Below are 70,398 nucleotides of genomic sequence, written 5' to 3'. Positions count from 1 at the left end.
TTCAATGATCAATCTCTCCTCCAATCCGTTGGGTCATGGTTGATGACTTTGAGTTTGGGCTTTTCTTTTTTTGGTCTTAAATAAACAAGAAAACTGTTTTTTCCTCGTATGATTTTGCTCATTCCCACCCCAAACTACCAAAAATATTCCCAACGTGAGTTAACTCACGTTCTGTACATCAACATGACTTAACTAACGTCAAAAGCAACGTAACTTAACTCACATAGTGCTAACATGAAAAAGGAAATATAGTTAATGTTGTATAGAAAAGAGTAATTGTGTGTTGTTTTACAAAAATATCATTCGTTAATGGTGTGGAAAACATAAATTTAAAGAATTGGAAGCACAAAAAGAATTAAATAGTAAGGAGCTTAGTAATAAAAAAAAAATAAGTATTAATGATTCTGATATTGTAAAGTGACGTATACCTTGGAACAAACAGATTTTGCTATAATGACATATACCCCTTCCGTCCTTAATTATAAGCACCCTTTCAAAAAAAAGTTTAGTCTCTAAATATAAGCCCTTATGCAAATTACTACGTACATTTATTATTTTTTTCAAACATAACCATAATTAATACTACTACTAACTTGTCTTGTAACATAAATGATAACAAAACACGTATTTTTTGACGCGATACATACATCAAAGGTAATCTTGTCATTTCAACTTTAACCAGAAAGGCAATTTTGTCGTTTTATGTCTTCTTCTTCCTTCTTTTACTGTAATTTCCCCTTCTCTATTTGGCTTATCCTCTTCTTTACAACACCACCTTCCTTTCATCTTCCCCTTCTCCACAAGACAGTGACAAAAACAGGCATGTAGGATAAAACTCACATCACATAATGTGGATCTAAGACGATCAGAGCAAAATAAAGACTGGATTTGAGACGACAGAGAATGACCTGAGATCCAGCCACTGTTGCGAGGTACCTCATCGTCAGAATAGTTCGATTGAGCTATCATCGCCCTCTGTCTCCTCCACTGGACACGTCCTAATTTACGACGGAGCTATTGGTTGCGGTGTTGTTGTAGTCAAAGCATGGTGGTTAAGAGAGAGAGAGAGAGAGAGGACAAGGAGGTGGTGGTTGAAGCGACGTGTGAGAGAAGTTGCAGAGAACCAACGTGTCTTTGGTGGCCGTCAGAGTGTTGATGATTTGAGGCCTGTGAGAGCAAGGATGCGGTGAGAGAGATGATATGTCGTTGAAGGAAAACGAAGAAAATGAGATAAAGTAAAATAAAAAAGAGATGTATTGAGGAACAGTGGAATGTTATATGGTGTCATTTATGTGTCTTATTTTTTGTGTCAAGTTATCATTCCTCGTCTTAAAATATATAAACAAAGGGCAATTTAGTAACATTCACACACAAAAATAGACACATTAATTACATTGTCAACTTTTTTTAATGGGCCATGTTGATAGTGTAAATAAGAAATACTCTCTCGAGTCCTATTTATAATTGACTTTTTATATTTATTGAGTAATTGATGTATTTTGTCTAAAATATGGACCAGATACATCATTCATGCGATGAATCAAAAAAGTCAACTGTATTGAAAGTATAAATATTTAAACTTTTGTAATGTTGGATACACAATTTTCAAGAAAATAATTTTATACTGTATTTAACTTCTTAACGACTTAAGGACACAAGTTAACATTTATCTTTTTAATACAATATGTGTGTTTTTGGTCAACAAGGCTTATAACATGGGACACAGGGAATAATCCGATACGAATGGAATGGGCTTAATATTTGCGTTTTTGGTCAAGGGGGCTTGTTATTTTATAACGAGATGCATTGATTATTCAATGAACCTAAAAATTCAATTGTTGCTTATAATAAGGACCGAAGGAAGTACTCCCTCCGTCCTAAATTATAAGCAAAAAAAAAAAAACTCATTTTCTTTGTCCCAAATTATAAGCAAAAAAGACCAATTTTTATCATATTTAATTATGTTTTTTCAAAAAATTATCTTTTTTAAAGGAAAATTAAATGCAAAGTGCATTCAATTTGCTCTTTTTTTCATTTTCTCTATTTTTTTTTGCTTATAATATGGGACGGAGGGAGTAGTTATTATGAAATGCATTGAAGGTGTGAAATTACTCCCTTCGTCCCCTATATCTAAGCATCCTTTTACTACCTCCGTCCCTAATTATAAGACCCTTTTGAGAATTTTTTTAGTCCCTTTTTATAAGACCCCTTTGTTATTTCCAACTATATTAATTATTTCTTTACTTGCATACCCTTATTTATTATACATCTTTTTCTTCAATCAACAATAAATAGTGTTGAAAACATAAACTAATTCTCTCTCTTAAAGATAAAATTGTAAAAACAATAGTGATTACAAACATCTTTAATACAAATTTCAACATTCTTAATTCCCGTGATTTTGGCAAAAGGGTCTTATATATAGGGACGGAGGTAGTATTAGAGATAAAGGGTGCTTACATATAAAATATAAAGACGGATAGAGTAATTTTTTCATCTAAGAATGTGTGTCCAAAGACTCCAAATTAATTTGATCTGGGAACTCTACCGTTAAAGTTTCTCTTAGTTAGCCGTTAAAAAAATAAAAAAAAAATTCTGTTAGTTGCTCATTTGCATGCACCCAGTCGGTGCCACCTCATGACGTGACCACTTTGTATTGGATACACCTCAAACATTGCTGAGATGTCGTTGGTTCCTTTTACCTGATGTCGGCGATTTTGTTCTATCCTATCCAACTTTATCATAAAGATTTTTTATTTTTTGGTGAATGAATGAATGAATGCACTTTATCACAAGCTAGCATATCAACCTTCACTGATCAAAGAAAAATGATAGTATTTGCACAATCATTTTGTGATAATTTTTTGACAACTCTTTTTTTTATATTCACATTATGTTTTTATTCTCTATTCTTTTTTCTCTTTCCATTGTTTTTGACTTGTCATAATAGTTGTCAAAAATGGTTGTTCAAATATCACTAGCCATGATCAAATACTATACTCACGAAAATGGAATTAAAAATACGGCAAGCCAACACAGCCAGATGTTTACCAGCTTAATTAATTAACATGACAGTGAAATTAAAAACAATTCATACCACTAATTAGTCCCCTTAAAAAAAAAATCATACCACTGATTAGTCGTTATGTATGTAAAATATGGATGAAGGATTCTTTTCATTTTATCAACACAGTCTAAAAATATCCACAATGGAGACTCTCATTTACGTTTAGAACAAATTTAAGACTATTTTTAATATTTATTATCCTATTTTGCTAATATTACTACTATAAAATATGTTTTTATCCTCACTATAAAAAAAGTTTTTGAATATTGATCACTTGTTCAACAACAACTAATTGCTCTTGAAGTTAAACATACATTCTCCTTTCCCAACTAAATATTCATAATCAAATAATAAAAAAATGCTAGTATATTAGTAGTATTAGTTAAACATTTTTTTTTTTTTGTTTGAGGCAGTATTAGTTAAACATAAAAAGAAATTATACAAAACAAAAGACATTATTAGAAAATGCAAATAAGTGACATCCACGTAACAGTAACGGTGACGGTGAGTGATATCCTCACTTCAAAGTAATCTATGCCGTTGCTTTGCCACACCCATCACAAAACGACGTCGTTTTAAACAAACAGAGTACTGAAAAACCAAAAGCAACAAAATCGAAACCCAAAAAAAGCGCTTCTTGCAAATTGCACCTTCGAATCACACCAAACGCGTTTCTCTCATCATCATCACCATTATTCATTAATCTCTTCTTACATTACTCGTGGTGGTGATGGTGTTGTTGAAACCGATTCACTTAAACGAAACATGATCTACCGTTCATAATAAAAAAAAATCTTTTTTCTTTTTTCACTTTTAGGGTTTTGAATTTTTGTGCATTTTCCGATGAAGGATAACTCCGGTGACGGTGGCGGTGGATGGAAAAAGGAGGTTGTTTCGGACGTAACTATCACAATTGAAGCTGATGATGATAACAAAGGGGATTATATCAAATTGATGCCTGGTTCCGATGAGTGTTTACCGTTAACTGTGGTGGAGAAAGTGGAGGAGTGTTCTCTGCCGTCAAGACGATCCGTCGTGTGGTATTGGGTCAAAATGGTTCTGTTGTTTCTGAGTTTAGGGTTTTTGGCTGTTGTTGTTCTCAAATGGGTTGGACCCTATCTCATTGACAAGGTTTCTACTTTTTTCTTCTCAATTGTTTGTTTTTATATTTGGATTGTTTTGTGGAATTTAGGGCTTTTTTCCGTTGAAAAGTTCTGTTTTTTAGAATGAAGATTATGCACTTCTTTTGCATATAAATTGATGCTTTTGTAACTTGCATTGAAATTGAAAATTTTGCTTGCAGTGAAAGCAATTCTTTGCTCTCAATTAATTTAATGTATTGGTTATGGTAATTTTGTGTCAATGAATATCTAATGGGTTGCATAATTTTAATTTTTCAGGAGGTGATTCCAATAATAAATTGGGAGACAGAGACTTTCAGTCCTCCGGTGCTTACTATTTTGTTGTTTGCTTCAGTAGCAATTTTCCCAACAATACTTTTGCCATCTACACCCTCTATGTGGGTGGCTGGAGTGACACTTGGTTATGGATTTGGGTTCTTGCTAATAATAACTGCAGCAGCTATTGGTGTGTCACTCCCTTTTATCATTGGCTCAATCTTCCATCATAAAATTGAAGTAAGTGTTGTGCCATTAAGATTTTGTATGGCGGTGTCGATTCATGTGCACTAATTTGGATATGATGTTTCATGAATCTATGCAGGGATGGTTAGAGAAGTATCCAAAGAAGGCTTCTATTCTAAAATCTGCTGGTGCAGGAAACTGGTTTCATCAGTTTAGAGCTGTTGCCTTAATCAGGATTTCTCCGTTCCCTTATATGGTCTTCAATTATTGTGCTGTGGCAACAAATGTTAAGTACGGGCCTTACATAATTGGATCCTTGGTCGGGATGGTGCCAGAAATATTTGTTGCAATCTATACGTAGGCTCTCTCTCACCCACTCTCGTATCATTTTTTGTTATGCAATGAATTCATATCATTTTATGTGGATTATTTCTTGAATATCTAATGTTGCGTTTGTGTGTCGACCACCTTTTGCCTACTTTTGATGTCTATGCCATACTGCGAATATAGGTTATGTAATTGGCTTTGAGTATGTTTAGCAGAATATGGTTATTTCAAGAAAATGCAATTGCTTACTTTATGCCTTCATATATGGTACAAGTTGCTTCAGTTAGATTTCTTTTATGGTTTTAGATTTTAAATAGCTGATGTAATTGAGAGTCTTGCAGACTCTTCATCTTGGTTTACCATGTTTTCACGTTTCCTCGTTTAGATTTCAAGAAAATACAATTGCTTACTTTATGCCTTCATATATGGTAAAAGTTGATTCAGTTAGATTTCTTTTATTGTTTTAGATTTGAAATAGCTGATGTAGTTGAGAGTCCTGTAGACTCTTCATCTTGGTTTACCATGTTTTCACATTTCACATGGCTGCTGAATATGCTGTTTTCATCATTTTTGATCATGCACTAGATCTAGAAATGATTTCGTGAATTGATGAATCTTTAATATGTCATGAAAGTGAACTATTCCTTCATAATTATTTCCATACTCTGAGGTGGGAGATTGATTTTGCCTACTACTTCTTGGTTTGTAACTGTATTTACAATATAACGTCCTTATGAATCTTTAAAGGTTTTGTTTGTGGTCATCAAAGTTCATCGATTTTTCAATTTGTACTTGAAACAAGGACAATTTTTATGTGTGAACAACTGTGCATCTTCATTCATGTCCTCTCGTTTTGATTCTCCATTCCTTACTTGAATTTGAACATAGGAAATATAAAAGAGTTGTAGGAATATCAATTTGTCTAAGAAGTTAGTTATAGTTTTTTTTCTTTTTCTTGGAGCAGTTGGCTGTTTAGTTAACACTTGTCTGTATTCTCATTTAGATCTTAATTAGGAATACTATCTATCACACGGGCTTTGTATTACAAACTGTTCCAAGAATTTATATAGATGTAAGAGACTGCTCTATTTCCCTGCATGGCAAAGTTGTCTATCATAATAATGGCAGTAATAACAAAAGTGCCTGAATGCCCACCTATGGAAACTTCACTTCCCACCCAGTTCCACGAGCAAAAAAATTAATACAATATCCTTTTTAGCTATTCCCATATTCTAATACTATTTGTCATCGTTTTGTGATATATTCTATGGCTTTGATGATTCCCTTGACCAAATAAAGGGAAAAAATTATCACTGCAATAGCGTCTTGATGTTTTTGTTTTCTTCTTATTTTGGAAGGGTTATAGAAAAAAAGGTAAGCACAGCATCATACTTATTTGATTCTCAAGAGCCAAATACGTAATTCTAGCTTATGTGATATATTCTATGGAAACTTCACTTCCCACCCAGTTCCACGAGCAAAAAAATTAATACAATATCCTTTTTAGCTATTCCCATATTCTAATACTATTTGTCATCGTTTTGTGATATATTCTATGGCTTTGATGATTCCCTTGACCAAATAAAGGGAAAAAATTATCACTGCAATAGCGTCTTGATGTTTTTGTTTTCTTCTTATTTTGGAAGGGTTATAGAAAAAAAGGTAAGCACAGCATCATACTTATTTGATTCTCAAGAGCCAAATACGTAATTCTAGCTGATGAGAGTTCGTTGACTAGTAGGATCAAATTTGGGAGATAAAAATTTCTGTGGTTGATTGATGCTGGTGGTTTTACATTGCATTGGTGGTAGCCCATCTGTAAGCATCGCTGCAGCACTTCACCAAGGCTTTTAGCATGCCCTGACCTTGAAATAGGGCAAATTTTTGCTTTGAAAGGCATCTTTAATTAATGCTGTCGATGTCAATTTAATATTTGGACCTTTTTTCTTTATTAATTCACGGTCAAGATCTTTTTTAAGAATTTACCTTGTATGGTTTAATCTATTTCTGGCAAAAGCATTTTATCTAATAATATTTATGACTTAGCCATTAATTCCTTGCATTTCACATGTATTTTATGTTGCTATGGTAATCCCATTATTATTTCCATTTACCCATTTCTGGTGTTAGTTTGGCTATAAAGATAGAGAAACTAATGATGCAAAATATCTGGACCTTATTGAACTTATTGGCTATTTACTGCAGGGGAATTTTGATTAAGACATTGGCCGATGCTTCAAGTGAAAGTCAATCTCTATCCGCCCAGCAGATCATTCTCAATGCTTTAGGCTTCTGTTTAACTGTGGTTACAACCGTCATTATCACCGTTTATGCCAAGAGACGGCTGAAGGAGTTGCAGGAGGAGGACAAGATGTTGCTGCTGCAATAGTCCAGTAGTTTTAGTCTGGGCTTTGATTGTTTCCAGTATGAAGCAGCTATAACATACTGCTGTATATCATACTGGCAAGTAGCAAATGGTGCTCATTGCACTGCTAGGAGAGGTTTTACTTATCTAGTAACTTCATCCATGGAAAGGGTTGATCGACAAATGTATTATAACATTGGTGGGAAGGGTTGACAAAGGATATAAAAGGAACCATCTAACTTGACAACAAAAATCGTTTACTATATGGTTTACTTTTTAGTGCTTCTATATCACTGTACATGAATTTATTTATAGGATTTGATTTGAAGTCGGCAGGATTCGTTTGTGTAAATCAGATGCTTCACTATTTGTTGAATTGCCAACATGTGTTATTGCAATAATGTTTTGTACGTATTGTTCAAGTCTATGTCAATTTTAAATGCGAGGTTAATTTATGATCAACGTGTTTCATTTCTTCAATAGTGCTACTATCTGAGTTCACATCATGGGCAGACATGCATAAATGCTCCTCGTATGTAACATAACATTCAACGATTACACAAATAGTAGTAGTATATGATATGATAGTGACTTGAGGTAAATCACCTTCACATCTCATAGTAGTTAAAGCATTTGTACTCCTATACATTTCACGAGAAGCATAATAAATCTTTACATCCCAATCCATTTGAAGAAGTATACGAAATTTTTGAATCTACCTCAACCCAGTAACAATGGCATAGACCCGTGATTAATGGTTTGCACCGCTACCTTTGAGAATTCACATGTAATTCTAGTGCCAAACGCTCTAAAACTTTGCAATGTAAGCACCACAATGAGACGATTTTTTTAGCAAATCGACCAAAGGCTTCACCTGCAATGCCTTTAATCAACCTCCTACAGCCCGCAAACCCACAAAACCCAACATGCTGCAATTATAGTTTTCAAAAAAGTGTTTAGAACATTTATAAAATGTTCAAGTCAATTCATATACTCCCTCCGTCCCTTAATGTAACCCCCCTTTGTATTTTTCACATTTCTTAAGAAAAGTTGTCAGTGTAATTAATGTGTCTGTTTTGTGTATTAATATTACCAAATTGTCCTTTGTTTGTATGTGTATTAAATTTGACTATTCATATTTCAAGACAAGTTAGTAGTATTAATCAGGGGTATGTTTAGGAAAAAAGTAATAAATGCATCTAGTAATTTGAAAAGGGGGTTACATTTAGGGACAAAAATAAAATCAAATAGGTGGTTACATTAAGGGACGGAGGGAGTAGTAATTTTTAAACAGGTAAGACCAATGTGTTTTTTAGAAACTAAGTTAGCTAAAAACTTATGCCACCGATTTTTTTTTACACACGCATCTAATCAAATCATATTAAGTAGATATTTGGTATCTAATGGTGATTAGTCCACGACTATCCGATGACTGCAATAAGATTAATAGTTGCTTGCCATTACAACAAAAACATTTGAATTGTACAATCACTGTGGTAGAAATTTAGGTTGCGAGTAAGGGATCTAGTTTAGTCTTTGGCCGGTGGCTTTTGAGACACTGAGATTGAATCTGATGTGTAGGTAGTATTGAGAGTATAGTTCTTGATGAGTGCAGTACTAGACATCCATGCCTCTTACTGGCTAATCATAACACATTCGTCGGTTGGAGCATTTTTACGTGTGTTACGTGAAGCTATGCTTTTATCAAATTTGGTTTACAAATGTCTACTCCTCATTGTATTTTTGAATGTATTCCTAATTTTATCTAATGTTTACAAATTTGATTTACGTGGCTCATGTGTTACGTGAAAATGGCCATTATCTTTCTAGGAGTTCTTAGTTTTTTCCCATCACTTTTTTGGCGCTTAGCCACATTCTCCCCCATAAAATAAATAGATTAGACTGGTCATGGAATCGGTATTAGATCAACAATTTTTTTTACACAAATAGATGGACTATCATCCAAATTATAGACTCATGAATCAAACACAAATGACTTGAAATAACTAGTTAATGATATTATAAAAAAAGTTATTTTTTTTTAGTATGCATAAATATATTTTTTCGTATGTGTTAATCCTTCTGTTCTCAGAGGAAAGAGGTCATGATAATCTGAATTTCAACCAAGAAACAAGTAAAGTCTAACAAAAAATTGAATGCGTAAATAATTCTAAAACGACAACAAGCATATTTTAACATATATTCACATTTAATTTTAAATTAGTATATATTTAATACAAAGTGATATTATTTTGAGAAAAAATATTTGATACAAAATGAAACTAAGATTTGTCTCATTCCTAAATGTGACAATCCCACCTCAATGAAGTACTCAAGACCTAGTTCCCTTTGAAATATTTTATGTAAGATGATTTCAAAGTTGTTAGCTAATATGTTGAAAGTTTACTTGGATAAATGTATATCGGAGGAATAATCGGCTTTCTTTGAAGTAAGATCAATTCATGACAATGCCATAATAGCTATTGATGTGATTCATGCTATGAAGAGGATAATTAGAGTGGAGAGGGGATGTAGTTCTAAAAAATTATGTTACGAAGACATATGATAAATTTGATTGGGTTTTCCTTAAGAGTGTTTTGTTGAGGCTCGATTTTGATGACAAATGGATTAATGGATGATGTTGTGTACTAGCTGTATTAACTATTTAGTGCTGGTGAATTTTTATAAGGTTGGACCCATATATTTCAGGTAGAAGACTATCAAGGATATCCTTTATCTCCTTACATGTTCATTCTAGTGGTTGAGGGGTTATTTGCTCTTATTTATAGAGCAATAACTTGCAGAGACATCCATGAAATTAAGCTTTGTAGGGGGCGCCCTTATGGTGGTATCACATCTCATATTTGCAAACGACTATTTTTTATTTCGCAGGAAAAAAGCTAATGAAGATTGACACATTAATATTCTTAAAGAATGCGAGGAAGCATAGTTTCATACAACATACTAATCTTTCTAAATTTGAGGTTTTAGTAAACTTGGCCATGTTTGTTAAACAAGGATGGAAAATTATGAGAAATCTGAAAAGTCTAGTTGCTATAACTCTCAAAGCAAAATATTTTCCCAATATTTCCTTCCTTGATTGTAGCCTAAGTCATAATCCTAGTTATTATTGGTGTAGTATTTGATTGTCTCGTCACATTCTTCTCAATGGTTGTTGATGGAGGGTTGGTGATGGGACTTGTGGCTCCGAGGGGGAGAATCTAGTTGAATTGAATATCCTCAATCTCAAGATGTTCATGAGTTATGAGTAATTTGATGATTCAAGGGAATAGAATATGAATCTTGGAAAATATTCTTTCATTATTCCTTACTTTTGTTGCCAAGATACTATTTCAACACCTCTTCTATTGTATGTTAATGTTAATACAATAACTTAGAAATGATAAAAAAGAATGATATCTATCCAGGGTGGGCACCAGGTCGGTTCATTTCGAGTTCAAACCCAAAACCCCAATTCGAGCCAACCCACATGCGATGGACAAAGACCTAAATATAACCATTGGATTAGTTGGGTTTAGTTTTTCGGTTTTCGGGTTCACCAGTTCGGATTTCACGTTGGTTTTTTTTTTCTTTTCAAATTTGTTTTTTCTCATATTTTCAGTGATAGAAAATGAAGACAAGGGGAACACACAAATGAAATTAGAAGATCCAAAAGGAGAAACATCTTTTTATTTTCAGTTTTATTATTTTTCTCTCATATGAAAAGATCCAATAGAAATTAGATAATTGTTGGAGATGGAGGCTAGGTTTCCAAAGGAATAAGAATGGTGAAAGGGAAAGAGGTTTGTTTTGTTGACAACGACTTAGAGTGAAATGAGGGAAAAAAAAGTGAGGGATAGCATTTAGGGTTTGATATTACTGGGCCAACGTGTTTGGGCTTGTGTATTTTTTTAGGGAGTCTGGACTTATGTATCGTAAGCAGTGAAAAAAATTAAGTAGTTCGGTCGGGTTTCGAAGGGTCTAAATTAACCACCCAAACCAAACCAAACCTAATATACTCGTAACAACCTGCAAAGTTGATATGACCAACCAGTTACCCGTTTTTAACCCTGATTTGAATGTGCAAACTTGTATCGGGTCGATCAGGTATTTTCGGGTTGATCCGTAATTGCCCGTCCCTAATATCTATACAGTCAAATTGGGTAGAACTATGAGGAGTGTGGAAGGGAATTTTCCTAATGGATCTTGGAATAGTGTTTGGAATGCAAGAATACCTCAGAATTCAAAATCTCATGTGGAGAATTTATAGGGGGATGCCTTCAAAGAATTCAAAATCTCAACGATTTATAAAGGCATGTGAAGTGTCCTTAGAATCAAGGGCGGATCTGAGATTGAATTATTAGTGGGGCTAATTTTGTTTTTTTTTGAAGGAAGTAAGACTCAAAATTTTAGTGAAATAAATTACAAAAAATTAACATATGTACTAATCGTAACAAATCATCAATCACTTTGTTCCTTGTGTAGTGACGTTGTTCATATTTTAATGAAATTTAACTTTTCTATTATAATTTAAATAACATCATAAAAATGATAAAATAATTTAAGTGAATGTTAAATTCAGAGTTAAAAATCTACGTAAGTTGCAAAATCTTAACATATACTAATGTTGAAACATAGATAACACAACAAACATTATGTCTTGGCATATTCAATTTACCTCAAAAAGTTGGGAGTTGAACTAGGGCACTCTATGTTATTTATATTATAAGAATGAAAATAAAAACACAAAAGTTAGGAGTTGACATATACTAATGTTGAAACATAGACAACACAGTAAACATTATGTCTTGGCATATTCAATTTACCTCAAAAAGTTGGGAGTTGAACTAGGGCACTCTATGTTATTTATATTATAAGAATGAAAATAAAAACACAAATGCTAGGAGTTGAAGAGTTGAACTAGGGGCATCAAGGTTAGACTAGAGAAGCCTCGCCACTAGACCATAACATTGTCTTTGTTTTATTTCATATAATATATGCTTTGTATAAAAAAAAAAAAAAGGTATGGGTTGGGCTGGTGTGGCAATAGCCACACCTAGCCTCACACAGGTCCATCCCTGCTTAGAATTATGAGTTGTGCGAGGAACAATGGGCGTCCGATTGACATTTGTTTTTTTCAATGCATTGGTAGTTTACAATGTTTGAATGATGTTTGGTTGTGGCATGTATTGAGAGACAGACTCATACAATTTTCGAGAGTAGCAAAGTTTCTCCTTGATGTTTTTTCATGTGACAATTTTTGTTCGATCAAATATTTGCTACTATTTTTATTTACACAAGCATTTTTTTAAAAGAAGATCAATAGTGTTCCCCGTTTTTCTCCTTCATGACTCAAACCCACAACCCTTTTTGGGATCAATATTTGCTACTAATTTATTAAGTATACAATTTGATTTTTTATTTTATTGTTATGGGTAGAAACTACTCTAATTAAGGCCTTTGACACCTCATTCACACTCAATAGCATCTCAATAAATTCTGAATATTAAGACCGACTATAAGGCTAATATCTAATAATCGATTATTTAAATTGCAACTTAAAACTCTTTGCTCGTATTTACGAGTTTATATTGCGAAAAAGGTGTCAAATGGGCTGGTCCGGCCCAGCCCGAGTGGGCCAACCATATAAATGGGCCAGCCTTGCCCAACCCATTTATAATTGGGCCGTAGATTCTTGAGTCTGGCCCGACCCGACCCGTTTAGTTTTCTTTTTAAAAAAAATTCACTCTTTTTTATGTATTTTTTTATATATTAGTTATTCACAACTATCTTTTTGCTCAAATATAATTTAATGGACATAGAAGTGTAAATAATTTTTACATTAACATTGAATATTAATAAAACTCTAGATTATTCCTTTGATTAAATCGAATTTATAATTTATAAACTTTAGAATTTTAAAACTTTGAGGTAATTCATTCATTTTTATTAAGTTTAGTTATTTAAATATATTTTTATTAATAAATTTTAAATGAGTTGATAATTTTTTCAAAAAAATAGTGTTTTTACCAAAAAAATCAAATGAAAATATTGATATGGGACAAATGGGCCAGCCCCAGCCCGACCCATTTTTGTATGGGCCAAATGAGTTTGGGCCAAAAAAGCCCAAGTGCATTTTGGGCCAGACCCAAAATATGGGCTAATGGACCTACCCATTAGGCCCGCCTATTGTTGACAGCTCTACACATGTACCAAAGACTTTTTTTATTAAGTTTAATTTAATAATAATGCATCAATAGTGTAAATAACTTTTACGCTTATATTTAATTGTAGTTTATCATGTTGTTTTTTGTTAAATAATTTAATGAATGAGACATACACATTTGAAATGTGGAGAAGTGGTGGGTCCGATGTTTAAACCCAACGTTTGCATAGTATTTTTTTACAACTATCAACTAAGTTGTCCCCAAGAGCTTAGCTCACTTTTTTTTTTTGAAGGAAGAGCTTAGCTCACTATATGCAGGGGCCGGTGTTCGAACCCCGGACACCCCACTTATTCACCTTTAAGGTGAATTTCTCTAGTTGCTAGACTCCTTGACAAAAAAAAAACAACTATCAACTAAGTTGTGCTTACATGATTATATTTTATCATATCTTAATAGTATAATATTTAGAAAAAAAAAACACAATCCACTTTTCAACAAAATGATAAAACATGAAGTGATGTACATCAAAGAGCATATCTACAATTTTACGATTTAACTTTAAATCGTAAAATTTAACTTGTTTTATTATTAACTTTAAATAAAAAAATCAAATTTTATTATTTAGAGTAAAATTTTGTTATTGTTAATTTTTTTTTTATATATAATATTTTTAGTTGTTTATTAATATATTTTTTCCCTTAAAAATAATAAATAATATATTTTTTAAAATTTATAAAAGAGAGTACTAGTAAAACAATAGTCACCCCATGGACCCACCAGAGCAGTGATACATCATACTCCAAAGACAAAACAAACGGAATTCCTCACCTTCCATGCTTCCCACACGGCCATGGGTATTCAGAACAAATAAAGTAGACTACCAAAATGTGACCCATACCTATACTCTATTTTGATTCAAATTTCATGCACTGGTTACCATAAATCGGTCCCATAAAAACTCCCTATAACATTTTCAAATTTTGGATCTTTGTTCGTTTATGTAAACATAAACATCGTGTTTGTGACTTTGTGTTGGTACAATTACAAATTAGAGACACCGGCTCAATATAAAACAAAAAATAATAATGATATAAAACCACCTCTTTGCGCTCTCCGTTTTGTTCCCTTCTTCTCAATTCCAAGAATAGTCACCTTCCTATTCACAACACACAAAAAACACTCCCATTAAAAATAAGCACTATAGTCAAACATCAATAATATTCTTGACAAATAAAAAACATAAATAATATTCTTTATGTTATAAAATGACCGATCTAGTTGACTGTTTAGATATGTCAATCTAATATAAAAAACACAAAGACAAACACGTGAGTACTCATATTTTTGCTATTAACAATAATAATAATTACTCATGAGCTTAACTCAGTTGGTAGACGGCAATGCATAATATATGCAAGGGTTCGAGGTTCAAACCCGATAAAAAAAAAAAAAATTAATAATAATAGTAATAATAAAAAGTATATATAAATAAAAGAAAAGAAATTGAAATTTGGCGTTTAAAAATGAACTCATTCTCACACTCTGAGAGGACAGAGAGCAGTCAGAAGAAGTCTCTATGGTCATAGGCTTCATTTCAATTATTCGGGTCAGATTCGGGGCTCCACAAAATAAACCGGTTTATGACTTCACCCACTTCACTGACACAGTATTAACAATCAGATAGATAGATAGATAAATTGAGTGTTAACTCGTTACGAATCATTCATGACGGTGACGATGATGATGATGGAAGAAGATGAAGAAACTGAAATACCACACGTTTTCATAGCTCATGAAATTGATCTTGAATACGAATTCGACGCTGCACGTTTCTTTGATTTCACTAAACCCGAATCTTCTTCTGAAGCTCTTCAAGCTGAACTTTGGTTTCAAAATGCTCCTACTTACCCTCCTTCTCGTTAGTCTTCATCTTTTTCTTCATTTCTTTCATTATTATTCATTTTTTTAATTATTTTATTTTATTTTTTGAAATGTTGTTTTTTTGTTTCAGCTTTTGTGACAAAGTTAGCGGTGAGAGAGGAATTTGACTATGACGATGTTGAATGTACGGAAAATGTGGTTGATGATGTTAAACAACATGGTCCTACTGTTCCTTCTGAGATGGAAATTTCCGACACTGTTAATGGTAACTTGTTTCTTTCTTCTCTTCAAATTACTCTATTATCCTACAATCTTACTCACATTATCATTTTAATCTTTGCTTTCACACCCAGAGGGCCCATCCGTTTGACTTGACTTATTTTTGAGCTTATGCAAAACAATGTTACCCAAATAAATAAGCTTTTATGTATTATTCATAAGTATCTCAATATAGTTTATGAAAAAACATAATTTTCGTTAGTGGGAACTTATAAATTAACATAAAAGTTTATTTATTTGCATAATCTATTTTTCATAAACTGGTCCAAACAGGCCCATAATTGATTATGGAGGTGTAAATTTGAGAGCTGGGAGGTGTAGAGTTTCTTTTGTCATGTTTGGTTCCTCTCGAGTAAAATTGATTCCAACTAGAAGCTAGGATTTCTAGTTTTTGAGTCTAAACATGATTTTTACACTGAAATTGATGCGTGGATCAAGATATAAAAGAGGAAATACCTAGTTTGGTCCTTGAAATTGAAGGAATATATCTAATGAGTACTCCACATTATCAATATTTCGAAATGATGATTAAAATTGCAATATTGTAGGAATGTATCTTGATCTGCTATCAAATGCATCTATGACATCATTCACTTAATTTTAAATGTATTACCAACGTTACCAACTTAATGTCTTTATAGTCCCTGCAAATGTCACCGGAGGAATGGGCTTGCTTAGTATCTTGGGATTTCAGGGGTCATATTAGATAATTGATTATGTGGGGACTAGATTCATACTGTCCAACAATTTCAGAGACTGAATTGGATATATATATATATATATATATATATATATATATATATATATATATATATATATATATATATATAATGACTTATTATATCATTGTTTGTGTAATGCACCTTTTTTTGTTAGTGTTTAAGAACTAGAAGGAGATTGGAAATCGTTTTTTTTTCCCTTTTCCCATGGGTCTGGTAGGGTCCCTGTGTTGGTGCTTTAGTCATGTGATTAATCATATGGAATGTGTATTGAGGTGTTTCCATGCTGTTTTTACTAATAAAATGTACCTGCTTTGGATCTGCATAAGTGTTAGCCTAATGTTTTAATTATTCACCGTCATTCGTAAATAACTGCAAGAGTAATTTTGTTCTCAGTATAAACGCCAATTCAGCTGGAAGAAATAACTGGTTGTAATTGGTCCAAATGAACAAAAATACTGAGGCAGTAAATTGGGGAAGTTTGTTCTGTAATGGGCTTATATCCTAAAACAGTTGTCTTAACATTTGATGATTTCAGAAACACTTTCCGCATTATTTTAGGGTTTAGTTAGAACGGCTACGACTCTTTGCTTGTTGACGGTGCCTTCTACTTTATAATTGTTAGATTTGAAAGCATTTGGTTAAAAGATCTCATGGCTGGGATTTTATATGATGATGGTACAAGGCTACTGCAATTACCTATGTGTAATAAGTATGACACGATGATCTTTGTTCTAACAAGAGGACGGTAGATTTGTTTAGCGTCTTAGCATCTTCCAATCCTTATGTGAATCCAACCATCAATTTGTTAGTTTCACAACTACAACTTCAGCACCATCAATACCGTTCTGTAAACTCAATTTACAGTTGAAGGTTCTCATATTGCATTTGTTTCTCATACCATGGTAATTTTTTATATGAACCGAAGTTCCATGACATTGTGGACTGACTCTCCCAAAAGTTCAAGATTGGAAGAATGTATCAGTCCACTTTATGCTCTGTTGAAATGTGATTTGGTTATGAATTATTTTCGACTCAAGGATCAAATTTATAACTATGTCAAAAACTAGTTTTCCCAAATGCTTAAGGTGTTAATGTAGACGCATCGCATAACCATGTTTTAGACTCTACTTTTGTTATTTCTATCATTATGTGTTTGCTATTCTCTAGCTTTCTCTCTCCACACACACACACACAGACATGTCACTATACTTTTTCCTATACCTCAGCTTGTATATTTTCCCTTTTTCATGACATCTATTTCTCTCTTTTCTAGGACATACACGTGGCAGCAAAGCAACTGGTAACAGTTTGAATTCTAATTTTAAACCTGCCGTGCCAAAGAGTTCATCATTAATGAAACCTACAGCTACTCAACGGGCTGGGCAAATTCGTCCAGCTAAAAATGTTGGTTCAAGGTGATTATTGGAACAACTTATCCTTTCTTCATAGTTAAATAGACATGATTTTTTTGCAGCCCATGGGGTGGGGTGTATGTGGTAGCAGAGTGCGCTGTAAATTGCTATTCCTTTTGAAATGTTTCATGTTAATAATGCACTCTCCTACAGTGTCTTTTTTTTCTCAACCGGGTGTATCAATTTAAGTGCCTGGCAACTTGGGTGTGCATTTTATTCTTTATTCTTTTTGAAGTCATATTTTTTTTTTAGCAAGTATTACATTTGTTCCTTTACCTTCCTGGTGCTTTAAAAACCCGCATAATGTTATGTCATCAACTCTTCAATTCTCAGATTTCGGAAGCCACTAACTCAGAATGAAATGAATTTATCTACGTCCTCTGGAGTAGAAAGCCAAGCTGCGAAACGGCAAAAACTAGAGGGTGGTCATTTGCGCAAGGTCTGTAAATTTTTATATTCTCCCTCCTCAAAATTTATAATCATTGAAGAAACTGCGTTTATATTTGTTAGTTTGCGGTTTAGATTAGAGATTGATCATAAAGTTGAGTGTTAAATGCAGTAAAATTTTGTGCATTTCTTTGTAAGTTCCAAATAACGCCCAACATCCTGTAACATTTAGGGATGGTTGTGGGATTGGTTATAATGGGTTTTGTTTATTCCTCACATGCCCCTAATTTTTTATTGGACTAATTCTCTAGACCTAAACCAGAGCATAGACTCGAAAAAAATGGATGATGCAGACGTCTATGGTTTGTTTGGATGAGAAAAGAAAGTGGAAGGAAAGAAGTAAGAGAAAAGATAGTGAAAAGAATGAAAGTGAATAGAAAATGAATGGAAAGTGAGATGATATTTTAGTTGTTTGGTATTAATGAAAGTGGAAAGAAATTGAAAGGAAAGATAGTGTATTTAGTAAATGACATGAATATACCTACATTAAAATAGAATATTTATATATATTGGACTATTGGTGGTATATTGCTAAAGAAAATAAACAGATATTGTATCTACAAAATACAATAACAATATAAAACTGGAACAATGAAGGCCATGTAGTGATTAACACAATTAATTTGAGAATCCAGAGCACTTGAACTAAAAATTAGGCATCAAATGCAGGGACTGCATCGACGCATCGTCATTTTATTTGAAATTTCTTGGTTTCCTACTTTCCGTCCAATCTCAGAGGAAGGGTTTTTTGGCGTGGGACCCACTGAAATGAAACTTTCTTTCCTCTCTGACACACCAACCAAACAGTGGAAACCCAATTTTCAAGAAATTTTCCATCCTTCATACTTTCCGTCCATTCACTTTCTCTAGATCCAAACGATGCACAAATGAAGATTGAACGGGGTTGATCTGAAATATATGCTAAATAATATCATCACATTTACATAGCAGTGGTCAAAGAATCAAGTTCATACTTTCCGCCTTTATTGCGGTCCGCCCCTAGTCGCCTAAATTGCGGCCTTTGGTTTGCCTTCATTGCAGCCTCCAACACCTTCATTGTGTTGGCTTTGAGGGGGTGGATTTAGTCCCACATCGGATAGATAGGACTCTTGAGAAGAGTTTATAAAGAGGTGGCACTCCTCACCTTACAAGCTGGTTTTGTAAGGATGAGTTAGGCCCCAAATTTCAACACCCTCTATTCTATTCTAAATAATCATTGTATTTCCAAGATTAGGACATTACCAAGAGGCAAAACGGCACTATATCACTTTTAGGACATTACCAAGAGGCAAAACGGCACTATATCACTGTAAAAAAAGGACATTACCAAGAGGCAAAACAGCACTATATCACTGTAAAAAAGTGTGATTTTAGAAGTAGAAGATTGGACTCATTTTAGGACATTACCAAGATTAGGACATTACCAAGAGGCAAAACGGCACTATATCACTTTTAGGACATTACCAAGAGGCAAAACGGCACTATATCACTGTAAAAAAGTGTGATTTTAGAAGTAGAAGATTGGACTCAAAAACTTACATTGAAAGCTATCAGAAAAAACTTACATTGAAAGCTATCAATATCTCACACACATATTCACACACATATATGGGTTAGGCTAGGTAATACGAAGGTTGGCCCAAAGTCATCTTTTGTCAATATTGGTTCATTGAATAAGACCCAATAGTTAGAACAAGTTATTTCTCGCCAGCCTGATCAGAATAGTCTGGGTCATTTGGGCTGGCAAGATGGGTTGTGTTGTTCTCATACCAAAATACATGAGTGGCATTATATTCTAGCTTCCCATGTTTAATCGGGCTTAGATAATATTTTATCGTATTTATTTTGGACGGGATTTGAAATTCTTACCATCTTCTCTATGACAGGTTACTGATGCGAAGCAGCAAACTAATTTTGTGCACAAGAAACCTATGCGGGTATGAATCCTAATGCATATTTCTTAAATCCTGCCTAGGCAAAATTGCCAAGTACTCTATTCGTATGAAATAAAAAATGTATTATTTATGTTGTCCTAATACGGGACTATTGTTGAGTGGAAATTTTTCAATGATTAAGGGGTCCTCTATCGAATACCAAAACATCAAATGGGAATACCCAGACTGATTCCTATCTTGTAAAGGGTCTTGTTTTTTAAAAGGTGTGAAAGAGATTTGCCTGATCCACTTCATACATTCGCCTGTTTCAGGCTGTAAATGTTGAGCAAAACTCTGCTTGTTCCAAGCTGAAGCTTACTATTCCCAGAGAGCCTGACCTAAAAACAGCACACAGAGCACAAAGGATAAGGTTTGTGGTTTTGGATGAGTAGCATTTCATGAAATTTTGATGATAAATTTTCCTCGAGATAATAGAAATTAGACAATGAGAAATATTTGTGCTCAACAGACCCAAAATTGTTGGAGAAGCAGAGCACATGACAGTGGCTGCCCCCAGGTTCAAAGCTCGCCCATTAAATAGGAGGGTTAGTACATGCTGTAGATATAATTGCTATAATCTGGTTAACTTTGATGCATAATTGCCATCATCTTCTCTAATTATGTTCATATTCTAGATTCTCGATGCTCCTTCCTTGCCGCTTCCCAAAAGGAGCACTCCACGCTTGCCAGAATTTCGAGTAAGAATAGAGTTTTTTTTTCTTTCTTTCTTTCTATCCTCTCATCTATATCATAATTTCATTATTATAAAAAGGAGAAGAACCGAGATAGCTATTAATCAGGAAAACAGTTTTTTTCAGCATTAAAAATATTGAAGCTCAATGTTTTCTATGTCAACTTCTCAGGAATTTCACTTGAAGACTTCGGAGAGGGCCATACAACACACATCTGCTACCTCAGCTTCACATCACTGCAATGATTCTGATAAGGTCAATTTAGTTGATACAATTTTAACCACATGCATGTCATTCATGTTCTTATATCTAGTTGAAGTTTATATAGGAGAAACATTTATTACTTTTTTATGATGTATTTGCATATTATGTTTATTTTCTTGTTACATGATAGATATGAATGGCCTTTTAGAAACCAAGTTCTCTTGTTGCAGGGTTGGGACCAGCATACTTCTGTTGAACATAGAATCAAGGATGCCAGAAGGTAACAGATGCCATCATGAAAGCTCATTGTAACTTTGACAATTCACAAAACTATGGTGCTAATACAGAATTCTATCTTTCTATAGGCCTACTGCCATGGGTGCCCCAAAGCATGATGGATTGGGTTTTAATCATATTTTTAAAGCTCAGCCTCTTAATAAGGTAATGAGTCATCGTTTATAAATTTTGGCAAAGATAACGTGGAGTAAACTATGCATTTGAATAAAATTTCAAATGATGGATGAGTTATAATTTTAAATTTCTTATTTTAACCATGTTTTCTCCATTTAAATTTGTTTATACAATCTTAGACTTCAATGATAAATGTAACAAAACTTGAATTGATAATTTAATGTCTTTATCATGAAACATTGATTATTATTTCATTCTTTTAGTTTAACATTCAGTCTTAGACCTATTATTGTCAAACTGTTATATTCTAGAACAGTATTCTGATGGAGACTTGGTATTATGGGGGTCCAAGCCCCACATCAAGTAGTGTGAGATGTTCGATAGAGTATTAAAAAGACTTGGTTCTACCTCCTGAGAGCTATCTTTTAAGGAAGGGTTCCCCAACTGTTTGGATACTTGTCAATTGGTATCCGTGCATGGTTGTTGGTGGCTCAAAAGGGGCTACCTATGAAGGGGATGACCAAAAAGACTTTGTGAAGTGTCGTAGAGTGCAAATATTGTTTTTATCATTGCACATATACCAGTTTTTGCTTTTAGTTTGGTCCTTACCCTCAACATTCATTAAGAAAATGCTAGCAGGACTAACAAATGTCCATATATACACCACATGAAAGATTAGTGAAGCCACATAACATCTAAGTTGGCTGATGGCATGGCATGGCATTAGGGTTTCTTCTTCTTTGCACAATTCAAGGATCACAAACAAACGAGATTTTTCCATCGACTAAAAGCAAAAATTGGTATACATGCACAGATGAAAAAGACACTTGAGCCTTAGTTTTATCTCTCATTCCCCTGTTGTTTATTGATTTGCTATATTTAACTCCAAAATGTTTGAATGCAGATACTATCTAATAAAGAGCATGCTGGTGTTTTACATACCAACAAGGAAACAACAGATCAAATGGTGAGGCATACTTTTATCATAGGTTTTATCATCCTATTATATTTTTTCCAGATAGAAAATTGTTTTACTGTCCTATTATATTTTTGGCTTAATAGCTGTTTTAACCCCCTAACTTTCCCAAAGTTGCGATTTTGGCCCCCTAAGAAAAAAAACTACAAAACCGCCCCCTAAGTTTTGCACCTGTGGCAGTTTTGGCCCCCAAGGCCAATTTTGACTCGGTCTACGCTGACGTGGCACCCTAAGTGAGGTGCCACGTGTTATTTTTTTTGGCCTTGGGGGGCCAAAACTGCTACAGTTGCAAAACTTAGGGGGCGGTTTTGTAGTTTTTTTTCTTAGGGGGCCAAAATCGCAACTTCGCGAAAGTTAAGAGGCGAAAACTGCTATTAAGCCTATATTTTTTCTGATATAAAATTTTATTAATCATATTGCTACAATTCATACAGGAATTTAATTCACACACTGAAAAGGGGATTCAGCATAACCTTCCTATTGAACTATTTAGCAAGGTGAACTTTTCTTTTATTTAGCTACCTTTTTTTCTTGACGCAATTTCTTGAACAAATTCTAGTGCCACATAGGGCAGATTTTGTGTTTTTGCATCATAACGATAACGATACACAACTTCCACTATTCTCAATCATTCTACTTTCTTGGATGTTAGTTGTCTCTGACATCTGAAGGCCAGCCAAATAATGGATCTCATTTCAAACTGCCTCAACAATCCAGGATGTGCAGAAAGGTTTACCCTCTATAATTTTGAATTACATGTAATTCTCTTTGGATTATTTTCCATTTCTCTTAGCATTGTATTGAGTCATTTGTTTCTTAGGGCAAGGATTCAAAAGAAAATATATTAAATTCTTTTCGTCCAGATCAAGAGGTAAATTATTAAGTATAGCAGTGTCTGAATCTGAAGAGCATGAATTTTGCTGAGCCCTAATCTTCTGTCTATTCTTTTCATATTTTTGTTCTTTGCAAAATATATTTCTATTCTTTAGTGCTACACCAAGTATGATAAATTTGATCATCTAGCTGATCCAAATCATGTAGGAGAAGACTTTCACTTTTGGGACAAAGCAAATTCATCATGGGAATGGTGGTTGCCACAGTCTGTTAAGTGGAAGGAGGTATTTACCACTGATTCTACTTTTCGTGTTTAATTAACACATTTGATTGTTCATGCCCCCTTGCAAAAAGAACAAGGTTTCCTTTTATATTCCGCTTTCTAACTGAAATGATCCAGGAGCTTGGGAATTCGGTGACAATGAGAGGGCAATGTGCAACCAGCTTTGGTATGGGCATCTGACTTGAAGTTTTGCTGCTGATGTATGTGTAGATTGATGGTACATAGTTGAACCTGACAGACGGCTAACTCTTTTCTGATGAGAGATGGTTCTTAGTTCTTACTGTAAAAAGAATCTTAGAAAGTTTTAGAAATTAACATGTCAAGGTGCATAGCTTGTATTTGACTGATACTGATCATAGCTTCACAATGATTAAATCAATTGAGAAAGTAAATCATTAAAGGCAAGAGTTGCATTGTTCTTAAGATTATCTTTTGTTTTTAAAGTAATTTATTTGATAAAAAAAGAAGGAAATTTAGGGGGGTGTATTAGATTAGGATTTTGAAGGACAATTTTTGCTTAAAAAAGTCTCAAAGATTTTAAAAGATTTTGTAGGATTTTAATGACTTTCATGATTTTAAAAGACAATCAGGATTTTCAATTTGGATTTTAATGGATTACATCATAAGATTTTAAAGGATTTTATGGATTTGTATAGATTTCAAAAGATTTTATGAATTTTATGGACTCATTGAAAAGAAATGATTACAACACACTCTCTATCATAATATTTTGAATACATACTCTTATTTTTTATTTTATTTTTATGAGAGATAGAGAGAGGGGGAAGAGAGGAGAGAGAGAGAGAGAGAGAGAGAGAGAGAGAGGGAGAAGAGAGAGAGGGGAGAAAAGAGAGGAGAAGGGAGAAGAGAGAGAGAGAGAGAGAGAGACGAAGAGAGAAGGGAGAAAAGAGAGGAGAGAGGGAAGGGAGAAGAGAGAAGGAAGAAGGGATAAGAAAGAGATATGAAAAACTTTTAAAGAAAAACAATCCCAAGAAATCTTATATCTTCATGAAAGATTTTTTCTTGTTAAAATTTCACTAGAAAATCCCACAAAATCCATCAAAATCTAATTTATTAAACAATCTTTTGAAATTTGAATGATTTTGAATACTATGAGACTTTTTTTAAGTGATGAAAAGTCTTGATTGAATACCTCGAGACTTTTTTAAAATGACAAAGAATCTTGATTGAATACCACAAGACTTTTTTTAAATTGCAAAGAGTCTTGATTGAATACCACAAGACTTTTTCATAATTAAAAAGTCTTTTAAAATCCCTTAGAATCCTAATCCAATACATCCCCCTTATATACTCTTGTTTGGTTTAACCATATATTGTAGACTTTTCATATTAAAGAAAAAATTATTTAATCATTATACATCAATATGATGTGATTAATGATTGAATTGTTTCCTCAAAAACAAATTGCACGAGTTTTGATGGATCAGATCAATAACCATATGGGTTTCACTTGGTTGACTTTTGAGTTTGGTGATTTTGGTGCCTTTGTTTCTATCAATCTCTTAACCAATGAGCGGAGTGCTGATTAATTTAAAAGAAATTGATGAGGTAGCTAAAGTCTAACAAATGAAATAGCTAAAATTAGACAATTAGCTAATCTATATATGAATCATTTCAAATTTTTTAAACACAAATACCATTCAAATATAACTCTGTCGAGCATAATATGCTCAAGATAATATAAAGACACGGCTGATCCCAGACTAGAATAGTAATGGCAATATTGGAGTATTGTGCTACTCATCCTAGGCCATGACACTGCTATTATCGCATTGGCTGTTGTAGCCATTATTCTTACTATTATCTTTGTTCTCTGAATTCTTGGTCAGAGCTTTCTTTGTCCAACGCTTTATGTCATAGGCCTTCTTCAGGGGTTTCTTCTCCCCACCTTTCTTCCTCTTCGTTATAGCAATAGCAAGATCATTTGGGAACAAAGTGCGCCAATAGAAGGCATGCAGAAGAGTGGACACAAACAAAACAGAAACCATAGTTGATGACATAAATGCAAGGCCAAGAGCAAGACCCTTAGTTATGTAGGCAGGGACCGCCTCTGCATACCTGATCGTTGCCACTGACACGGTTGTCATCGGAAAGGTGTAAGCCCACCACGCCACTGAAAACCTGTCAATTAAAAAATACATAGTTATTCTTTGCACCCCTTAAATCATGTAAACTCTGTTTTCCCAAAATCTAGATTGTTGAAATTTAACCAAAGTTGAATTGTATTTTGATGGTGAAAATATTGTACCTAAAACCAGTGAAGAATTTGATCCGGACGACAAGGGAAATGTAGAGAAACAAGGCAATGAAGTAGCAATTTCTGGATATCCCATCAAACTCTCCATAGATACTCTGCCAAGCAATACAAGCCGCAGAAGGAGCGGCAATAAACATGGAGTACACAGGATGCAATTCTTTAGGCAATGTCTCACTTGTTGGTAATCTCTGATACAATGTAACAAATACCACAAGGTAATGTGCAAAGCCAACAGCCCAAAAGAACTTAGCAGGTTCTTTCCAACCCACTTTTGAAGCTAGAATTGCTCCAACAAAGTTACCAGATACAGAAAGATGGTTAGAGGGATTTGCAACCTTAGACAGACGTCGTTTGCCTCCAGAAAGCCACTGGCCATATATTTTGAGTTCAAGAAGAAAATATGGTACTATGAAAGTGCACCAAATGGCAGGGTGAAGGGTTTGTTTTGGGACTATTCTGGAGGGTACAGAGATGGCCAAAAACATGCATACAACCCAAGGGGCAAAGAAGAAGTTGATTCGAACTGGATGGAAATACTCTCTTCTGACTGCTTCAAAGTAGAATATGCATTTGAGAATGTAGGTAATAGAAACTGCTATTAGCACTGCTAAGGATAACAGCCATATTAAAAAACTTATATCCGGAGAAACATGGAGAAACCTTGTGGCAGGGCTTGTTGCCAGGTTAAGCCACAGAACCGCTTGGCTGCTTAGTCCTAGACAGATACCAAAACATCCGATAGGAAACCGAAGGAGAAAGGGCCACTTTTCATCGGTAGGGAGAAGGACGTCCTCATAGTCCTGTATCAAATGTATGCACAACATTAATTGATCATACACATGCATATCTAGTGGTGGTATTTGATCTGAAATGCAATTTTTAATATTTCAATTACAACTATGTAAGTATCCTTTTAGCTTGGTAGTTTTCCTTTCGGGTGTGGAATCAATAACTTAGACCAAGCATATTTAAGGATTTTGTCTCGGTCGTGTATTGTTTGATAATTGATACTAAGCTCAGATTTTGTATTGCTAAACTTTGACACACATGTTTATATTTTTTTTGGCAAACCAAGGTATCCTCGTGCACAACCATGTACACTAGGTTCTTAAGATATCTGAGATTTATTTTAAGTGTTTGACCTCTTCTAAATGTTTTTCATACGCGCTAATCAAGGTCAGACCTCCAACCACATTAACGAGCCGAAGTATCTATTACTTGTGCTACACGATGTTGGTGAGTGGTGACACCTGTTTTTAGCCCCAAATTTATATCAATGAATTGTTTTGCTTAAAAATAATTATGTTATTTCGGTTGATGATTTTGCTCATTATAGTTAATTTCATTGATTACAACTTTCACAAGGTTATAGGAAAATGGATGAATCAGAGTAAGTTGAAATAAGAAAATATGAATGAATCACAAATTTAGCTTCTAAAATTATAGGTGTTTGACAATTTGATATGTGACATCAACGAAATTTCAAAATGATTTTTGAAATATAAAATATCCGATCATGTTAATCTCTTTAGAGTTAATTTCAGGACTAAACTGAATCTATATAAAGATATAAATCATAGAGCTAGATAACATGCATGCATGCAAGTTGAGGTAAAAGTGTACAACATATATAGCAGTGTCTCACCTTGACTTCATCTAACTCAGGTCCTCTAAGAGCAGCAAAGTATCTACCAGCAGGAACACTTGCATTAACAGAATCATCATCCACACCAGCACCATTAATCTTCTGAGACTCCAACTCCTTCTCTACTTTCCTCGGCAACAAAGAATTCTGCTTACTAAGCGTAGATTTCGTCTTAAAGATACTGAAATCTCTTTTCTGTCCTTCCAAACCAAACCTATTTGCCCCTCCTAAGCTGGTTCCACTTCTTGTCAAAACCTTTCTCTCATCTTTACCTTTTCTTTCTCTGTTGAGAACAGAAAAACCTGTCTCAAGTGAAAATTGTCTGTTAATACTTCTATGGTTTCTCTTCGTTTCTCGAGCTCTCGTTGTTGGTTTATTTAAGTTCTTCTCTTCATTTTCCTCGTTTTTTATTGTCCCTTCTTCGTCTCCTTCGGATAAAACTTCATCATGTATGTCCATAAAATGAGTTTGGAAAGAATTAGTAGGTTTCTTGTCCATTATTTTTTCTGGCTATAACCTATGCTTAGCAAAATAATTAAGCTGGCTCAATTTGGATTCTTAGTTTTAATAAATAGTTGGTACAGTTTTTTATATGTGTGTAATGGGAGGGACACATGCACCTCATGAAAAGGTGACTTTTTGTGTTGATGGTTTGTTTGTGGAAGCTAAGCCACTGCTTTGAGTGAAGAGTTGGTGTTATGGGACGAACATCTCGTGAGTGAAAATCTGTAAGTTATTATTTTTTTGACTTTGGGTTTGTGCCATTGTGGCGTATAGTTATGGTGAAGTGCAAGTTGAAAGCAGTGTTAGCATGAGAAACACAGCACGGGATTAAACTCAAGAGTATATGATTTCTCATGTATCATATTTTCCATTGCTTTTATACTTCCACTGTCTCTATCTATTGTTGAATTTTTTATTTATTATAATATTGATATATTATTACTCATCACATTTTCTCCTTCTTTGTTTGAATGTGAAAGAATCTTTGGTGGCATTTAGTATGCACACTACACAAATTTGTGCACCATAAATAAGTTTTAGAAAGTTATTTTTAACCATAAGATGAAAGAGGAACATTGATCTTTAGTGTAATCTGTCTACACCATATATTTCTCACTTTATCTTCAACTTCTACCATCTCCCTCTTTTCACCACCACCACCACCACCAAACACAACAACACCTGTCAGCAAACTCAAAACTTCAATTGTTCAACCCAATATCCATTATCAATTCCAATCGAGTTTGAATATTGCTCTCAATTTTGACAATTATTAAAACACCAACAACAATTATTAGCACAATTTTCACCCCACTGCAGATCCAGTAAAAACCCCAACATTTTCATATCGTTCAGCACCACCATGAGATTTATGAGACACTGTTGTTGCCTCTGGAAACTTTTCAGTGTGATAAATAGCTACACCAACAACAATCACAACCCAGAAAGAAATTAAATTCAATTTATGGTAAATTTCTCATAAAGGAAAAAATTAAAATCGTGAAAATTATGTCTCTATATTTTTGTCAAAATTGAGAGCAATATTCAGACTCGATTGGAATTGATAATATGGGTATTGGGTTGAATAATCTATAGTTGCATATTTTAATTGGGGAAAAAGAATTAGAGTCAAGCATGAGAAAGAAGATGAACTAAATTGAGTCCTAATTATAGTTAAGATTCAAATTTATTGGTTATTTTTTTATTTTTTTGTTGAGCGATGGAACATAAATATAAGTGTTTTTGCTGTTCTGTAATAGCAGGTGAGTGGGGGCATGAAAGAGTGTGGTGGAAGAACAGTGCAGGTGAGGGGGTTGAAGACAAGTGAAAAAGATATAGCGTGGAGAGACTATAATAAAGATCGGTGTTCCTTTTAATCTAATGGTTAAAATAAAACTTTCCTTAATTTGTGCATTGTGCACAAATTTGTGCATTGTGTATACTAAATGCCACCAGAATCTTTATTTGAAACTTTTATTTTTTTCACTAATTACTTGTAAACTTTTAAAAGATCCATTTGACTCATTGAAAGATGAGAGATAGAAAGGAAATAGAGAAAAGAGATGCCATGCATGATTTATGATAGCAAAGTGGTTATCACAATTTTATTTTATATTTAATATTAAAATAACACTAATTTGGTACAATCTTACGATTTAAAAAAAACGTAAATTTAAAAATTAAAGGAGCGAAAACAATTAATTGATACTAATTTTATCCCTTGAGCAATTACAAGAGATAAAAGATAAAATAGATTGGTATTGATTTACCTTTGTATTTATACGATTTTCTATTGTTCCTCTAACACTGAACACATACATGAAATTTTTTTTTTTTTTTGTCCTATCACAAAAATTATGTACCCGCCGGCACACATACCACATTAGTTGCAAACTAATGTTGTTAAAAAAAAAACATTAGTTGCCAACCAGCTATAATATAAAGTAAAATTGGTGACAACTTATAGTCGTGCAATTTTTTTTGTGACAATTTTTTTATAATATTATTTTTCTTTCTTTTTATTGGTAGAAAACAATAGAGAGAAAGAAAAAAAAACACACAATAAAAGTATGAGAGACTTGTCTAAAAATTGTTCGAAAATGGTTGTGCAAACATGATTTATGTTTGGGTAAATTTTTTTTTTTGAGAGATTATGTTTGGGTAAATTAAGCTTGCAATAAGGTATGAATTTCATGGATTTGGATTAGACTAACATTAGGGCGGGAAAAATAACAGTGATCATGTTTATATCTCTCTTATATTACTCTCTCTTTCTCCCATTTTATCTATCATTTATCTTTCATCATTCTCTTTCTTAAAATACATCAAAATACATTAATGTTACAGTGACTTTTCCATCATAAAATCACTGATTCTCAATCAGAACTTCATCCGTCCTAGCCTTGGATGAATTAAAATCGCGAGAAACTCTTTTGTTTTACTTAAGCGAATATGAAGACTTTACATTATTTATTTGTTTTATTCAACTAGACTTTGATAAATTAATTGTTAGACGCCAAAATGTAAGTTCATAACCAAAAGAATAGCAAACATTAAATTTTGTTTCCTACAGTTCACCAGTGCTCAATTGATTTCGATAATATAGAATAAGAACCAAAATCTAATATCAAATCTCTTACAAACAATACAAATCTTCTCAGAAAATGTAAATTTTAAAATGACAACTTAGTATTAGATTTTTTGTTTTCACCCACGGTTCTTAGGAGGAAAATGGTTCTTACACTATTTTGTGCTCGGAGGTAAATAAATTCTAGTTATGAATTGTTCCCTCATCACGGATCAAACGAGTAATTGTTCCCTTATTTTGGGACGGATGGAGTATTTTAGTTCCTAAATTTATGAAACTTTGTTGTTTGTTGTTATAGTTGTTAAATGTATCAAATACATTCATCCTGAAGTGTCTCTTTAGTTGGTCATTTTGATCCTCAAACTTATTTTTCATTAGTTAATTGAGACATTTCAAACTGATGACAATGTCTGTTTACCCAAACAAGTTCAATTAATTGACAATGTACTCATTTATTTACTATATTTTTGGTAAGAAGTCACACGTAATCAAAGCAGTCAAAACTGTAGTGATAGCACTACACACCTAACATTGCTCAAGTACACAAGTCTGGTCCATAATGTTAGTCCTAAAACGACAAACGAGCGACAGTTTCTTAAGACCGCCGAATGTCTAGCTTTTCAAACAGCCAAGATTTCAAATACTCTATATTATTGATAAAGACACATTAATACAATCCAACCAACAACCCCTTAGACAAAGATAGCGTACTAGCAAGCAACAAGTTTTCAAGAGATTAAGCCAAAAGCAAGGACAGAATGTCATTTTTTAATGCTTTGAATAGTGGATGGTGTTAAAGTATGAACTACCTTGAGGTGAAAATTTTGCATAGTGTAGTCAATACATTGCCACGGTAGTGTTTGCAGAGATGTCGCTGTTATACTAAGTTAGCAGCCACTCATTGATGCATCAAAGCAAAAAAGAAGCATGAATTTGAACGGTCGGTTAAAAATAGTAAATACTAATAATAGTAACAGGCATATAAAAATAATAAGACAGACATATACTCACCCCAAGAACCAACGATTATAATTTCTAATAAGAACTAAATTGCTACCAACTAAATTCGTTCAAAATTGAGCAACGTTTGTCCAAATGGCATGCAAATTAGTGTTATCAATGACGGATGATCAATTGCGGCGATCAACCAAAAACCCGCTATATAAATAAAGCACTATGGCAGAAACATGGTAGATGTAATAGGCATTGCTGCCTATGGCGGCTGGCACCGAATCCGCCCATGGTTCTGTCATCTCGGCATTTCACAACACTGCTGAATTATTTTACTAAACTTGACTCTGTCAATTAAGTTTCTGTAAAATATTGATCAGCAAATGTCTAGACTAACCAAGCAATCTACAAGGATAAATTTCAGGGTACTCTCTATTCTTCCTCAAAACTATCATTTTAAAAATAATATATTTGAAATTGAAACTGAATAGCTGAAAGATAATGAATCACAGACAAAAAAAAGTTGGAAGCTTAAGTTTAGTGATCATTTCATTAATTGAAATGAAATGCAAATCAGTACAAAAAGAAAATACAATTCAATATCAACAAATAACCGCAAACAAACAAACCCGGAGTTTCAATTCTGGAAAACTGTCTAAACAGGTTTAACCGCAAAACCATGGGTTTCCTAGTCAACATGACCGCAACACGACAAAAAATTGATATTACATCATCAAGCACATTAGACTGCAACTTACCGCAATATTATCAGATATTGCGACAACCGCGGTTGAAAACCTAGTCCTAGATGCCTACCAACTGAAACAGCAAATCATATAAACAATTAATTCTAAGCATTCAAATGAATCAAAATTAAAACTAGCAACCTTTCACAATAGCAAATAATAAAGAGACAGAAATGAAACAATGGACAATGTAATTAACAAAATGAAGCAAAGGAGAATTTTCCTCCCTCACCAAATACAATGTAGCTTTATATTTCCTATAAATCATTAATGTATGTTGCCAAAGGGCATCGAAGCGAGCACTTTATATGGTTACACAGCCGGCAATAAAAAAACAAACATAACTAAATAACCCTCTCCCTCTCTGCTTCTTCCTATACAGTCCAATTGCTGTAACTTGATCCGATCAGATCCAATTCCACAGAAATACAATTGAATCAAAATCAAAACTTCCCAAACAATTAACAATAATAAGAAGCAAGTAAGAAATACCCGTTTACGCCTTTATGAAAATCCAAAAAAAAAATTGAATCCATAATCACATTCATCAATCACCAATCCATCATCAATGAGATGCACCTTTAGATCTCTTCTTAGCTTCACTATAAAGCACAACACCCATGATTGTAATCCCAAAACCAGTCATCCCCATCACAGTAACCGGATTTCTGAATATCAAAACCGAAACAACAGCAGCAACAGCAGCTTTAGCATTCCCCAAAACTTGAAGAGTCAAAGCACTAGTATGCTTAGTCACAAGAAAATTAGTCAAATTCACCAAATAAGCAACAGTAGCATTCCCAATCAACAAGAACACAATAAACGGATCACTCTTCGCTTTCTCAATCGTTATCGCAAACACATTGCCTTCAATATACAAAGTAACCGGCAACAAAATCATCGCAGCCAACGGAGCCATATAAAGCAACAAATTCATAGAATGAAGCTTCTCAGCTTCACTAGTCAATATAATTCCTTGCACAACACTCTTCAAAGCTCTCCCTGCAGTTGAACCAACACAAACCAAAAACCCAAACAAATGAAACAAAGGTTCACTATTTGTTGAAACAACAATCCCTAACACCACCGGTAACAAAGCAAGATAAACTTCAGCAGTTTCTTTTTTACAAGTAATCAAAAACGCGAAAATCGCGGTGAAAAACGGTGTCGTTGCACCAATAGCTTGGTTAAAAGAAACAGGTAAATATCTCAATGAGGTATTTCCACAAACAACTGAGAAGCAGAAAATTGCGCTAAGAGCAAAGATTTTGAGAAACTGTTTCTTGGAGTGGATTTGTTGATAAGGAACAAACTGAACAACGTTAATGGCGGCGTAGGAATAAGCGGCGCAAGATAGCATGTGAAGCATTGTAAGAAAAATAGGGTAACGGTAACCGTAGAAACTTAAAAGATATTTGTTTAAAAGAAGAACACCAATGTTTGAAAAATACCATGATGCTATTATAAGTGATGTTGTAACTAGGTTGTTGTTGTTGATGTTGGATCCATTGTTTCTTTGGTCACTTGGTGGTGTTTGTGGTATGTCTAATTGTAATTGGTCGTTTGTGTCTAATGTGTGTAATCTTGGGTTGCTCATTCTTCTTGTTGTCCATGTTTGTGCTTCCACCATTGCAAGAAAAATAAAATGAAATATGAAAGAAATTGTTGTTATAAATGTAATAACATAAGTTTTGGTTTGATCAGATCTGAGGGTGAGACTGAAAAAGAGTTGAGATTGGTGAAGGAGTGTGAAGGAGGTGTTATTAATTAATATTATTTTTTGGGTGGGGTGGTGATAGTGATGATGATTGGACGGTGAGGATTGAGATTTGGGGTTAAGGGAAGTTTGTGGGGGTTGGATGAGAATGGGAACAAGTGGGGGAATATATAAACAGGGGTTATTCTTCATTGGTGGGCCATGTTTGGGGTTGGAAAAGATAGGTTAGAAGAGAGAGTGCAGGTATTTGCACATGGTTTGGTTAAGGTTGAGTGTCGGCGATGAGTCATAACTCATGAGTGGGATACCTTATTAATGCTTGGATTGGATGCTATCTTTACTCTTGACCTTTGTGTCTCTCATTTCTCATCTTTCATTCTTTTTATTGGGTTTTGCTAGCTAGATTAAGGATTTAAAAAAAAAAAAATTATTAGTTTTATATTGAGAAAATTATTTTTAAAAATTTTAATACGTTGAATGCATCATTTTTATGATTTTTGTTTAAAAGGATATTTTTTTATTTAGTCTTCTTAACAAATGTCATAAAGACAATTGTTAGCATTTCTCTTTTTTATTTTATTTCATCGATTTTTCATCGTTTTTTATATAGTATATATCACACACATTATTTATTGAATAAACTTTAAAAGTATATTTTCTTTTTATAATAGAGACCGAAAATAGCATGCCTTTTATATCACTGGTACGATCCTTTGAAGTTTTTTTTTTTTTTTTAAAGAATCCCTTGAAGTTTTTGTTCACCTGGTATCTATAAATTTTGACATCATTGTGTAATGTATTTATATTTTTTAAAATAGCCAAAGACCATATCAACGAAGTAAAGCTCTTGTGGAAAAAAAGTCATGCAAGCAAAATTTAGCATGATGTCACATGGTGAGATTTGATTAAATAGTAATTGTGTAAAATAGATTTGTTCAATTAATTTCTAAACCTTTTTAAAATATACTTATATTCTAAAATTAGATAAAATTTATTTTAAACCTTTTTAAAATATACGTATATTTTTAAATTAGATAAAATTAAAACAGTATAACTTCTTTACTGAAAATACAATTACATTTCTTACAATAATAGTAAAGATTGGTTTTACTTTTATCATAGAATAGTTGTCAAATTATCATACTTTAATTAAGTTTTTCTTTTTCTTACATAGTTTGAATCATTCTTCAAAAAGATTTGAGTCTTGGAATTGGAGAACTGCGACAACTAAGTGCATGAGTATTATCTTTTCAGTGATGAAGGAGGTCAACAAAGATGTTTAATCAACTAATAGTCGATATGTTTGATTCAAAATTTTAGATAGAAAAAACCTCTCCATTGGGTTTGAATGTGTGGATTTTTTTTATCATGCAAGACCTTTGACTACTGCTTAGAAATTTTAGGCCTATCTCACGATCCACCAAAATCGTGATTTTGTATGATCCCAGGGAGTCAAAGTGTCTGCGTGAATGAGAGACGGAGGACTCTAGTAAATTTAATATAGTCAGTATTCTGCCATTTGGTTGCTTACTATCAACTCAAAAGAGAATAAATAAAATACTGTAATTATTTAATTGAATTAACTGTAGTGTACTATCATTGTAGAGACGGCAAGACTAATGCATATTCCACGTTGATTTTAATTTTTTAAGTAATAGTAGTTTGAAATTTTGAGTGTATATATATTGGTATAGAGTGTGTATTATATACAGAGGTTATGCATAAGAAGATGTATTAGAGAAGAACTGCATGAAACTGTTGGTATTTCTTTTATGAATCGGGTATCATCTACATTGAAATGGAAGAAATAGTCATAAGAAATGAATATTTTAATTCAGACTCTTTTAAAATTTAGTCTTGCAACTTACAAAACTTATATACTCAAAAAATTATTGATAGAGGTTAGACAAATAAGACTATAATGTCTTAGATATTTGACAGTTATTTTATCAGGGATCAGAATGTTCTATATAAAATACAATTAAATATTTAAGCAATTTACCAGGTCTAAAATGTTCTGAATAATAATTATATGGTTAATTTAGAATCAAAATGATAAAACAATGTTAGTGGTTAATTAAGGACCAAAATATTCTAACCTCTATTTTTCCCCTCTAACGTGGGTCCTTAATGAAAGTGGATCTTGGCAACTGACATCCCTACAACCACCCCTACTGCTCTAAATCAACTGTTGGATTTTCTAACCCCGTTTCTTTGGATCAGATTCCACTATCTTGGACGCACCTGTCTAGGACATTCCCTCTGTGCCACTCCTACGTCAGCGTTCCCTTTTAAAAGGGTTCTGATCCATTCTCTCATGGCGTGTGCTGTTTGTCATCGTCTCCTTGCCAAGTCGGCGCTTGTTTGGGGTGTAAGACATATCTACACGACAAAAAAACAATGAAAAAAAATCAATAAACAATTCATTGAGACATTTCATTAAACACTTGGAGTTCAACATATACATCATGGGTTCATTGTATTATTTTAATCTCTAAACTAGTACATTGCATTCAAACATACTCTAATCAACATCTATCTATCGTATAATTTCTATGTATTTGATCATTGACTACAAAAAAAAATTACAATTTCATAAACCCTAAAAAACTAGCATTTCACGACTTTAAAATAAAAATCGAACATTTAAAATAAAAAGACCAATGTAAAATGATCATGAACACTTACTTGTAGTTTAGGTTGAATTGAAGTTGAACTTGATTTGTTTGAAATTGAAGAAATTGGATTTCATTGAGATTGGAGGGAGAAATTCATTTTTGTTTTTGTTTTGAAAGAATGACAAAATTGCCGTTGTTGTTTGGAATAAATCAGCAGCAGTTAACTGCCATTGAGAGACTTACCGAACGGCGGTTAACTGTCGTTGAGAGTCAACGGGAGTTAACTGCTGTTGAAGTCTTTTTCTAATTACACCCCATGTATTTATGATTACATTCCAAAATGACAAAACTACCCTTAAATAAAATTTAATTTACAAATTCACCCAGAAAACGCCTCTTCCTTCCTTCTTCTTCCAAAACTCAGAAAACGCCTCTTCCTCCTTTCCTCTTCCAAAACCATACTTGTTCAAGCAAAATTTCTCACTTCGACGGAGAAGACTTGATTCTACTGTAATTGAAATTGAGTGAAGCGAAACCTAAAGGAAAAAAAAAACGTGCTTTAATGATGGAGAAAACTTGATTCTACTGTAATTTAATTTTAAACTCAGTTTAAGTATGTCATGTAAGCTGAGTTTAAGTATGTCATGTAAACTGAGTTTAAGTGTACATACTAAAATGTAAATTTTGCTTTAAACTCTTCAACCTTGTTTAATGATTATACATAATCTTATTTTAACTAGGTTATGTATTACACTTACCTACTTAAACTGAATTTAAGTTAACATCAACAGAGTTAATTAATGTTAACGAGTGCGTACTGCATTAGAGTTCATAACATATCAACGTTGAACAAAATAGAAACTCTAGCATCATTGTACAAAAAGAAGGGATTCATTTACTTATATGCAATATAGTATGAATGAAAGATGTTTTTATATAGATCTTATATGCAATATAGTATATGAAAGATGTTTTTATAGAGATTGACTCAACATTCATGATTGTTTGTGGGTGAAAAAAGATGAAATTTTAGAGTAAGAATAAATGAAACTAAGGTTTTAAAAAAAATTATTTTTTGAAGAAAATTTATATAAAATGACAATTTTAATTTTTAAGTAAATTTGATGTAACCAAAAATACATGGGTGTGAGTAGAAAAATTGTAATAGAAGCCATGAACACGAGTAACGAAAGAAACGAAGTGATTTTTCTCCTTCTATAGTTGCTAACGCAGAGCTTTTAAGCTTCTTCGATGGCAGTGACAATTCGAACTATATCTACTGCATTGAAAAACCTAAAGCCACTTCATACTCCCAATTTGATTTCTAAGAAGAAGAACAACATTTTCTTCTGCAGAATGTCGTCGTCGACCGAGTCATCGTTATTGACTCACTCCATCACGCTTCCGCGTAAACAATCCGAACCCGTTCACATTCTCGCTGCTCCTGGTGTCTCCTCTTCTGATTTCTGGTCATTCCTATTTTTCAATTCATATATTTTAAACTAAAGTTTATTATGTTAATTCAAGCATACATGTTCATCAAGTATTTATTTATTTTTTTCTATTATAGGAGTGCTATTGATTCCTCTTTATTCAAGCAGTGGTTGCATAATTTGCAAACAGAGAATGGGATTTTAGCCAATGGTACAATGACTCTCAGACAAGTTTTAATTCAGGTGATTCATTAGGTTATTCAGTTATAATATATGATGTAGAATAAGAATACTATATATATAATCTCTATCTTTAAGAAAATAATTTGATATACGAATCTATTGCAAATTATAGAGGGGGTATAGTATAGTATAGCTTAGTATCACAATGTAAGTATCTTGGGTCTATCATACAAAATGATGAGGAGATAGAAGAGAATGTATGATGTATCCTTAGAGTCGAAGCCTGGAGGATGAAATGGATTAGTGCTTCTAGTTTAATTTATGGTGAAAAAATATCACTCGGACTTAAAGAAAATTTGTATCCTAAACTATAAAGCCGGCGATGTTGTATGGAACTGAATATCAGGCAATAAAAAGTCAACAATAATAGAATCTTGCTGTTGTAGATATGAAAATATTACAATTGATGAGACTAGTCATACAAGACAAGATTATCAATGATATCATTAGCAAAAAAAAAAAGGTATGGATAGCTACTATTGTAGAAAGGATGTAGGGTAACCATTAGTTTGAGGTAAAGGAAAACCAGGGAAAACTATAAGTTATTAAGAATGATTTGGAACTAAATGGTCAAAATTTTGATATGATTCATGATACAATATTATGGAGTCTAATGATCCTTACTGTCGAGTGAAACTTATTTGATGTTGTTAAGATTGGTATTTTCTTTCGATGTTTTCTTCTAAGAACTTAACTAAGAAAACATAGTTTTATTTTAAGTGATTTCAAACTATCAACAACTGTTGATGTGGCTATTCAATCAAAAGGACATTCAATTGATATTCCTGGTCTGTTCATTCATGTATCCTACAATCATAATAACAAAATTTGGCGGATTTTTTTTGGTATAAACAGGGAGTAGACATGTTTGGGAAGCGCATTGGATTTCTCAAGTTCAAAGCCGAGATTATTGACAAAGAAACAGGGAACAAGGTTTCCTATGATTTGCATAACATGTTTTCATTATTAGCCTATTGAGGAATTTTCATGTCTTAATCATTTCACTGAGCTAAGAACTGTGTCCGCGTACATATTGGCCTATCCGGATCTCCAACATTATTTGAACAATGACCATGGTTATTGTTCTTATTTGAATAAAAGTTTCCCAAAGGAGTGGCCAAGTGGTATGTGTCGGGGCACCAAAGTAATATCTAGGAGGTTCCGAGTTCAATCCCTGCTACTAAAATTTTCACCTCTCCCTAACAAGTTAACCACTAACATTTGCCAATCTAAAAAAAAACAGTTATTTAAATAAAGGTGTTGATTGGTGGAATTGGTTCTTGTTAGTAAAATTTTCACCTCTCCCTAACAAGTTAACCACTAACATTAGTATAACCCTGCTTAGTTATTTGGTTATTGCTGTGCTACAATATATAGAGTGGATTCCTCAAGAAAAATTTGATTCATATTTATCTTACCTTTCAAGGCATCCTGGATATAAGTCGATGCATAAATATTTAGGATTCCCATGTTTAGTACAATCAGGAATGTCTGGTGCTTCTTGTTGCGCTTAGAAATTTTAAATGTCAAACGAAGAGGGTATCATATGCAGGGACATGTGATTTCCATACGCTGAAAGGGCATCACATGCCCACACATATTTTTCTGTCTAGAAGTCACGAGGGATTTGAGATGTCTATTATACATGTATCAAATTTGCAAACATCTGTCATAGGATCCAAAATCCTTGGAACCCAGGATGTGATAGACATCGGGTCTTTCTTATACCATATATTTATTAGTTTATTTATCTACGTTTAGTACGCCTAATGCTGATTTCTTTCTTTTTATAGTAAAGTAAATCATGATCAGGTTCCAGGTATTGTATTTGCAAGAGGACCAGCTGTGGCTATGCTGATACTTTTGGAATCAGAGGGTGAGACGTATGCTGTTCTTACTGATCAGGTATATGTTGGACTCTTGCAATGTTCTTTCTATGTTTTTTGAGAAAGATAAAGACGAGTACGCATGTGACTGAATCTGTGTGTACTGCATATCAGTGCTTTATTGTGTTTGCGTATGTATCACAATAAATGAGATTAATATTAACGTTACTGTATTACTGTAACTACCCTACCAGCATACGTACATTATTTCTGCTATAAAAAAAAATGTACATTATTTCTAGTACTTCCCTGTCAAACCAAAACATATAGATCATATACACCAAGTTTGTTTTTATATATATATATATATATATATATACACACACACACACACAGACACATATACTAGACATCTGGTAATTGATCATTTAAAATAATAAGACCAGTGATGATGTTTTTAGATGAAATGATCTCTATAATGAATTGGTAATCTATCTCACTTTGCCTAGTCCTCACTTAAATCACTAGACATCAGGCGATATGCCCTACAACTTGATTATCTCAAATTAGTGTGATCTGCACAACCTTCTTAAATCAAAGCTCCTACTGTAACTATGTTAGGCATATTAGCTCACAACTAGCCGTTGTCATGTTTCTATATTAGGATTTTGTTCTTGACTTGGCATCATCATTTTGTTTATTGCTTTTCCGGCAGTTAACGTTACCCAAATGAATATACATACAATACTCAGAGGTGGGTATCCCAGCAGTAGTAGTGTCTGCCAATCAACATTTGAGTGTGCCACGACTTATTGTGACTCTTGTTTATCATAGATGAGACCTTTTCATGGCGTTTTTTTTTTTTTTTTTACTTTAAGGTACAAATTACACTAGGCCAATAAAAAAATGGTGCTTATCACACTACAATAAAGGAGACATAAGAGAGGGTGACAGTGAGATGGTTTTGTTTGTGTTTATTTTGTAGCACACTGGAGCTAAAAGTGACTCCGCCTGATCCAAAGAAATTTTGCATCAGAATCTATAATATTGTTAACAGGTTTAGTATTCATCAAACACGTTTCCCTTAGAGGTTGGGGGAAATAAAGGTTGAGGTAAGAAAGAGGATCAAGCGATAAAATTTCACCGGTGGGATGGTGAGTCCGCCGAGTTTTATGGATCAGAGTTGCCTCTCATTAGATATTATGTTGAGAAAGAAAAAAACAATAAGTAAATGAAGCAATGTGCATCGCGCGTACGCTGATATACAATATATCTAAAGGACTAATATTATAGTATTCACTATATTTACATGATATCGTACAACCATAACAATATTTTCTTTATAAAAAAACAAACCAATTATATCTGGAATTTCATTTCATGCCTATTCTTATGCTGGATATTTTTATAAGGCAAGAGTTCCTGTGGGAAGAATTATTTTGGAATTGCCTGCTGGAATGTTGGACGATGACAAGGGTGATATTGTAGGCTCAGCAGTTCGGGAGGTCTATTTCTATCTTACTCTTTCTAGCAGTATATGAAATTTGCATATTTCATTTGCATCACTAATGGCCTTTTAGTTGCAAGCCAAACATATTTATTTACCTTATTGAAATAACAACATTCACAATACTATTCATAACTTTGTGAAGTTGTGACTCTGGCAGGTTGAAGAAGAGACAGGCATCAAGCTAAATGTAGAAGACATGGTTGACCTCACTGCTTTCCTGGACTCTTCAACTGGAAGCACAGTTTTCCCCTCTCCTGTATATATTGAGCTTTTTGCATGCGAACTTCATTGCATTCTTTGTTTTTGCGAATTTCATGATCTATGCTCTGCTTATAGTTGTGCTTTATTTTTTAAAAATAAATAAATAAAAGAACTAATAATAGTCTTATGCATTGCAATGCTTCTGCATGGTAAATATGAGTATAGTTTAGTATCATGATATTGTTGGTTTACATTTAAACATTGCATTTAACAATTGCACGCAGTTAAACTTCTGGTCGTTTTAGGCTGATCTGAGTGCTAATTAGTAAACCATGCAGAATTGCATATAAATCTTCATTGACCCATGAATTTATTGAAATTTAAGTTCTAGATTTAAGTAAGATCTGTATCAAATGAATTGACTGCTAAAATATTTAACAGTTATACTATTAAATTGTTGAAATTATCTCACTACTAGTCTCGTCTCATATTATACTTTAGCTGTCAAAATTGGTGCATATTGCTTTTCTTATTCTCTTTCTTTTTCGGTGTTATTAGGGAGGATGTGACGAAGAGATCAGTATCTTTCTCTGCAGAAAGCGTGTTGATAAAGAGATCATCACACATCTCCAAGGTAAAGAGACTGGCCTTCGTGAACATGGGGAGCTGATTAAGGTGCGTGTGGTACCATACAAGAACCTTTGGCGCACAACAGCAGATTGCAAGGTTCTGGTGGCTGTTGCACTGTTAGAAATGGCCAAGAAAGAAGGATTATTGCCTTCTTTGGCAACCTAATTGTAATGCTACGCAGAGCAAAGACTTTTTACAAAAAGACTAAAAACAGAAGAGAGATTATTGGATAGAGACTTTGCTCTGGATGATTTGTTGTATGTAATTTTTATTTTTTTATTATTATGTCTAGCTCCTTATGGTTTCTATAACTTATTGGGAAAAAACTGCAATACTCACTCACCATATCGTCCACGCATCAAGTAAAATACTGCTGAATGCAAGAAATGCAAGAGATGTATTTAAGATAATTCAAATTTTAAAATAGTATAGAACATGTGGATTAGATCCATCCCACTGCATGCTATTTAAGATAGCTTGTTATTGTTGCAGTTAGTCCTTAACAATAGTGTGAATGTGACAAGTCACTATTGCCTTTCACTTTATATGTTTTAATGTTAATTTGTTGATCAAAAGATGGCTTTCATAGCTGATAAACAGCAAGATGATTAAGAGCAAGATGATGTTATCATTGTTGTTGATTAAGAGGAGGAGGAACAACTATTTCAATGTGATCTTTTACAACCAACAAATTCTCAAAAGCATGACTTATTTACGGAGGTTGCACAAACCATATGACTTATAAAATCAAGACTTTTGAAAGTGCTCAACAAACCCGTCATTTCCAAAGTTGGAATTGAAAAAGGCATTGGAACAATTGCAATTAAAATTTGATTCAGTGTAAAACTAGCTTCCAGTATTTATATGTTCTTGGAATTGATCACAACTTTTAACTGCTGGAGCACGAGAAATGTTAAGCCAGGGAATCTGGTCAAGACCATTCCTAAGTAATTGATGAACATTAAAGATCAATTTCTTATTTACAGAGAATCTTGTTGCAACACATTGAAACAAATACGTATCCTTACCAAATAATTTTGAATCAACTAAATACTAAAACATCAGTAATAGTAAACAAATGGTGGGAGCTGAATAAGCTATCTTAAATAGCATGCAGTCCATAAAATAACTATAATTTATGTAACAAGTATGACAGACAGACACCTTGTTTTCAAAATGGTATACAAATACAAGAGCATCTCCAAATTTGAAATGCTGGAGAGCCACAGTAAGACAAATAAATTACAATGTTCTGTTTTCCGTAAATTAGTTCATCAGAACTTGCTAGGAACAAAATCTGTGTCACTCGCCTCCCATATGGTGGTGCCATCACATGTACAGAGCTTTTTGTAGTTCTCACCCACTGCTGCACTTCTAGCAACCACTGCAGCAGCTATACCGTGTTCTGATTTATCTTCAGTTGCATACACAACAACAGCTCGTCCAATAAGATCAGCCACTCTCAGCTTTTCTTTGACCCCAGTGTAGAAGGCCTCACCCTTTTCGTTCACATCCAGTGTTCCCAGGTCACCAAGTGGCTGAAGATCCAATCAAGCAACCTCCTTAAGTTGTGTTTGAAATTGTTAACGATAACTTATGAACTAACTCTCATTTTAAATTGATTTTGTATTACCAACTTTATCACCCTTACTTAGAAAAGGTTAATAAACTAATAAATGCCAAAATATCAATTTCAACTATTAAAACTAAAATCAAATCCATTCAACCATTTGGATACATCATTAAGAAATTTTCATAATATCCTTCGTGAATTAAAAGTTTCATTCTCTGCAATTTTATACATCTCCTATCCATTTTAATGTTTATAAATAACATTTATACCAGTCATCAATCCTTAAAAGAATTTTTTTACGCTAAAACAAAAGTCATCTAGAAGATATAGAAAAAGCGAACCTCTTTAGTGTTTTCCTCGTTTGACGGATTGAACACTTTACCGGTGCTTGCTGCACCTCTAGTCAGATCACCAAACTCATTAATAGACCAGGAATGCTTCCCTGGTGACAGCCCACTGAACTTTGCTTCAATTCTAGCTAGTTCCATACTTACTTGAGCCAGGCGAACAACACCAAAAATTTCCGGACCTTTGAATTCAGAGACAGCCGCTGATATTAAAAAGTCTGTAAAGCAAAAGAAAGATTCGGTGAAATTGGTACTGATAAGAGTATAAGACGCCTGAAACCATGAAAACAATTAATTGAATTTGAGTTGCTTGACGAGTGCTACAACAATATAAATAAATGCAACAAAATCAAGACACATCATGCAACTAAACATATATTTACAGGAGAACCAAAATTGATAAATCATCTAGCACCTACTGCAGTTAAAACAAAAAGAAGCTCATTGTGCTTCTTTTTATTCAAAAACTGTTGAACCTGGGCGTAATAGCCTCTGATGGGTATATTGTGTTTGTTAGACAATGGAATCGAAACCAATAAGCTAGAATGAAATAGAAACCTAAGTTTGATGATAATGTAGCACCAGCAATACTTTCAATGTTTTTTATGAAAAACAACACTTTCAATGTTAATGACAGGTACAATGTGATCTATTTGATGTTCCGTCATAATAGTATAAACCGTCATTAGACGCTGAAGAAAATTGCTCAATCTTCTGACTAAAAGAAATCATGTCTGATTGATAATGTGGATCACTAAAGGAATTTCTGTGACATACACAAAAGGATGCTGGGAAAATGAATATTGTGCAGAGATGCTGTTTAAAGGCGCGTATAAAGTACAAACTCAGTTTAAAAATAATATTTTATGCAAGATATGTATCAGTGAGACCGTGGCCACAGTGAACAGATATCACACCTGCCAATATTATACTCCAATTGTCATCCAAATAAATTAAATTTAAGAATATCCGAGGCCAGCCTAATGTTAGGATCCAATGTGAGAGGGCGTTTTAAGTAATTAGTAGGTAGTTAATTAGGTATAAGTAGATTATTAGTAAGTTGTCAATTAGGATTAAATAATAAGAGGCCCATTAAGGTTAAATAATAGAATGTTCTCTTTATTTGTATATAAAGGGGAATTCTTAGAAGTTTTAGAGTATGACAGAATACGTTTTCTGTTTAGGGCCAGAGTAGGCTTACTCTACGAGTTGTGAGTAGTTAGAGAAACCCTCTACAACTATTATCGTTACTATCAATTAAGCAACCTATTTTCCTAAATTACCATCCGTTTCTTCTTGTTTATGCTATATTGCTGTTGATTGATCACAAGATCCTTTGGTTTCTACCACCTAAACTATTGTCCTAACCTTCAATTTGGCAGAAATTGCGATCTCATGAGCAAGCCAACAGAGAATTAACACAAAAGGCCATACTCAAAATTCATCTATAAAAGTAAGATTCCTATCATAAAAATTGCAAACAGATCATGATAGAGCAAGAAAAAAAAAGGTGAACCTTCTGGCACTCCTTGTCCAATTAATCGAGCTTTTTTACCAGTCTGCTCCAAAGCTTCACTCATGGTTTTTACCGGTGTTGAACCAAGAATCCTAACAACCTGATTGCTCAAATCCACCTCCACATTCTTGATTCCTATAAAAAAAAAATGAGAGCACATGAATGACAAAACACAAATATGAAAATCTCAGGGATCTTACAAACGAGTCTTATCGTGTTTGGTAAGTTATACATTGGAATTAATATATCATATAAAAATTAAAATAATTGGTTAAATGAAGAAATCCCCTCAAATTCATACTCGCTTTGAATGAATAGATATGATTTCAGGACCAAATCAAAAGTTCAATGTTTTTTAATGCTCCCAAGTATGCTGAAAGCAGAAAATGGGTCTATTTGGATCGGCTTAATTTAGCTTATCTACTATCATATGCACATACGCACTTGTGCGACTATTTGAGAGAACTTATGAAATTGAAGACAACTAATGACATATTCATAAGCTGTTTCATCTAATTTCCATAAGTTCTCCAAGATAGCTTATGAAAACAGCTTATATCTTATACAAAAACAATTTAACTTTATTTTATCTAGTGTAATAGAAATAGCTTATTCACATGAGCTTATACTATAAGATGCAAATTAAACTGTGTATCCAAACAAGGCCTAATAACTTAAAGCATATCGCATAAGCAGGTATAAGCACTTAAACCAAAACAAAACACTTACCATGGATTGTTTGCAGCTTATTCTTAACAGCATTAGCACAACCTTCGCATTTCATATCCACCATATACTCTGTCTATAACATCAAATTAACAACAACAAAACAAAAATCAAACAATTAGATATTAACAAAGTATTTTAATCTAGCATAATTAAGCAACCTAAACAGAAAAAAAATGAAATTGGAATTAATTAAAATTAAAACTAACCAGCAACTCAGGTAACACATCATGATCGGTTTGTGTCTGAAAGAAAGAAAATAAAATATAAAAGGATTAGAGGCGGTAATTAAGTAATTAAGAGTGAAATTAGAGAGGAATAATAAATAATTAAGGTACCTGAGAAGAGAGATTATGGTCCATTAAGACAGGTGAAGGAGAGGTAGAGAATGTTTTGACGAGGCTGGAGGGCTTGTTGGATTTGGTGTTGGAAGATAAGGCAGTGTTTGGGGATTGGTGAGAGTGAGAGAAAGAAGAAGAAGAAGATGAAGAACAAAAAGCTAAGGTTGCAATAGCACTTGTTGTTGCTGCTATTGACCTGAGAAATGCCATTTTAGTGGAATTTATTTGTGTTTGTTTATAGTTGAACTGAGAAGATGCATTTTTGGGGGTAGGTGTTTTTATTTCCTGTTTTTGTTTAACTTATTTTTTTTGTCTTGCTTGTCTTTCTTCTACATAGATCCACACTTTTCTTTTTCTCTTATTTTTTGTACCAATATCCAAATCCATCATGATTCATGGAGCATCATAGTTGACACTTTTTTTTTTTTTAAAAAAATAAAAATCCAAAGACAATGATCTAATAATTTAAAGTTCGATCAAATGGAATTTAAAGTTTGAACTCAACTTCTCATTTATTAAAGAAACATGAGAGTTAGAGAGAGAGAGAGAGAGAGAGAGAGAGAGAGAGAGAGAGAGAGAGAGAGAGAGAGAGAGAGAGAGAGAGAGAGAGAGGCGATGGCCATTGGCACCGTCAAAGGTCTTCGCATCGCTACGTTTCCCTGGAGGTGAGGTCCAATGGGGGGAAGGGGTCCAAGCAGGGTGTCACACACGGGGAGGGATGGGGATGATTGGCAGGATGTGAGACCGCGACGTGGGAAAGCGTTGCGACAGGAGGATCGAGGTCAGGGGAATTCGGCGGTCTTGGTCAAGGGTTAGCACAGGTTCGCGGATGGCAACATTCGGCAGGGATGGTTCTAGGGTTTCACGTCGATCACCAGGTGGAGGAGGGAATTCTCGGCGGCGGTCTTCCTCAAGGAAGTCGTGCTGGTCTGTTGAAGGCAACTGTGTTGCTGCTCCCCATGGGCAGTCGCGCGCGGAACATGATGGAAGGGAGAATGAGATGGAAGGATTCGTCATTTAAACGGTTTGTTACTTTCTATTTTACGAATTTTTCGGCACAGTTATCTAATTTTTATTTGAGGAAAGGATTTGAAGTATGCGGCATTCTTGAGGACGTTGTGGTTCCTAGTAAACGACGTTTTGATCGTTCGATTGTTCTTGTGGGAAAGGGGGAACTTGATGAGAAGGGTGTAGGGGGACATGTTGTGGGGAAGGAGGGTGAGCAAAAAAAATATGGCAAGGGAGAGGGTGGGGTTAGGAGGTAACGTGGAGGGGAAGCATGTGGGTAAGGGAGAAAAAAGCATGAGGTTGGGGTTTCATGGTGTAGGGAGGGAGCGCGGAGGGTGTGAGAGGTGGTGTGGGGAAGGATGGTGAGGGTGAGGTGAGGGTTGGGGAAGTGGTGGTTACGATGAGGGGTGGTAAGGGGAAGGTTGGTGAGAGAAGGGTCATGGTTGGGGAAACGAAGAGGAAGGACATGGTTGATGGGGGGAAATCAATGGGGAACGGCCGAGCGACGAATGTTTTGGTAGGTACATAACAAGCTAAGAAATTGGTTCGGATGTATATATCCCAAGAAGATGATTTGAAATGGGCACGTGATGGTGTGGTAGCCTTGGTAGTTAATGGGGAGGCGATACTGATGGTTCATAACAGAATTGAAGATGCTGGCTTCACAGACATAGATATCATTCCGATGGGCGCTGATAAAGTATTTATTCAAAGCTTATCGGATTCGGATGTTTTGAAAACAGTGGAGGAAGCTTATGAATTTTTTAATCATTTTTTGTCTAATTATGTGCGATGGAACAAGACGGTGGTACCTTTTCAAAGAGGTGCTTGATTGAGACTATATGGTATCCCGCTACATGCGTGGAATGAATCTTTTTTCAAGCTTTGTGTTCTTGATTGTGGGCGATATTTACGGACTGATAGTTGTTCACTGGATAAGGAGCGGTTTGATTGTGCTCGGGTGTTGGTTGCAACGTCTTCATTGGAAATTGTTTCATTGGTTGACAAATCATTAATTGATGGTGTTTTGGTGGATGTGAAGATTGTAGAGGAATGTGGTTTTAATATAGGGGAAGTTGCTTGTCTTTTTTAAGATGGTGATGAACAAAATGACCAGTCTAAAAACGGGGACATTCATGTTGACCCCGATGTTTGCAATAATGTTGATACCTTGGTCGGGAAAATTGTGGATGATCTAGAAGCAACTGAGTTTAATGGAGATGCAGAGCATGTTATTCCAGATAGTCCGAAGCACGACGGAGGAAGTAATGACGGCTCTCCCATGGTATCACATACAGTTTCCTCTATGCCATGTGCGGTCCCGGCGGAGGAGCTCGTCGTCCAATCTTGTGATGTGGAGGACGGGTGTCCGAAGCTTGTATCACTGACAATTATCGATAAAGTTCGAACGAAAGGGGTGTCGGTTCAGGTGTCGGTACCTTCTGAGTGTGAAGCTTCAAAGGTGGTTACTCCTCGGAGAAAACGTGCAGGTTCTTGTCCACCAAGGGCAGGGAGGTCGTTAGTGTCTGGGTCGTGGAGCATGGAGTGGTTACGTGACCAAGTCCATGGAGACGCAAGTATTGTCTCTTCATCTAGAAAGAAGGGTAAGCAGGTGGTGTTGAGTAAAGAGGGTCTACCTTTGTATAGGGTCACAGTCTCTACACGCAAGAAGGTGGGGGGATTGCTTCGTCACTCTGTTCACTCTTTAAAAAAGGTGGCGAGACTTCCTAGTAAGGATCGATCGGCGATGTTGCATGATTTGAAGAGAAGGGTACATAAGCGGCATGGTAAGGAAACTCAGTTTTTTTTAGATCGATGCTACAAGAGATAAATCAAGACTTTAACATATTTATAATATTGTTTCATTTGGATACAATATTTTAGATCGGAAAATGTAGGATAAACAAAAGAAATGTTAAAAAAAAAAAAACAAATGTAAGACCATAATTGTTAAAAAAAGAAAAGAGAATTCTAGAAAAATAAAGAAACAATCAGAAAATATTAATTTAGTAAAAAAAAATAAAAAGGAAAACCAGAAAACGCAAAAAAAAAAAAAAAAAAACCCCAAAAAATAGAAAAACAATAAAAATACCATGAAAATTCAATTAAAAATACATCAAAAAACTGGTTTGCACCTCCAAATATTTGCTATTTTCATACTAGTTTTATGCATTTTTATCCGGGTACCCCTAATATGGTCCCTTTTCTTTAAGGTCCAGCTGTGTTCTTTCTAATATGACCTGTTATAGCCGGTAGTAGATGCATTTTCATGTTCTTCTCTCTCCTTCATCTCTTTCTTCCACCACCACACCAAGTCCTTTTTTTAAACAGACTAGGCCAAGTTCTTTAACTTCTTAAAAAACACATGACTAAGATTCTACTATGTGAGGTGCTTAAGGTTTTGGAGTTAGACAGAGTCTTTAATTTTTATGATTTATGTCTTGGTTCTCATAATAAAAATGAAGTTATATAAAGTTTAAGTTGAAACTGAAAGCAAAAGATTCTGCAAAATCTAATTGTAAACATCCTCAATTCCACTTTGTTGGGGTTGCAAGTTAAGAGGAGATGATGAGGGGGAGAGTGGTGGGGTTCACATATGTTATTGTTAAGCATAAGAGGAGTACGGTTTCTATGGGTCGGATTATGTGATGAGAGAAGTTATAACTTAATGTGAGAGCTGTTATTCAAACTTGACTCAAAAGCTCATACACTTCAAATCCAACCAAAAAAAAAACTCAGAAACTTTGTTCTTAACTTCCATCTTTCAAAAAAAAAAAAAACTTCCACATAGAATGAAATTGTAAACTTAAATTAGAGGCATAGTGAAATTTGGGAGTTCCATCTCTTTCAAATTCACTTTGTTAGTCTGTCCAGGCCAAGCTCCATTGCAGTATTCACCCGCACACAGACAGTGGTGCATCTTTATGGGGTAACGTTTTTAACTGGAAAAAACTATGGGGAACCTGCTATAATCGGTCATTTTATGAGGTCCATGGTTGGACCTTAAAAAAAGGGACCATACTAGGGGCTCCTATTTTGTCCTGAATTTTCTAATATTTTTTATGCATTTTTTAGTATTTTATGTTTTTTTAAAATATTCAAAAATTTCATTAAAAAAATAAATAATAAAAAAGAACATTTAATATAAATAATTAAGTATGTGGATAATTATATAATATAATTTAAGTCAAGTCAACTTTACCACATCAACCAAAATAAACTCAAATGTGGCGGGGGCAAAATCATGAAAAACATAAAACAGAGGGGTAAAATTCCGAGTTTTAAAATAAGGGGCAAAATCCAGATTCAATCAAAATAGAGGGGGTAAAATTCCAAGTTTTAAAATAGGAGGAGCAAAATCCAGATTCAATTAAAATAAGGGGGTAAAACTGCATTTAAACCTAAATATTGATAGTTGATGTCCAAATAAAAAATGAGTTCTTGTCAAAAAAAAATAGAAATGAGTTAATGGGCCATATTACTAGATTATTGGGCTTAATCCGTAAGCTACTTTATTTCCCTATAAATATAGCTCATTTGTACATTTTAAGTACACCATAGAATAATAATATTTCTCTGTATTCTCTCTTCTTCTGCTTCTCTCTATTCTTGTTATTATTCTCTGAGTTTTATAACAAAAATTATATTTTTCATTGATTTTAAATTATTTTGGTACAAATAAATTGATGTGGTACTAGCAATAGAACCAATAGAATAGCAATAGAATTGCAATTTGTGGCTATGAGAGAACACATCCAATGACCATCCACCACGTGTACATAAAGCGCTACTTAAACTCTTCCAATTTTATTTCAATCCATTCCATTCCACACACAATAGCAGTTAAGAAGGTCAAATAATAGTAACTCTATATGAATCGTATGTATGCACGTAATTGGTTTTCTCTTCTTTTTTTTTTCTTTTATCTTACTTAAACCATATTAGCTCGTATCTTTCCAATTCCATAGAAATTCCAAAATGCATCTAGGTCAGGTCATGTAATTGGTTCTCCTTACATGTTTAGATTTTTTTTTTTTTCTGTAAATACTTTCTGAAGTGATTGTTACGCGGATCCATAGTGGTGAATATGATCAATCTGACCAACTTATATCAACTTTCTGAACTCTTGATCAACTCATCAATCTGACCAACTTTCTTGGTTTTACGTTTTCTTGATCCGATCTTAATTTCAGGTCAGCTTCTTCAACAATCGTCCTAACTATGGCCATCAATGTTGACAAGCTGATGTGGTTGAACATGCTGTCGTGTGTGGCCTCGAACCTAGCGGTTTGCCTACTTTACTCTCTCCCAAAGGCTACCTCTACCGAAATCATGGATACCACTATCTCTTCCCTCTACTATTCATTCATATGTTTCTTGTCAAGTATCTTCACCTATGATCTCCTCCAACATGTCACCTTTATTGGCATCCATCAGAGTAACATTGTGTTCCGCTTTGTCATGATGCTGTGTGGGTTGTTACATTTCTCTTTGGTTTCTGCTTCCTTTTCACTGCGTGCTTTCTCATGCTGATTGCAGCTGCAGCCTAGTTTGGTATTCTTGCTCTGTTAGTTAAGAAATAGTACGTAGTGTGTTGCTTCTAATCACGGTGAACGTGTCAATGGTAAAATAATATCTGTCATACCCCAATTTTTGACCTAAGGGTCCTACATTCATACACCGACACGTGCCCTTAGATCTTGATCAGTCTCTGACTTTTCAGTAAAAATTTCGGCAGAGAGGTATTTTAAAATACCTCATATTTTGTCCGAGTCGGGCCCTCTTCAATCTTTATCATTGTTTTTGATATTATTTTTTTATTTTAATTCCATCTTTTATTTAAATTTTAATTAACTTTAATTTTGTTTATAAAAATCTCTATTTTCCTTTTTTAATTAAACTTTAAAGTACTTTGTTTTCTTTTCGTTATTATTATTTGCTTTAGTATTTATCTTCTTTTTTTAGTTTTACTTTTTGTCCATATCAAAATATGTCCAAATCCGAAATTGATCTCGATCCAAGACGACACAGCCTGCATCCTAGTCCAAATCCAGTTTACACGATCCAGTCCAGGTGCATTAGCTTCCAGCACAAGTGATGCGTTTTCTGTTTCCTTCCATCCTCAAACCAAGCACAAACTTCTGCTGTTTTCAACGAACCCTACACTCAAAACCCTCACACTATATAACTAAACCTGCAAGCACACATTGATAGGGGGGGCCAATTTTCAACACACAACTCACGGCCGAATTCAACACGCGCAGCATAAACCAGTAGCAGTTACGCCTATATCCCAACCCACACAATCATATAGTCGCACGAACGTCACAATTCTAAACCGTACCAATCTCAACAATCAAAACAACAACAACATCAGACCATCATCACAACACAATCATTCGCAGCAGTCGCAAACCAAAGCCGTTCCAGAAACACACAAACCTGTGAAAGATCATCAACACAGTGAAGAACACACAGACCCATTCGCACAGACCCGTACGCAAAGCCGTCTTCTCACCGCCGAATCCAGTCACGCAAAGTCCAAACCGATCCGTACAATCACCAATCGAACCAGAAGCCGCACAGTTCAGAAGCAACAACTCAAACATCAGCAAGGCACAATCAAACTGGTTCCAAATCGAATCGGATTCACGAACAGAATAAAGGAAAAGAAAGAATAGAGCGTAGAGAGAAGTCGAGAGCAATTTCTTGTAGAGAAGAAGAAGGTGTATGTGAATAACAGAGAACAGAGAGAGACCGAGAGGAATGGGGAAGAAGAAAGAGAAATGAAAGTGAAAATGAAATAGTTCTGTCCATAGTCTATATATAGGCCGGCGAGATTCTGTGTGGTTGGGTACACGCACTAACGTGTACCCTCACCTTTCTGGCCGTATGATTTACCCCCTTTGACCCTTGATTTCCATCCTGTGGCCCTTACCACTCAATCCTGTGATAAGATCCTCGCCGTCTGATTAATCGGACGGCCCATCCCAACAGAACCGACCCACAAGGCCCAGCATGCGCCTATCTGTTTCTTTAGGCGCCCAGTCTCTGTTCATTTTACTTTCTACACCCCCTGTTTTACTTCCTGCACTCCTATGCATCGTTCTTTTATTTTTATTCAGGAATTTTTAATCTTTCTTGCATTTTTAATTTCTTAAATTAGGTTGCATATGCATTACTCTTTCACTTATTCATTTGTGTATATTTTATTCTATGTCATTTATCATCTATTGCGAGAAATTTAGATTGCATATTAGGTTTAGATGCAAATGATTCATGCATTTCTTAGTTCAGTTTTAGCATCGCACATTTTAATTTTAGTTTTTTATTATTTTTATTTTTTATTTATTGTATATAACTTAGAATGTGATTAGGCTTTTATGTAAATTTATTTTGCGCGTGGAGCTTAGAATGTAAATATAGGTTGATGTAATTTAATTTATTTTCTCGCAGACCATAGAATGTATTAATAGGTTTTTTTTGTAATAGCTTAGGTGCATGTGTGCGTGCGTGTGTGTATGCCTCTTATTTGTTTCTAGACTAGGTTAAAGGTTTTCGTGGTGATCCAACGTCACCATGGAATACCTACGCTTTTATTTTTTGTGCTCCGTTAGTTTAATTTCATTCCAATTATTTGAAAACAACAAAAAACATGCAAATAGAACAAAACACAAAAATATTTTTTTTAAATAAACCTTGATCCTAAATCAAGTGACCGTCTCTTTAGTTTCTTTCCTTAATCAAATATCAATCAACTTAATTTTATCTTGAGTCCATTTTTTCTTTAATATAAAAAACACAAACAAATACTCATTTGCCACTTGGCTTTTCATTTTTAAAACCTTTTTTCCAAAACTAATAAAAAAACACGAAACCAATCAAACGTCAGTTTTTTTTTTTTAACCACGAACTACGTGATTTTGATCCCTTACGGGTACGTAGGCAGAGGACTTTGTTCTTCCAAATCAATAAAATGTAGATAATTAGGTCTTCCCTTTTTAATCATTTCAAATCCTTTTTTTTTCAAAAAAAGCAAGTAAGTTATAGCACATTAATTAAATGAAACCAAGAGGTTCCCGTAGAGTACTACGGACATAAAGGGTGCTAACACCTTCCCTTTATGTAACTAACCCCCGAACCCAAATCTTTTCAAAACATGGGGTAGTTTGAACTTTTTCCCCTTTTCATAAAAAAATTAAATGTTCAGTCGTGAAATAAAAAAAGTGAGTCAAAAGCTAATCAAATAGCCTTGATCTCCGAAAAATGACGCGACAGAAATGGCGACTCCGCTGGGGGCCCCCTAAGAGGGTTGAGCCTAACTTGGTCTTATTTAATTTTTGTGCTATAACTTGCTTAAAAAATCAAAAAAATAAAAGATGGAAATACGTGTATATATGTTCTTCCTTCTTCTTTCTTCTTTCTTTTAACGTGAGTGGTGAGATAAGTTCTAACCCGGACTTGAGTGAAACATAAGATAGGAGTGGTAGACTCATAGTGGCATACCGAGAGTATTCTCGTGTCTTGTCACACGTGAGATAACCACACTTAGCGGAGGAGCTTGAAGTGATATATGTCGGCGGGTGTTGTCACGCTTAGACTTTATTACTCTTAAGTTTCCGTTGAACGCTAAGGACCTTTAGTAACCCTTAACCCATCTTGGCCTTTTAGGACGTAGTGCGGTGGCTAACCGGGTGTTGTCTCGGTATTAGTCGACACGCGATGCTACACTCGAACTAGACCTTCCTACGAACGATGTTGGACCGGGTGTTGTCTCGGTATCCGATAAAGTTCAAAGGCGGTTGGAATTCGGGAACTTGGTAGAACCCATAAAACCGGTACATTTGAAACCATAGTCCCTACCAAATGGCGTTGTTACCCTGGCTCCAACATTATGGACTTAACCTCACCATGCATACATGCATTCATTCTTAAAATCTTTCTCATAAAAAAAAATCATCGAAGAATCTAGATAAGTCCTTGTAAACATCAGAGGTGTGGACCTTGTAAATAGGGACACCAAGAAATGCATTTTCAACCTTAGCTTTTGTTAGGGGATATTGTCCTTGACTTTGCTTTTGCTCTTAACGAAACTGTTTGTAATATTCCAAAATTATCAAATGAAGCAATGCTCCTTATGATGTTTACAATTACTTTGATGAGTCCTTCGATAAATAAAAAAATATGTCTATTTTTGCATAACATCATGCATCATTTTGCATTTCACAGTATCAAATCCAAAGTCTCACAAATTTTCCTTCTCCACAAAAGGTCAACCAATCTCAAAAGTGTCATGGCGTCCTCGTCCGAAACCAACTCGCATGTACAACACTCGAGCAATCATAAAGAGAAGATGGATTTTCTCGAGCAAGAAAATCAATTGCTCCGGGAGGAAATTGCAGCCATGCAGACCAAGATGGACGAAATGACTGAATTGATGAAGACACTGACGGTTGCTCAAGCACGTCCTCCTCCTCCTCCTATCAGGACTCTAGCCGAAATTGTTTCTAATGGCCCTGAATGGACGTTTTGTGCCGATACTCCGGAGTACTCTACACCGCAACGTTCCGTACCCTGGTTCCCGCCTCTTACTACTGGCGAAATACTCCGTCCCATTGCTTGTGAAGCTCATATGCCTACCCATCAATATGTAGCCCATGTTCCTCCACCTTCCATGAGAGCTCCTCCAGTCACTATGACCTATTCAGCACCTGTGATACATACCATTCCACAAGATGAAGAACCCATCTACCATTCAGGGGATATGGAAGCCTATGATAGAGTGAATGACTTACAGCAAAAATATGATGAAATTCAGCGAGATATGAGAGCCCTTCATGGGAAGAAAGTGTTTGGGAAGACTGCTTACGATCTCTGTTTGGTGCCAAACATCCGGATACCCCACAAGTTCAAGGTCCCAGATTTCGAGAAGTATAAAGGGAACTCCTGTCCTGAGGAACATCTAACAATGTATGTGAGAAGGATGTCTGCTTATGCCAAGGATGATCCGGTCCTTATCTATTTCTTTCAAGAAAGTTTGGCTAGTCCTGCCTCAAAATGGTACATGAATCTAGACAAAACAAAGATCCGAAATTTCTGTGATCTGTGTGATGCTTTTGTAGAACAATACAGTTACAATGTGGATATGGCCCCAGACCGAAGCGATCTTCAGGCTATGACTCAGGGAGACAAAGAAACATTCAAGGAATATGCTCAGCGGTGGAGAAATGTCGCTGCCCAAGTCAGCCCACGTGTGGAAGGGAAGGAGATGACCAAACTTTTCTTAAAGACTCTCAATCAGTTCTTTTACGTGAATATGGTCGGAAGTACGCCCAAGGACTTTGCTGAGATGGTTACTATAGGTGTACAGTTGGAAGAAGGAGTCCGAGAAGGACGATTGATCAATGAAAGTGTCCCCGCTGGCAGTTCAAAGGAGAAAGACCAGGGAGTGAATATGGTGAAAGGTCAGCAAGTCGATCCACATCGCCAGGCTCAAAAAACGCCGCAGTATGACCCGATTCCTATAAAATATGCGGTTTTGCTTCCACAGTTGCTCGAAAGGAATCTAGTCCAGACCAAGGCGCCTCCTCCGGTACCAACAAGATTGCCAACATGGTATAGACCTGACCTTTTCTGTACCTTCCATCAAGGGGCACCTGGCCATGATATTGAACATTGTAATGCAATGAAGAAGGCAGTTCAGAATTTGATCCGGACCAACCGCCTGACCTTCTAAGACTTAACACGAGGAGTGGTTAACTGTAATTGGGTCGCTGTTGATGTTCCTTCCGCTGTTTTTTTGTTCAAATAATGTTTGTTTGTTGCTTTTCGCTTTTCAAAAAAAAATATATCCTTTCGTCCCGCCCGAGACGTAAGTGAACTTGTGTAGGGCTTTTGCTTCATATATTTTCCATCATTAATAAAAAGGTCGTTTTAATCCCGACTTTGTTTTATTTTGTGCTTTTTCTGGAAAAATGGTAATACAAAAAACCAAAAAATTAATCATTCTCAAATATCTGCATAATCATAACTTACTTGTCAAAATCAATAATCAAATCATGCATTAATAAACCCGTTGAACACATTAACCATGTACTCTCTTCCAACTTTGAGTTCCCTGTGTCCGAAGCTGAAAAAGAGAATGAAGAGACTCCCGATGAGATCTCTCATATACTGGGGCATCTTAGCCGTCGAAGCTGCAAACAAAATATCAAGAAGATTGTTCAGAAGATGGCATTCATTGACAAAGACTGGCTCGAGGTGCTACCATTCGCTCTGCTCAAATATCGTACTGCAGTACACATTTCAACAGGGGCAACCCCCCCTCCTTCCCCAATATGCAACATGGAGGTCGTGCTTTCCGTGAAGGTCGAAGTCCCGTCAATAGGAGTTCTGCTAAGGTCCAAGCCTAATCGAATTTAAGTGCATGACGACCTTTGTACATATATATCAAAAGAGGTTTGAAACAAGCTTCTAACAAGAAGGCTCGTCCCCGTGAATTCAAGAAAGAGACTTTATGCCCAACTTTGTACTACTTTCCAACCAGACTCCAGGGGCAAGTGGACGCCTAATTATGAAGACTTGTGAGCAATGACTCTTACAATCATGGATGGTGACAAACTCACATGTTCTAAGAATGTCGGTGCAGTCAAGAAATACTCTGTCAAAAATAACAGCTCGATAGGTCGCAAATCTTAAAAAGTGGCCTAGGCAAAAATGAGCGTCTCGGTGGACTGAAAACCTGAAAGGGCGGTCCAGGCAAAAATTAGAGACAAAAAAAAATGATGATTATCCTGATAGATTGAAAACCCGAAAGGGCTATCTATGCAAAAGTTAAGGATCAAAAGACAAAGTAACTGCATCAGTCAGCACAGTCCACTTGGGGCATTCCAGTCGTCAAAAGAACCTCCGATTCGAAGCATCTGCAGATCAAAGACTCGGAACTGGGGCATTCAAAGTTGTCAGGGAGTGTAACGGTTATTGTGTTCAATGTACCCTTCCCATATATTTACCATTTTCCAAATTTTTCAAAAGATCCGTGGAGCCATGCCATTGGTAGGCCACCACTCAATTCATCAAATTCGAGCATGTGCCCATTCATTTGGAACTCTCATTTATTCTATTTGCAAAATTTCTTCTATTTTTGATGGCAATACTTGAAGCAAAAATTTCAAAATACAAAAACCTTTTTTTACATCTTTTGAAAAGTGTGAACAACAAACGCACTCTCTTTGAACTTGTGAGTAGTCGAAGTGTACATCAGCATCCGCCTCGAGAACGGCTACATTCCGGAAGAGAAACATGTCTAAACACAATGGAGGGGACCTCTGCTTCAAGCAAGATGCTTTCACAGTCAAAAAATATATACAAAAAAAAAATGATACAAAAAAAATCAATGCTCGCTAAGTCGAAAAACCTGAAAAGGCGGCTTAGGCAATAGAGAGCGTCCTGGTGGACTGAAAACCCGAAAGGGCGGTCCAGGCAAAAATTAGGGGCACAAAAAAGGAATATACTCCCGGTGGACTGAAAACCCGAAAGGGCGGTCCAGGCAAAAGTTAAGGATTTTCAAAGAAAAATACAAAAATGACTGTCGAAGCATTACAAGGGAAAAGCATTCTGCGCTGATTTACAAATGGCGACTTCTTCCAAGCTATTGGTTAAACAATGGGCTTTCTCCCCAAGATTCATCAGTGGCTATTCATCAATTGCAACCTTGTGTCGGGTTTTACACCGTCAACGGCTTGATTCGTTCACAATAACATCATCTCCAAGGAAGTTTGCCGAGTGTTTGTACTGCGATGTCAGTCCGACTCCCATCTTACCTGTCTTGTCTTGTTTCATCAAGTCATCTGTCATATACAATTCATACAATCATACAAGTTACATTCATACATCCATACAATCATACATTCATACAATCATGCATAAATACTTTCACTTATTCATACATTCATACATATCATATACGCGATATCAATTCATACATGATTGCATTAGTCACCAAAATCTTGTTTCGGTCATGTCTTTTCAATTTGGTCTCTACCTATCATTGTGTCAAGCCGCAAGTTTCTACACATGAACATCTAGCGTTTACCTTCTTATCATCAAAAGTGTCATCCCAGTGTGTCTGGTCCAGAGATGTCACTCATTATAAGCCCGGTGGATTCCGGCGAACCCTTACAAAAGCCGAGTGGATTCTCGCAGAAGCCCAGTGGATTCTGGCAAACTTTTATCAAAAGCCGAGTGGATTCTCGCAAAAGCCGAGTGGATTCTCGCAAAAGCCGAGTGGATTCTCGCAAAAGCCCAGTGGATTCTGGCAAACTTTTATCAAAAGCCGAGTGGATTCTCGCAGAAGCCCAGTGGATTCTGGCAAACTTTTATCAAAAGCCGAGTGGATTCTCGCAAAAGCCGAGTGGATTCTCGCAGAAGCCCAGTGGATTCTGGCAAACTTTTATCAAAAGCCGAGTGGATTCTCGCAAAAGCCGAGTGGATTCTCGCAGAAGCCCAGTGGATTCTGGCAAACTTTTATCAAAAGCCGAGTGGATTCTCGCAAAAGCCGAGTGGATTCTCGCAAAAGCCTAGTGGATTCTGGCAAACTTTTATCAAAAGCCGAGTGGATTCTCGCAAAAGCCGAGTGGATTCTCGCAAAAGCTAAGTGGATTCTCACAAATGTTTATCTTGTTTCAAGCTGCCAGTCCCAAACAAACGGACAACTTGAGTCTACATTTATCTTGTTTCAAGTGGCGAGTCCTAAACAACGGACAGCTTGAGTCTTCCTTTATCTTGTTTCAAGTGGCAAGTCCTAAACAACGGGCAGCTTGAGTTTACCTTTATCTTGTTTCAAGTGGCATGTCCTAAACAACGGACAGCTTTGAGTCTACCTTTCGTCATGTTTCAGTTTGAAATCACATTTTATTTTCTTCAGTGTCATCCCCAATTTAGTTGTTCAAGTGATGTCGCTAAAGAGTTTTGTCCTCGTTAAGCTATCGTTCCAAACCGATACGGAAGTAGACAATCCTTCCCCAGTGAAACTACATTCCCCCTAGCAGAGTCGGATCCTTTTTCTTCAACGAATTAGGGTATCCCGTTATTGTTTCTCGTCTCAGTCAAATAATATTTGCCGTCCTATGTTCATAATTACATCACAAGCATTCATAGCATCTTAGGTCCAAAATTGGTGTACTTTATATTTAAGTCTCTTCGCTCCGATCGAATCAAAGATTCCATCTTCAAATCTCCGGACGAAGAAACTTAAATAGGGGCATCTGTCATACCCCAATTTTTGACCTAAGGGTCCTACATTCATACACCGACACATGCCCTTAGATCTTGATCAGTCTCTGACTTTTCAGTAAAAATTTCGGCAGAGAGGTATTTTAAAATACCTCATATTTTGTCCGAGTCGGGCCCTCTTCAATCTTTATCATTGTTTTTGATATTATTTTTTTATTTTAATTCCATCTTTTATTTAAATTTTAATTAACTTTAATTTTGTTTATAAAAATCTCTATTTTCCTTTTTTAATTAAACTTTAAAGTACTTTGTTTTCTTTTCGTTATTATTATTTGCTTTAGTATTTATCTTCTTTTTTTAGTTTTACTTTTTGTCCATATCAAAATTTGTCCAAATCCGAAATTGATCTCGATCCAAGACGACACAGCCTGCATCCTAGTCCAAATCCAGTTTACACGATCCAGTCCAGGTGCATTAGCTTCCAGCACAAGTGATGCGTTTTCTGTTTCCTTCCATCCTCAAACCAAGCACAAACTTCTGCTGTTTTCAACGAACCCTACACTCAAAACCCTCACACTATATAACTAAACCTGCAAGCACACATTGATAGGGGGGGCCAATTTTCAACACACAACTCACGGCCGAATTCAACACGCGCAGCATAAACCAGTAGCAGTTACGCCTATATCCCAACCCACACAATCATATAGTCGCACGAACGTCACAATTCTAAACCGTACCAATCTAAACAATCAAAACAACAACAACATCAGACCATCATCACAACACAATCATTCGCAGCAGTTGCAAACCAAAGCCGTTCCAGAAACACACAAACCTGTGAAAGATCATCAACACAGTGAAGAACACACAGACCCATTCGCACAGACCCGTACGCGAAGCCGTCTTCTCACCGCCGAATCCAGTCACGCAAAGTCCAAACCGATCCGTACAATCACCAATCGAACCAGAAGCCGCACAGTTCAGAAGCAACAACTCAAACATCAGCAAGGCACAATCAAACTGGTTCCAAATCGAATCGGATTCACGAACAGAAGTCAAAAGGTATACTTTTTTTTGTGTTCGCTGTAGATTTAGGCTTATAGTCTTGTTTCCTTTGGGATTTTAGGTTTAAATTGAATAAAGGAAAAGAAAGAATAGAGCGTAGAGAGAAGTCGAGAGCAATTTCTTGTAGAGAAGAAGAAGGTGTATGTGAATAACAGAGAACAGAGAGAGACCGAGAGGAATGGGGAAGAAGAAAGAGAAATGAAAGTGAAAATGAAATAGTTCTGTCCATAGTCTATATATAGGCCGGCGAGATTCTGTGTGGTTGGGTACACGCACTAACATGTACCCTCACCTTTCTGGCCGTATGATTTACCCCCTTTGACCCTTGATTTCCATCCTGTGGCCCTTACCACTCAATCCTGTGATAAGATCCTCGCCGTCTGATTAATCGGACGGCCCATCCCAACAGAACCGACCCACAAGGCCCAGCATGCGCCTATCTGTTTCTTTAGGCCCAGTCTCTGTTCATTTTACTTTCTACACCCCCTGTTTTACTTCCTGCACTCCTATGCATCGTTCTTTTATTTTTATTCAGGAATTTTTAATCTTTCTTGCATTTTTAATTTCTTAAATTAGGTTGCATATGCATTACTCTTTCACTTATTCATTTGTGTATATTTTATTCTATGTCATTTATCATCTATTGCGAGAAATTTAGATTGCATATTAGGTTTAGATGCAAATGATTCATGCATTTCTTAGTTCAGTTTTAGCATCGCACATTTTAATTTTAGTTTTTTATTATTTTTATTTTTTATTTATTGTATATAACTTAGAATGTGATTAGGCTTTTATGTAAATTTATTTTGCGCGTGGAGCTTAGAATGTAAATATAGGTTGATGTAATTTAATTTATTTTCTCGCAGACCATAGAATGTATTAATAGGTTTTTTTTGTAATAGCTTAGGTGCATGTGTGCGTGCGTGTGTGTATGCCTCTTATTTGTTTCTAGACTAGGTTAAAGGTTTTCGTGGTGATCCAACGTCACCATGGAATACCTACGCTTTTATTTTTTGTGCTCCGTTAGTTTAATTTCATTCCAATTATTTGAAAACAACAAAAAACATGCAAATAGAACAAAACACAAAAATATTTTTTTTAAATAAACCTTGATCCTAAATCAAGTGACCGTCTCTTTAGTTTCTTTCCTTAATCAAATATCAATCAACTTAATTTTATCTTGAGTCCATTTTTTCTTTAATATAAAAAACACAAACAAATACTCATTTGCCACTTGGCTTTTCATTTTTAAAACCTTTTTTCCAAAACTAATAAAAAAACACGAAACCAATCAAACGTCAGTTTTTTTTTAACCACAAACTACGTGATTTTGATCCCTTACGGGTGGCAGAGGACTTTGTTCTTCCAAATCAATAAAATGTAGATAATTAGGTCTTCCCTTTTTAATCATTTCAAATCCTTTTTTTTTCAAAAAAAGCAAGTAAGTTATAGCACATTAATTAAATGAAACCAAGAGGTTCCCGTAGAGTACTACGGACATAAAGGGTGCTAACACCTTCCCTTTATGTAACTAACCCCCGAACCCAAATCTTTTCAAAACATGGGGTAGTTTGAACTTTTTCCCCTTTTCATAAAAAAATTAAATGTTCAGTCGTGAAATAAAAAAAGTGAGTCAAAAGCTAATCAAATAGCCTTGATCTCCGAAAAATGACGCGACAATATTCAAGGTTACTTTCTTCTAAGATATTTTACTGGATGATACTTATTTAACATTAGCCTTTTGAGTTTGTAATATCTGCTAGTACTTAATAATGTAGTGAGATATGTTTGCTGTAGCACACTGCTCCTTGATTTTAGTAATGAAAAATTTACGTTTTAATGCTTTGTGTTTTTAATTAGTTTAGTAGCATTTCCAAGTTTGGTTGGAGTATTATGTTGTTTATGTAATTTCTCGAGTGTGGAATAAACACAAGTTATGATCAGTGGTTGATGTTTTCTATATTTGGGTTTATATCATAAGTTCTACTAATTGATATAGTAATACATTAAAAGAATTTGATAGTACTTACAAGCTAACTAAGATTCTCCCATTATAAATCTTTTCACTAGAACTTAAAATAGAAGTGATTTTTTTTGAGGAAAAATAACAAAGTTGGAGTGATAAAGACTCGTTACTCACCAGTTAACCTTTTTCGCTAACAAGTTTATTTGATTATAAATTTCTAATTTTAATGGCAAGTGGCATCTATATTTCCTATTATTTCAATTAAGTCAAATAATTTTTGAGATATATCGTACGTGAAGGAAGTTTCTGGCAAATTCACAATATGCATATGCGTTGTTTTGTAAATATTTTGGTCAAACTTTCAACATCGAGGATCGAGGAGTGGAGGTTAAGTTGGAAAACTTTAATAGGTTCGCTATGTTTTAAAAAAGGCTTAATTGCAGTTTTAGCCCCCTAACTTTTCAAAAGTTGCGATTTTGGCCCCCTAAGAAAAAAAACTACAAAACCGCCCCCCATATTTTGCAACTGTGGCAGTTTTGGCCCCCAAGGCTAATTTTGACTCGGTCTACGCTGACGTGGCACCTTAAGTGAGGTGCCACGTGTCATTTTTTTTGCCTTGGGGGCCAAAACTGCTACAGTTGCAAAACTTAGGGGGCGGTTTTGTAGTTTTTTTTTCTTAGGGGGCCAAAATCGCAACTTTGGTAAAGTTAGGGGGCTAAAACTGCAATTAAGCCTTTAAAAAATTTGCAGTTCTATATAAGTAGCATTTCACACAATTTATTAATTCATGCGTTTCAAAATGAGTACTCCGTTTTTAATTATAAGCAAATTTAATTTTTTATGTTTATTCGATTAATGATATATGTGGTCCATATTATGAACCACATACATCATTAATTGAATGAATCTAAAAAGTAAAATTTACTTATAATTAGAAATGGATGGAGTATCTTTTTAATAAAAATAATTTGTTTTAAAATGAATTTCATGTTCATTTTCAATGTAAATTTTACAATTATTCTCTTTAATTAAAGTTGTGTACACTTCTTTCAAAGTCATATATTCTATTTTTAAGGGAAATACACCAATAGTTATTATGGGTAGTTTAGTAAAATGGTTATGTCTTTTGACAATTTTTTTGCATTTTTTAATCAGTGTACAAAAATCTTAAACGAAACTCATTTTAAAACAGAGGGAGTAGTGTGGTCCTGTGTATTAAAGAAATACTTTAGGGTTCTCCCTTTCTAACAATTTTTCTCGAAGTAATTCTTTTATCTTTTACTATCTTTTCTAAAATATTTATAGGCCATACATAATTTAATTATTTCATAACATTATACATATCTCTTAATTAGTTAAAAGTAATGTATAATTGTTAATATAAAAAGCTAAATATCATTTTTGGTCCTTTTAGTTTGACATAATTCACAAGTTAGTCCTTTAAATTTCAAAAGTTTCAAATAGATCTTTTTAGTTGATAAACTATTTCACTGTTACCCCTGTTGTCAGTTCCGTTTAACTGATACCGATTTAGTTGTTAAGTTACTGACTTGGATCAAAACGTTGCGTTTTAAGTAACCAGGGTGTCAAAGCGCTACATTTAATGGTCTCAAATGATCATTTATAGGGCTAGAAAGACGGGTTTTGTTGTAAATAGCTGCCTTTCTAGTCCTATAAATGATCATTTGTGCCCATTAAACGCAACGTTCTGACTACCTAGAGCCTTTGAAATGCATCGCTTTGATCCAAGTCAGCAACTTAATGCCCATCAGCATCAGTTAAATGGAGACTGATAGTAGGGGTAACAGTGAAATAGTTTATCAATTAAAAGGACCTATTTGAAACTTTTGAAACTTAAAAGAATAACTTGAAAATTCTGTCAAACTATAAGGACTAAAAGAGGTATTTGGCCAAAAAAATATTTGTTTCAAGATTCGATTTTTGGTGGTCGGCGCGTATGGAAAAACTTTTGTTGGGTGAGGCCAATTCCTTAAGGCTCTATTTGTGAGTTTTGAGGGAGGGGAGGGGAGGGTTTGCAAAAAAGGAAGAAAAAAGTGAAAATAATGGAGGGTTATGAGAGTGGAGGGTTTAGTTTTTTTTTCTTTTCGTAATACAAAATCACCATAATTTAAAAGAACTAATAAATTGTATTGGAGGTGGTGTTCGGAGGGTTTTGGGAGGTCATGCAAGTTTTTTTAAATCCAATATATGTTGTTATAATACTTTCAAAGTTTCTTCATCAAAAAAATAATACTTTCAGAGTTAAAAATACATTAATTATATGTATTAATTATCATTCTCTATAAAACCACCCTCTCAATTTTTTTAAGGATTTCTCTATTTTTTTCCTTTAATCTCATCCCTCCAAAACCCTCCCATTCTCTTTAAAAACAAATCTTAAATGTATCTCAATTACCTCGAGATGATTAATCTTCTAAGTTGTGTGCGGATGATACCTTAATATACCAAAAAATTAGTGTAAAAAAACTAATGCAGTGTAAAATAAAAGAAATAATGATAAAACATAATGAGTTCATTCAAATTTCATATGATTAATCTCAATTTTGTAAAACCAATATTAGAATCAATAGAGACCGAGTTTGGTTAGTATGGGTGGGTTTGGATGCAAACATTAAAAAAAAAAAAAAAACAAATCAACTTAATTGGTTTCATATGGATATTTAGGTGCATATTGATTCAATTTATACACCATGCATAATTTATACACCATGCATATACGATATATAGCTGCATCCAATACAAAGCTAGCAGTTCACATTATTGACTTATTGCATTTGTCCCGTAAATACTGTCGAAGGTGCATGCTTCTTCCCATTGTAGTGATCCCGTAGATCCCATCATTTTGAGTCATACTACAATTAAGATATAACGGCCAAAAGTCGTGATGTCGATAGAAAAAGGAACTGCCACACCAGATAGATTATTTTCCATTTTTTTAAATATAATACAATAAGATAGATTATTTTCCATTTTTTTAAATATAATACAATAATACAGAAATATAATACAGAGAATCGAACCTGCAACACCATGGTAAAATGCTTTCACCCGAACCAATTTGCTGTAATGTTTACGGTGTCAATATTTTACTTTGTTAATATTTATAGTTGCTCTGAAAGTTTTGTCACATCAATATCAAATGTCTAAGTCAGGAGTGTAATCTTGTAGAGTGGGCAGTCTAGGCGTAGAAGAGTGTAATGTAAAATCATAATTGAATGGAAAGGGGAAGAATCGTTGTAGTAACAAAACAGATTTCGAAACATATAGCATTGTTTTTCTTTTCTTGATAATTCCATTGTCTTTCGTATATTGGTTTTTTGTTTTCATCAAGCACCCCCTATTATTCCTCTAATAAAAAGCACTCTATTTACGACGTGTTTGCCAACTCATTTTGAAATAATTTAAACAAATTCACACCGTTTCAGTAGTCTATTAGTCTTAAAAGAAAATTCAAGAATAGTTTGTGGTAATAATAAATTGATAATAACGAGAATCCACATCATATATCATATATAAACGGTGCTATCAAAAGCACCACAAGTAGATTTATCAACACAAGAGTAACGCACTTTCACTAAATAAGAATTGTTTACCCAAATTGAATCAGAGTTCACTAAAAATAATCGAAGAGAAAAAGTAAACGCACTCTGAAATAGCTCAGTAGCCAATCAATGTATGAAATTACATAGATAAATTAAATAAATAAATACAGTAGAGGTTTAAGAAGGGTAAAGAGCCACTTTTCTAATTGAACATCATGGATGCCAATAAGAGTATAAAAGAGAATCCAGTGAACGAGACTCTGCCTGCAGCTCCTTCTTTATCACCACCTGTTGTAGCTGCATGGTGAATTGCAAGTTTGTGAGGTTAGAAATTGCAATAATAATTGACAATTGGTAGCTTCAACGATTTATGATACATATGATTAGATGTACTTCACAAGGAAATTGATTATACATGTATAGTTTTTGGTATAATAAAAAAAAAAAAAAGTAGAATGGAATTGGGTGCATGTATAATTTTTTTTTTGGTACACGTATAATTTTTTTTAATACAGTGACAAATATTATTTAAAACTCACATAATTGATATATTTTGGACCATGCTATCTAATCTAACAATATTGACATTGGTTCAATGCATATCAATGTCAATATAATTGTCTTATTAAATTCTCAAAAGTTATGTGAATTAGAAAACAATGATGATGATTCCTTCAAAAACAATGATAATGATAACACCCGGTATGAAATAATTGTTTATGAAATTCAAAAGCTATCAATGATAAGTTAAGTCCAATATAAATTGTTCTCCATTGAAATTTTATTGTTTATGAAATTTAAAATTTGGGATTTTTTTTTGTCTTTTCCTAATTCTAAGGGGTAAATATCTTCTTGTGTATTGGTCCACCGTCTAAAGTTTATAGTTTTTTTTTAAGGCAAAATTACACTTTTAGTCCCTTAACTTAAATTCAGGTACCAAATTGAAATGAAAAAAAGATAAAGGACAAAACTGTTATCTGAAATTAAGTTAAGGGATTAAAAATGTAATTTTGCCTTTTTTTAATCTTCTTCTATTTTTGGTCATTAATCTTAAAGAGTATTCTATTTTATCAAGGTAAAAACATTACTGGAATTGTTTCTTTTTTGATATTTTCACAGCAAATTTTCAGAAAAATTCAATAAATCATCTATTTTGTCCCTCAACTACTATTCCCTCTCAAATTTGATCTCTTATTCAATAATACTAGTAGTTCTTACACTAATTTCAATTCACCGTGTTGGTCTCAAAATTGTGGAAAACGCAAATGAGTATTACCATGCCACTCATAAATAATTTCAAGGTATACTAACATGTGCCCTTAAAACATACTATGTTAAGAATTCCATTAATAACAAATATTTATTATGAAAAATTAATTATTAAGAGAAATACTATTGACTTTTTTAAAACTATGTTTAAAAGTGTCCTATAAACCTTTGTTAACAAAGACTCATTATTATAGTAGTATCTCTTACTATCATCTTTCTTAATTTTAAAGTAACCGAAAGACTAATGGATAGACTAATAATAGCTCAAAGACAAAACTAAAAGTTGATTTTTTATTCTTTAATCGATCGAATTGAGAAGTCAAATCAATATATTGAATTAACAAGATGCTATTCACTTTAAATTATTCATTCATGATTGATGCAAGTGTGAATGCATATTTCTATTGTCAGCTTCAACTGCGGATATTATTGAAGTGTTCTTATTAAGTTAACGAAAGAAGTGAAAATCAAGTTGAGGAGGATGTGAAGAAGCTTCTTACCCGGTGGGGACCCGCCGGAAGTAGGAGCTGGAGCTGATCCATCTGAAATTATTCAAACAAAAAGGTAAAGGTTAATAAATGTGTATAATGAATAAAAATTAATGCTCTCACCTTCCCCTAAAAAAAAAAAAATGCTTTCACGTGTATTACTCCAGCAAACATTTGATGTTTTTTATGAGACTGATGCCAACGTTTTTCTGTAACATCTTAGCCTTAAACCAGATGGACCAAATTGATGGAAAAAAAGTGTATCAAAGATGATAATGCAGTTTATTAATTCTATGGTTAATCATAGTGTAGCAAAGGCTCTCTTCAGTCAAACACTTCAACAAAAATATTAATTTAGTTCACAAATAAATTTCATTTATTTTTAACCACCACACTCTTAGCAATTAGGCATCGAAAATTTTATTTAACAATGAAGTATGTACATCCAAATTTATTGTCAAAATATCATTTAAAAAAAATCTGAATATAACTTTTTTTTCTAGGAGAAATCCAAATACAACGAAGCAATGGTACATAAATGAAAATTGATTCAATTCTTAATTTCTGGTTCCCCTTTTCTCACTAGATCTAGAAAACTGGTTCAATTATTTGACACATAACACCAATAAAAAAAAATCCGACACAATCATACAAAGAAGTTACCAATAAGTCAAATATTTTAAAGAAAAGAAAAAAAGAAAAATAGAGTTTAGTTGCATACTGTGTTTGCAAGTGGTAAGATCAGTGGTAACACCACAGTTACGACTCAACGCAAGAGCCTGAGTAGTATTGATGTTAAAGGTTGCAAGCAAACCAGGAGCATAGAA

The 70,398-nt window shown here is 34.4% G+C and overlaps 8 protein-coding genes and 1 long non-coding RNA gene across 11 annotated transcripts in view; 5 read left to right on the top strand and 4 right to left on the bottom strand.

Moving 5' to 3' along the window:
• The first annotated feature begins 3,657 nt into the window (after window positions 1-3,657).
• On the top strand, window positions 3,658-7,756 carry LOC146901501 (uncharacterized). The gene is made up of 4 exons (XM_085735456.1): window positions 3,658-4,198; window positions 4,468-4,704; window positions 4,790-5,007; window positions 7,183-7,756. The coding sequence occupies exons 1-4, from the start codon at window positions 3,911-3,913 to the stop codon at window positions 7,364-7,366; spliced, it is 927 nt and encodes a 308-aa protein (XP_085591582.1). The 5' UTR covers window positions 3,658-3,910; the 3' UTR covers window positions 7,367-7,756.
• A 7,303-nt stretch (window positions 7,757-15,059) lies between these two features.
• Window positions 15,060-23,989, top strand: LOC146901500 (protein TPX2-like). 3 transcript variants are annotated; one of them, XM_085735452.1, is made up of 17 exons: window positions 15,060-15,427; window positions 15,521-15,655; window positions 17,665-17,806; window positions 18,137-18,242; window positions 20,137-20,187; window positions 20,457-20,554; window positions 20,654-20,729; window positions 20,820-20,882; window positions 21,048-21,131; window positions 21,311-21,360; window positions 21,446-21,521; window positions 22,396-22,458; window positions 22,902-22,964; window positions 23,120-23,197; window positions 23,288-23,338; window positions 23,509-23,585; window positions 23,702-23,989. In XM_085735452.1, the coding sequence occupies exons 1-17, from the start codon at window positions 15,235-15,237 to the stop codon at window positions 23,718-23,720; spliced, it is 1,425 nt and encodes a 474-aa protein (XP_085591578.1). In that variant the 5' UTR covers window positions 15,060-15,234; the 3' UTR covers window positions 23,721-23,989. The 3 variants fall into 3 exon arrangements, 2 of the variants coding, with proteins under 2 accessions (XP_085591578.1, XP_085591581.1); XR_015022686.1 differs by lacking the exon at window positions 23,288-23,338 and having other exon boundaries at window positions 23,120-23,225; XM_085735455.1 differs by lacking the exon at window positions 23,288-23,338.
• Window positions 23,990-25,186: 1,197 nt separating this feature from the next.
• On the bottom strand, window positions 25,187-28,067 carry OZS1 (C4-dicarboxylate transporter/malic acid transport protein). Its single transcript, XM_085735450.1, has 3 exons — window positions 27,508-28,067; window positions 25,854-26,662; window positions 25,187-25,726 (listed from the first exon to the last, which is right to left on the bottom strand). The coding sequence occupies exons 1-3, from the start codon at window positions 28,003-28,005 to the stop codon at window positions 25,351-25,353; spliced, it is 1,683 nt and encodes a 560-aa protein (XP_085591576.1). The 5' UTR covers window positions 28,006-28,067; the 3' UTR covers window positions 25,187-25,350.
• Window positions 28,068-32,469: 4,402 nt separating this feature from the next.
• On the bottom strand, window positions 32,470-34,035 carry LOC146901498 (Nucleotide-sugar transporter family protein). The gene has a single exon (XM_085735451.1). The coding sequence runs from the start codon at window positions 33,923-33,925 to the stop codon at window positions 32,861-32,863; it is 1,065 nt and encodes a 354-aa protein (XP_085591577.1). The 5' UTR covers window positions 33,926-34,035; the 3' UTR covers window positions 32,470-32,860.
• A 3,735-nt stretch (window positions 34,036-37,770) lies between these two features.
• On the top strand, window positions 37,771-42,924 carry NUDX14 (nudix hydrolase homolog 14). The gene is made up of 7 exons (XM_085731627.1): window positions 37,771-38,099; window positions 38,201-38,306; window positions 39,162-39,239; window positions 40,119-40,211; window positions 41,545-41,637; window positions 41,800-41,898; window positions 42,402-42,924. Exons 1-7 carry the CDS (start codon window positions 37,882-37,884, stop codon window positions 42,636-42,638), a joined length of 924 nt encoding a protein of 307 aa, XP_085587753.1. The 5' UTR covers window positions 37,771-37,881; the 3' UTR covers window positions 42,639-42,924.
• A 631-nt stretch (window positions 42,925-43,555) lies between these two features.
• On the bottom strand, window positions 43,556-47,224 carry CCS (copper chaperone for SOD1). Its single transcript, XM_085731626.1, has 6 exons — window positions 46,974-47,224; window positions 46,845-46,880; window positions 46,639-46,711; window positions 45,910-46,044; window positions 44,388-44,611; window positions 43,556-44,011 (listed from the first exon to the last, which is right to left on the bottom strand). Exons 1-6 carry the CDS (start codon window positions 47,184-47,186, stop codon window positions 43,748-43,750), a joined length of 945 nt encoding a protein of 314 aa, XP_085587752.1. The 5' UTR covers window positions 47,187-47,224; the 3' UTR covers window positions 43,556-43,747.
• Window positions 47,225-56,337: 9,113 nt separating this feature from the next.
• Window positions 56,338-57,720, top strand: LOC146901495 (uncharacterized). Its single transcript, XM_085737057.1, has one exon. It carries the CDS (start codon window positions 56,338-56,340, stop codon window positions 57,718-57,720), a length of 1,383 nt encoding a protein of 460 aa, XP_085593183.1.
• A 10,036-nt stretch (window positions 57,721-67,756) lies between these two features.
• LOC146901494 (non-specific lipid transfer protein GPI-anchored 7-like) overlaps window positions 67,757-70,398 on the bottom strand; it is a 2,929-nt gene continuing 287 nt past the window's right edge. The window contains exons 1-3 of the mRNA XM_085731625.1: window positions 70,293-70,398; window positions 69,584-69,625; window positions 67,757-68,111 (exon numbers count right to left, since the gene is read on the bottom strand). The exon at window positions 70,293-70,398 is cut by the window's right edge and continues 287 nt beyond it. Of these exons, the coding sequence (XP_085587751.1) occupies window positions 68,017-68,111; window positions 69,584-69,625; window positions 70,293-70,398 (243 nt within the window). The 3' untranslated portion in view covers window positions 67,757-68,016. The remainder of the gene's footprint in view (window positions 68,112-69,583; window positions 69,626-70,292) is intronic.
• Window positions 69,521-70,398, top strand: part of LOC146901493 (uncharacterized) — a 1,174-nt gene continuing 296 nt past the window's right edge. Inside the window, exons 1-2 of the long non-coding RNA XR_015021165.1 lie at window positions 69,521-69,647; window positions 70,075-70,398. The exon at window positions 70,075-70,398 is cut by the window's right edge and continues 296 nt beyond it. This is a non-coding gene — a long non-coding RNA (uncharacterized LOC146901493). The remainder of the gene's footprint in view (window positions 69,648-70,074) is intronic.

Source organism: Medicago sativa, chromosome 8 (assembly GCF_051527215.1).
Source record: "Medicago sativa cultivar Bolivia chromosome 8, Bolivia_mono, whole genome shotgun sequence".
Classification (NCBI taxonomy): domain Eukaryota; kingdom Viridiplantae; phylum Streptophyta; class Magnoliopsida; order Fabales; family Fabaceae; genus Medicago; species Medicago sativa.
Note: the sequence above shows the minus strand (reverse complement) of the source record. Positions and strands in the feature narration are given on the sequence as shown.

What these genes read in the sequence shown, in the direction of transcription:
- LOC146901501 (XM_085735456.1), top strand. Translation starts at nt 3,911, where the DNA reads ATGAAGGATAACTCCGGTGACGGTGGCGGTGGATGGAAAAAGGAGGTT. An exon ending in TCTTCCATCATAAAATTGAA is followed by an intron (nt 4,705 to 4,789) that starts GTAAGTGTTGTG and finishes GAATCTATGCAG; the next exon opens with GGATGGTTAGAGAAGTATCC. An exon ending in ATATTTGTTGCAATCTATAC is followed by an intron (nt 5,008 to 7,182) that starts GTAGGCTCTCTC and finishes TATTTACTGCAG; the next exon opens with GGGAATTTTGATTAAGACAT.
- LOC146901500 (XM_085735452.1), top strand. Translation starts at nt 15,235, where the DNA reads ATGACGGTGACGATGATGATGATGGAAGAAGATGAAGAAACTGAAATA. An exon ending in ACTGCAATGATTCTGATAAG is followed by an intron (nt 21,132 to 21,310) that starts GTCAATTTAGTT and finishes CTCTTGTTGCAG; the next exon opens with GGTTGGGACCAGCATACTTC. An exon ending in AAGCTCAGCCTCTTAATAAG is followed by an intron (nt 21,522 to 22,395) that starts GTAATGAGTCAT and finishes GTTTGAATGCAG; the next exon opens with ATACTATCTAATAAAGAGCA.
- OZS1 (XM_085735450.1), bottom strand. Translation starts at nt 28,005, where the DNA reads ATGGACAAGAAACCTACTAATTCTTTCCAAACTCATTTTATGGACATA. An exon ending in CTGAGTTAGATGAAGTCAAG is followed by an intron (nt 26,663 to 27,507) that starts GTGAGACACTGC and finishes CATTTGATACAG; the next exon opens with GACTATGAGGACGTCCTTCT. An exon ending in AAATTCTTCACTGGTTTTAG is followed by an intron (nt 25,727 to 25,853) that starts GTACAATATTTT and finishes TTTAATTGACAG; the next exon opens with GTTTTCAGTGGCGTGGTGGG.
- LOC146901498 (XM_085735451.1), bottom strand. Translation starts at nt 33,925, where the DNA reads ATGGTGGAAGCACAAACATGGACAACAAGAAGAATGAGCAACCCAAGA.
- NUDX14 (XM_085731627.1), top strand. Translation starts at nt 37,882, where the DNA reads ATGGCAGTGACAATTCGAACTATATCTACTGCATTGAAAAACCTAAAG. An exon ending in GTCTCCTCTTCTGATTTCTG is followed by an intron (nt 38,100 to 38,200) that starts GTCATTCCTATT and finishes TTTCTATTATAG; the next exon opens with GAGTGCTATTGATTCCTCTT. An exon ending in TCAGACAAGTTTTAATTCAG is followed by an intron (nt 38,307 to 39,161) that starts GTGATTCATTAG and finishes TGGTATAAACAG; the next exon opens with GGAGTAGACATGTTTGGGAA.
- CCS (XM_085731626.1), bottom strand. Translation starts at nt 47,186, where the DNA reads ATGGCATTTCTCAGGTCAATAGCAGCAACAACAAGTGCTATTGCAACC. An exon ending in ACCATAATCTCTCTTCTCAG is followed by an intron (nt 46,881 to 46,973) that starts GTACCTTAATTA and finishes TCTTTCTTTCAG; the next exon opens with ACACAAACCGATCATGATGT. An exon ending in ATGTGTTACCTGAGTTGCTG is followed by an intron (nt 46,712 to 46,844) that starts GTTAGTTTTAAT and finishes TTGATGTTATAG; the next exon opens with ACAGAGTATATGGTGGATAT.
- LOC146901495 (XM_085737057.1), top strand. Translation starts at nt 56,338, where the DNA reads ATGGATTTTCTCGAGCAAGAAAATCAATTGCTCCGGGAGGAAATTGCA.